The sequence below is a fragment of the Pantherophis guttatus genome, chromosome 3 (assembly GCF_059756535.1).
Source record: "Pantherophis guttatus breed Tessera chromosome 3, ASM5975653v1, whole genome shotgun sequence".
Taxonomy (NCBI): Eukaryota; Metazoa; Chordata; class Lepidosauria; order Squamata; family Colubridae; genus Pantherophis; species Pantherophis guttatus.
This window is the reverse complement of record NC_142065.1, coordinates 4,562,800-4,633,913: the sequence shown is the minus strand read 5'-3', so window position 1 is coordinate 4,633,913 and position 71,114 is coordinate 4,562,800. Positions and strand designations below refer to the sequence as shown.

At 45.8% G+C, this 71,114-nt stretch overlaps 3 protein-coding genes across 3 annotated transcripts in view; 2 read left to right on the top strand and 1 right to left on the bottom strand.

Moving 5' to 3' along the window:
- LOC132709786 (tyrosine-protein phosphatase non-receptor type substrate 1-like) overlaps nt 1–6,649 on the bottom strand; it is a 20,918-nt gene extending 14,269 nt beyond the window's left edge. The window contains exons 1-2 of the mRNA XM_060684557.2: nt 6,471–6,649; nt 3,603–3,956 (exon numbers count right to left, since the gene is read on the bottom strand). Of these exons, the coding sequence (XP_060540540.2) occupies nt 3,603–3,956; nt 6,471–6,543 (427 nt within the window). The 5' untranslated portion in view covers nt 6,544–6,649. The remainder of the gene's footprint in view (nt 1–3,602; nt 3,957–6,470) is intronic.
- A 13,277-nt stretch (nt 6,650–19,926) lies between these two features.
- LOC117658126 (signal-regulatory protein beta-1-like) lies at nt 19,927–48,711 on the top strand. Its single transcript, XM_087888870.1, has 7 exons — nt 19,927–19,999; nt 21,091–21,441; nt 28,985–29,127; nt 36,223–36,442; nt 40,229–40,546; nt 46,895–47,242; nt 48,487–48,711. Exons 1-7 carry the CDS (start codon nt 19,927–19,929, stop codon nt 48,624–48,626), a joined length of 1,593 nt encoding a protein of 530 aa, XP_087744996.1. The 3' UTR covers nt 48,627–48,711.
- A 5,478-nt stretch (nt 48,712–54,189) lies between these two features.
- LOC148114471 (tyrosine-protein phosphatase non-receptor type substrate 1-like) lies at nt 54,190–68,554 on the top strand. Its single transcript, XM_087888869.1, has 3 exons — nt 54,190–54,265; nt 63,551–63,868; nt 68,196–68,554. The coding sequence occupies exons 1-3, from the start codon at nt 54,190–54,192 to the stop codon at nt 68,552–68,554; spliced, it is 753 nt and encodes a 250-aa protein (XP_087744995.1).
- Nucleotides 68,555–71,114: the final 2,560 nt, after the last annotated feature.

Below are 71,114 nucleotides of genomic sequence, written 5' to 3'. Positions count from 1 at the left end.
GGGTTTCCTGCCTAAGCAGGGGTTGGACTAGAAGACCTCCAAGGTCCCTTCCAACTCTGTTATTCTATTCTATTCTATTCTATTCTATTCTGTTCTGTTCTGTTCTGTTCTGTTCTGTTCTGTTCTGTTCTGTTCTATTCTATTCTATTCTATTCTGTTCTATTCTATTCTATTCTATTCTATTTTAATTTTTAATTAGATTTATATGCCGCCCTTCTCCGGAGACTCAGGGCGGCTTACAATGCATTAAGCAATAGCCTTCATCCTTTTGTATATTTATACAAAGTCAGCTTATTGCCCCCACAATCTGGGTCCTCATTTTATCTACCTTTGAAAGGATGGAAGGCTGAGTCAACCTTGAGCCTGGTGCGATTCGAACTTACAGTAATTGCAGACAGCTGGTGTTAATCATAATGCTTAGTCTGCTGAGCCACCAGGCTCTTATTCCATTCCATTCCATTCCATTCCATTCCATTCCATATATTCTATTCTATTCTATTCTATTCTATTCTATTCTATTCTATTCTATTCTATTCCATTCCATTCCATTCCATTCCATTCCATTCCATTCCATTCCATTCCATTCCATTCTATATTTTCTATCCTATCCTATCCTATCCTATCCTATCCTATCCTATCCTATCCTATCCTATCCTATCCTATCCTAAATGGATTGCGGAAACATCAGGAATACCAAAAGTGATCTCTTTGATCAGAGAACAAACAAGAAAAATTTTTGAAAGTCTGGAAGCTTTTTACGGATTTTTTTTTGCTGAAAGAGGAAAAATAAGGAATGGAGGATTTATGGATCTGAAGATTGAGAAAGATGGGGACTAAATGGATGAAATATTTAAAACATTTAAGAGGGACGAAAGACAATAAGAATCTAATTATCTGTTTTTTGTTTTTTTTTAAAAAAAGGGCCATCTGTATGTTTCTTCATTTTGTGGGTTTTGTTTCCTGTTTTGCTTTTGACTTCTTTTTTTCCTCTCTTTTGGTTTGTTATTATGATACAAACATTTTCAATAAACATAATTGAAAGAGAGAGGCAAGCTTAGCCAAAGGAGGAATTTATTCTTTTGGGCAACCACGAAGGTGTGTGTGTAATGGATTTCCAATTCTGGTTACAGAAATAACTCTTTGTTTATAGTTGTACGTGGCGCACAGAACAAAAAACTCACCAGAGTTCAATTTGACTTAGAGTCAGTTTATGTTTCGGTCAAAATACCCCTGGAAAATTCTAAGAGGAGTAAAAATGCCAGGAAAGGATCGATTTATATATTCTTCTGCAAAGTACAAGTAGAATCTCCACTTTACGTCCACCATTGAACCCAAAATTTGGGTCGCTAAGCGAAACATCTGTTAAGAAGAGCCTTGGTGGCGCAGCAGACTAAAGTGCTGTTAAGTAACACCAGCTGCCTGCAATTACTGCAAGTTCGAATCTCACCAGGCTCAAGGTTGACTCAGCCTTCCATCCTTCCGAGGTAGGTAAAATGAGGACCCGGATTGTGGGGGGCAATAAGTTGACTTTGTATAAAAAAGAACACCGCTTAGGGAGGGCCAAAAAAACCCTACTAAGCAGGTATATACAAAAGTATGAAGGCTATTGCTTAACGCATTGTAAGCCGCCCTGAGTCTCCGGAGAAGGGCGGCATATAAATCGAACCAATAAATAAATAAATAAATAAATAAATAAATAAATAAATAAATAAGTGAATTTCGGCCCGTTTTACGACCTTTCTGCAGTTGTTAAGTTAGTAACACAGTAAGTGAATCTGCCTTCCTCATTGGCTTGTCAGAAGGTTGCAAAAAAAGGGGAACACGTGAACTCCCCCCTCCCCGGGACACTACAACCGTCAAAAATATGAGTCGGTGGCCAAGCATTTAAATTTGGATCACATGACCCTGAGGATGCAGCAATGGTCACTTTTTTCAGTGCCGTTGTAACTTTGAACGGTCCTTAAACGGACTGTTGTTAAGTCGAGGACTACCTGCACAGAATAGATCGGTGGGTCAGAAAATCTGTATCAGAAAGAAATCGTTTTACTACCAGTTCTGTGGGCATGGCTTGGTGGGCGTGGCAGGGGAAGGATACTGCAAAATTCCCATTCTCACCCTACTCCAGGGAAAGGGTACTGCAAAATCCCCATTTCCTCCCCACTCCAGGGGAAGGATACTGCAAAATCCCCATTCCCTCCCCACTCCAGGGGAAGGATACTGCAAAATCCCCATTCCCTCCCCACTCCAGGGGAAGGATACTGCAAAATCCCCCTCCCCTCCCCACTCCTGGGGAAAGGATATTGCAAAATCTCCATTTCCACCTCACTCCAGCGGAAGGATACTGCAAAATCCCCATTCCCTCCCCACTCCAGCGGAAGGATACTGTAAAATCCCCCTCCCCTCCCCACTCCAGGGGAAGGATACTGCAAAATCCCCATTCCCACCCCACTCCAGGGGAAGGATACTGCAAAATCTCCATTCCCACCTCACTCCTGGGGGAAGGATATTGCAAAATCCCCATTCTCTCCCCACTCCTGGGGGAAGGATATTGCAAAATCCCCGTTCCCTCCCCACTCTGGGGCCAGCCAGAGGTGCTATTTGCCGGTTCTCCGAACTACTCAAAATTTCCGCTACCGGTTCTCAAGAACCTGTCAGAACCTGCTGGATTTCACCTCGGATCTAATCCCTGCACATTTAATAGTAGGCAGAATCACCCACCCAATGCAGAACCGCATTGCCTTGCCAAGATTTCTCTTTAGAAGTTGTAAGTATACACATAGTCCTTGAAGAGTTCAACCATCCCTTGGAGATACCTGCAGAAGAGTACCAAGATGGCGGGGTCCACACAACAAGAAGCAACGGATGGAACCTAATCAAGAAGAGAAGCAACCTAGAACTAAGGAGAAAGTTCCTGACAGTGAGGACAATTAGTCAGTGGAACAACTTGCCTCCAGAAGTTGTGGATGCTCCATCACTGGAGGCTATTAAGAAGAGACTGGACAGCTATTTCTCTGGGGTCTCCTGCTTGAGGAGGAGATTGGAACTCCAAGGTCCCTCCCAATTCTGTTATTTTGCCTTCTGTAACAAATTGAAAGAGTCCAGAGAAGAGCCACAAAGACGATGAGGGGCCCGGAGGCTAAAACATACGATGATCGCTTGACCTAACGAAGAGAAGGACTAGAGGTGACACGATAGAGAGCTGTCATCCAATATTTGAAGGGCTGCCACAAAGAAGAGGGAGTCTAGCTATTCTCCAAAGCACGTGAAGTAAGGACAAGAAGCAATGGATGAAAGCTTCTAAAGGAGAGAAGCAACTTAGAAGTAAGGAGAAATTTCCTGACAGTCAGAACAATCAATCAGAAGAACTCCTCTAGAAGTTGTGGGTGCTCCATCATTGGAAGGCCTCCTGCTTGGGCAGGGGGTTGGACTAGAAGACCTCCAGGGTCCCTTCCAACTCTGTTATTCTATTCCGGGAGGCCTCAAGGGACTTGGGATGTATCAGGTCCAAATCTGGGACCATGCATGGCTGTAGCACTATCACACAGGTCCCCAGATCCAGAAGGCAAGTAAACAAACTTCACGCACAGCTTATTCACACTCACCTTTTACAACCACCTCAGTCCCATGTCCTTTAAGCCAATCTGTAGTTCCACGCCCCTCTTTCTTCTCCTTTACACAGTAATAAGTCCCCACGTCTTCCAGACTAAAGTTGCGGATGGAGATGGAGAAATCCGTGTCGGAATGTGGAGAATTCCTGGTTATTCTTTCATCTTTTTCATCATCAATCTCGGTATCTGCGTAGATGAGCTTCCGCTGACGTCCTTCTCCCAAGAACCATTTCACACCACCAGGTATGCGGTTGTTACTCACTTCACACTCCAGGTGGAGAACTTCCCCTATTACGACCGAAACAGAGCTCTGGGGTTGCGAGAGCCATGGATCCTGGGCCTTAACACCTGAGAAAGAGGAACCCAGTTAAACCATAGAATCCTAGGGCCGGAAGGGAACTTGGAGGTCTTCTAGTCCAGCCCCCTGCTTAAGCAGGAGACCCTATACCACTTCAGACAAGTGGTTGTCCAGTCTCTTTTTAAAAACCTCCAGTGATGCAGAATGTTTTGAAGAAAAAAATTCAATTCTCTCCACAATTGTTTTTATTGGGTATAGTTAAGGGTTTTACATCGGGTGAAACAAAATTGATATTGTATATGATAACAGCAGCAAGATTGTTGATAGGTAAATACTGGAAGAATGAAGCTTTGCCCACTATCGAGGAATGGACTTTGAAGATGGCCAGTTTTGCAGAGATGGCGAAGATTTCAGCATACTTAAAAGACTGTTCACAAGAGACTTATGAATGGGAATGGAAAAGGTGGATAGAATATGTTCAGAACAAATACCAAACTAAGAAGTATCAAATAGCTTTTATTTGAAAACAATGTATTAGAAATATTTTAATGCAATGAAACTTATAAGGGGGGAGGGAGGGGTTCAAGTTTCTTATCAAGGGGGGTTTCTTTATGTGACATGATTATATTGTGGGGAAGTCTGGGGGGGAGGGGAGGGTTAGGGAGGGTTAGGGAGGTTGGGAAGTCTGGGGGGGGTTGTGGGGGGGGGAAAGGGGTGAAAATGTAACTGTAAAACTTTTGCAATAAAAAAAATAAAATAAATAAAAACCTCCAGTGATGGAGCACCCACAACTTCTGGTGGCAAGCAGTTCCACTGGTTAATTGTCCCCACTATTAGGAAGTGTCTCCTTAATTCCAGGTTAACCAGTTTGCACATCTCTTATTCATTGCTCTCAGCAACGTTTCTCTGTGCTTTACACCCTGCTGGTTGGTAACACAACAACAATATCCTTAACAGGTTAATTGTTCCCACTGTTAGGAAGTGTCTCCTTAATTCCAGGTTGCTCCTCTCCTTGGAACTCAATGAAACCTCAAAGCACTGTTCAGAGCCAGTGAGTGAAACACTGACAGGCACCAAATCAGTGGAGTATTTCAGGGGGCAAATGGCTTTGAAACAAGGCTTTTTTTTGGGGGGGGGGGGATACCAGATGACTGGTTACACTCAGTCCCACATCCTTCTCTCCTCCTTCAAATTACCCCCTAACTGAGGGTTGCTAAGTGCCTACATGGACAAACACAGAAGTTCCTTTCCAAATAAAGGCAACTCCGAAACGGTGGGCTGATGATTCCCGAGTCATCGACAAGAAATGCAGAATAAATGGCTGTGTTTGGATTTAATTTCCTGCCATCTAGTGGCTTAATTTGAGAGGGACAAATTTGATGTGAAGCAGCCTTGCTTCCCGGCACAATCTGGACTCTGAATGGCAGAGCGATCTCCTTCTTAATGGGACCACACCTTGGGAAAAAAAGGTGCTCCATATCTCACCATCGGAGGAGAGATGTTGAGGTGGCCTCCTTCACTTCTCCAACCTCTTGGAGCACCCCTCAAAAGGGACCGTAGGAGACCACAGGGAGGAGATCAGAGATGGGGAGGGCCATAACTTACTTCCCCAGATCACATTTTTCACACTAAGCTAGTACTAGCCAATAGAAAATATCTACCACCCTTTCCGCAGTCCTTCCTCTGCTGTCAAGGCAACTCAACATGGAAAGTGAGATTGTTATTCTGATGAGGATACTGAGGGATTCCAAGGAATTATGAGTGATTTCTATGAATCCCCTCCCCCACCCATCAAAAAAAAAAAAGTAAGAAAGAAAGGAAAAAAGAGAAACAAGAAGAGAAATGAGCATGGAGCATTTTTTGGAGGAGCTCAACTCTTTAATCCCAACCTCTCTCCCATCAAGCTCAGCAGTAGCCGTCCATGCGGTTCTTATTTTTAAATGAATTGGAAACTCAAATGAGTAGCAAATCCAAGGAGCATCCTAGGAGAGGCCGTGACTAATTAGCAGAAACATTGAGTCCAACATCTTACAGTTACTGTTATTGAGGCTGGAAGAAGAGCAGGAAGAAAAAGCAAGAAGGATGATTAAAAGGGGCTGGAGGCTAAAACATACGAAGAACGGTTGCAGGAATTGGCCATGTCTAGTCTAGTGAAAAGAAGGACGAGGGGTGACAAGATAGCAGTGCTCCAATATTTGAGGGGCTCCCACAAAGAAGAGGGGGGCAAATTCAATCTATTTTCCAAAGCACCTGAAGGCAAGACAAGAAACAATGAAAGGAAACTAATCAAGGAGAGAAGCAACCTAGAACTAAGGAGAAATTTCCTGACACTGAGAACAATTAACCAGTGGAACGACTTGCCACCAGAAGTTGTGGGTGCTCCATCATTGGAAGCTTTTAAGAAGAGACTAGACAGCTACTTGTCTCGAATGGTATAGTTCTCCTTTCAAGCAGGGGGTTAGACTAGAAGGCCTCTGGGGTCCCTTTCCACACTGTTATGCTGTTATTCTTTCACTCACTCTCTCAGTTACTTCTGTCTAAAACCTTTCGGCTTGATCACTCACCTCCGTTACTTGCTGAAGACAGACTGGAAAGCACAATGAAAAACAGACCAAAAAGGAAGACACCACAAGCCATTGGAGAAGCCGGTTTCGTTAAAATGACAACAAGTCTCGGGGTCTCCTCGATTGTGGCATAAACCGGTCTGGATTGTCACTCACACAATCAGTTGCTTCTGCGTAGTGTCTGGGTACAGATTTGCCAATTCCTCAAAAGGGAAGTCGCAACAGGAAACTGATTTGACATGAAGTCGGATGCGTTTTGGGTTGTGTTACATTTTGGGTGGCCAAATGAGGAAAGATTCTCCATAAATGGCTGATTAACCCCCAACAGAGTTTTGCAAAGACGAGAGAGAGAGAGAGAGAGAGAGAGAGAGAGAGAGAGAGAGAGAGAGAGAGAGAAATAATTGTGGGAGAAATCTCAGTGTCTTAGTAAACCACCACTGAAGTTATGAGCCAACATATTGCATTGAAGTTAAAATCATTCTGAAAACTTGCTTCCAATCTTCAGGAACCATAACATATCCGTTTTTTATTCCTTCTACCAAGCCCCTAGTAAAATTACCACCGATGCCATACTCTGTAACAGCCTTTTTTAGTTCTCTTAAAATTTGATAAGGTAACCCTTCCCATTCTGCTATCTGCTGTCCTGCCAATTGACCCTGGCTCTGATGATATTGTACAGGACATACAGACAATAATTCAGCAAGTTCTGCCCCAGGCATGGAGGAATCCCGTTTACAGTTTTCCACCATTTTTTTGAAAAGAGGACTGAACAGCAGAGTTAGAAAGTTTAGCAATTTGACCTGTGTCATTAGGAGCCGAAGGAGACAGATAGTTCGGGGAGGAAGGAGGACAGATAACAGCATTAGAGTAACATGGAGGTGGAGAAGATAAAAGAGACAGTTCAGTAGTTCCAAATTTTCCCACTGCATATCTACATAAATGCCATACATGCAAAATCTCTACCTTAGCTCTTGGCTCAGTATGTAAAACTTTCCCAATTTTTTCCCAATCAGATAATCTTAAAGACCCCTTTTCAGGATACCATAAACACTGATTTGCAATCTCCTGGACCAGCGTTGTGATACATCAGTGTGATTTTTCTTAAGTAAATAGCTTAATTCCTCAGCATGCTTTCTTTGTTCCTCAGAACGCGAAGACCCCATCACTTACAGAAACCTTTAAAAGGTTGAAGAAACCACGAGTACTTACAGAAACCTTTAAAAGGTTGAAAATACCACACGGGTTGACGGCGCACCAAATCCTTGCCGGACGAAGTAAGGGTCCCTTTTCAAGCGCCACTTGTAGAGACCACACACACACACAAAGGTTGAGGATGTATGTGGTGATTTTATTGTCTTACATAGTGACATTATATAGTTTTGTTACTTTCAAGTTACAGTGTACTTGGCAGCATCTCATTGGGTACAGAATCTTCCAGGTAACTAGAGTCCTTGGTTAACCATGACTGCTTTGCTTAAGCACTTATAATGTTATCTAGGGTTAACACGCATCCCACTTCCTTTCCTCCTGTTCCTCTTGTTTATAGAGTTAGGGTCTTAATGCCATTTCCTGGCGCCTACATGTGAGTAACCTTTATTATTATTATTATTATTATTATTATTATTATTATTATTATTATTATTATTATTATTTATTGGTTAATCTTTAGTGAGATTCACAGCCTTTGAGGCTGGTTAATAGCTCAGCAGCTCGAGTCCTAACCAAGGACCTAGGAACTGTTAAGGTATCGTCGGAGGATGTCAGCTGTTCCGAGTAAGGTGGTTTTTTGTAGAGTCAAAATGTTCAAGTCCGGCAAATTTAGAATTTCTAAATTTTTATTATTATTATTATTATTATTATTATTATTATTATTATTATTATTCGAATTTCTATACCGCCCTCCTCCTTTCGGACTCAGGGCGGTGAACAGCCAAAATAAAAAACATTTATACATAAGTACGATTAAAAATAGATTTAAAATAATTAAATTTGGCCCATAGTTTAAAATTTATCAATTTAAAATCCATATCAAAATTTAAAACCAACCATAAAATCATAAAATCAAGGGAGACCGGCTAACTGAAAGAGATGAGTTTTTAGGGCCCGACGAAAGGTCCGGAGGTCGGAGATCACTCGTATCTCTGGGGGTAGATTGTTCCAAAGGGTAGGTGCCACCACAGAGAAGGCTCTCCTCCTGGGGGTCGCCAGCCGGCATTGTCTAGCCGACGGCACCCTGAGGAGGCCCTCTCTGTGGGAGCGAACTGGCCAGTGGGAGGCTATTGGTGGCAGAAGGCGGTCCCATAAGTACCCTGGCCCTAAGCCAGGGTACTTATCCGAGGTTTGCCATCCAAGATAAGGAAACAGTCCTACACATAGCATACTACAGGTTCCTACACCAGCCGTGTGCTTCAGCTGCCCAAAAGACCAATGCAGTCCCAGGTTGCATCACCAGAAGGATGACATCAACATCATGTGAAGTGTTACTTAATTTTATACTACACTGGTGAGACCACGCTTGGAAGACTGTGTCAAATTTTGATCACCGCAGCACATAAAAGAAGAAGTTGAGACTCTAGAAGGAGTGCAGAGAAGAGCAACAAAGAGGATGAGGGGATTGGAGGTTAAAACATACGAAGAACAGTTGCAGGAATTGGGTATGTCTAGTTTAACAAAAGGAAGGCTCAGGGGAGACATGATAAAAGTGTCTTAATATTTGAGGAGGGGCTTCTACAAAGAAGGAGTCAAGCACCTGAAGGCAAGACAAAGAAACAATGGAAGGAAACTAACCCAGGAGAGAAGCAACCTAGAACAAAGGAGAAATTTCCTGACAGTTAGAACAATTAACCAGTGGAAAAACTTGCCTTTAGAAGTTATAGGTGCTCCATCACTGGAGCTTTTCCAAAAAGAGACTGGACAACCGTTTGACCCGGATGGTATAAGCTCTCTTGTCTTGAGGAGGGGTTGGACTAGAAGACCTCATAGGTCCCTATCAGCCCTCAGATTCTATGTTTTAATTGTACCCAGAAAAGAGATTGCCACCCAATGTAGCTCACCTCAGAGCAGGGGTGAAATCCAGCAGGTTCTGACAGGTTCTGGAGAACCCGTAGCGGAAATTTTGAGCAGTTAGGAGAACCAGCAAATACCACCTCTGGCTGGCCCCAGAGTGGGGTGGGAATGGAGATTTTGCAGTATCCTTCCCCTAGGAGTGGGGTGGGAATGGAGATTTTGCAGTAACCTTCCCCTGGAGTGGGGTGGGAATGGAGATTTTGCAGTATCCTTCCCCCAGGAGTGGGGTGGGAATGGGGATTTTGCAGTATCCTTCCCCTAGAATGGGATGGGAGTGGAGATTTTGCAGTAACCGTTCCCTGGAGTGGAATGGGAATGGGGATTTTGCAGTAACCTTCCCCTGGAGTGGCGTGGGAATGGAGATTTTACAGTATCCTTCCCCTGGAATGGGGTGGGAATGGAGATTTTACAGTATGCTTCCCCTGAAGTGGGGTGGGAATGGAGATTTTGCAGTATCCTTCCCCTGACATGCCCACCAAGCCACGCCACGCCCACCAAGCCACGCCCACAGAACCGATAGTAAAAAAAAATTGGATTTCACTGCTGCCTCAGAGTGGTATTATATGCGCCACCCTAGGGACCTCCAAAATTATCAGAATTTGTAGGTCATTTAGTCCTGCCCCAGTGCATTCTGGACCAATTGTAGCTTCCTAACCCTCTTCAAGGGTAGCCCCACATAGAACGCATTGCAGTAATCCAAAGGAGAGATAACCAGGGCACGAGTGACCGAGCGCAGGGCCTGGTGATTCAGAAAAGGGCTAGAAAAAAGAAAGACAATGCCTTAGAAATGTAGACATTTCCGGCAAAACCCAAACAGGAATATATTTAGAAGGAGGAAATGGGAGTTCTTCTTTTTTTTCTTCTTCTGTGGAAGGAAACGTTGCAGATGGAGCAAGAGATGAAGTAGCTGCAGGAGAAGAGAAGGCAGAGCTGGGGGTGGGGTTACGTATGTCATCAGCTTAGACTCTGTGGTGACCCCGACTCCCGAGCCTGTCCTAACAAAGGAAGAGGACTCAGAAGGTGATGGGGAGGAACTGACAAGGCCTCCCTCTCCAGGACCCTCCTCTCTGGCAATGCCTCAGGTTCCCTCCGAAGGCCAGGAGGAACAGCCTGGGATGTGCCAGGAGGAAGGCATATCGGAGCACCAATTGATAGGGAGCGAGGATGATGAATCCTGGCTTGATCCCAGGCAGCGTCGGAGGGAGAAGCGTGCGCAGCAACGGAAGAGGCGTGGGAGGGCCAGAGATTGAGCTGAGTCACGGAGCCACACCCCACCAGGAATAAAAGTGGGTGTGATTGCTCTTCAGGCTTTGTGACGGACAAAGTTAAACCCTGAAAGTTACATTGTGATCTCTGAAATTCGGCTTGGATATATTTTGGACTGAACATTGACTAAAGTCTTGTCTTGTGGATAATTTGTTGCTCCTGGAACGGACTGAAGATAAGTCCCTTTCTGCTTTATGGGAGTGAAAACAGTCTTGGCAGGCATTCGGCAGTTTGCTGCCAAAACCTTGGTCTGCCAAGAATTCTAATCTGTTTACCTAATAAAATATTGGCAGGCGTGCTTGGTATTACGTTTGCCTGTGTGAGGAAGGGGGACAGAACAGAGTCATCATGTTGCTGTAAACCGGGAGGTGTCAAACTCAATTTGATTGAGGGCCGCATCAGGGCTATGGTTGACCTTGGGGGGCAGGATGGGCGTGGCCAACTGGGTGGATGTGACCAACCAGGTGGGTGTGGCAAACTGGGTGGGCGTGGCCTGCTTGACACCACTCCCCAAACTGCTGACATGTTTCCTCTTCACATTGGGGAGACTGGGCCGAAGCTACACTGGCCTGATCTTTCCTCTTCACACTGGGTAGACCAGGACGGCCCCCGTGGGTCAGATCCCACCACATTGCGGGCCAGATCCGTCCCGTGGGCCATGAGTTTGACACCCCTGCTGTAAGCGATCCAAGTCCAACCCTTCTTGACTTCCATTGACTCTTCCTATCTGATGCCAGTTTTGCGTTGAACTTTAGTTCTGAAGTTTAGAACTAAAATGGACACCCAACATCAAAAACGTCATCAAAAAAGCACAACAGAGAATGTTCTTCCTGCGTCAACTCAGGAAGCTCAAACAGCCCAAACAGGAGCTGCTGATCCAGTTCTACAGAGGAATTGTTGAGTCTGTCATCTGCACCTCCATAACTGTCTGGTTTGATTCTGCAACCCAACAGGGCAGACCCAGACTTCAGAGGATCATTAGAACTGCAGAAAAAACAATGGCTACCAACCTGCCTTCCATTGAGGACCTGTATACTGCATGAGTCAAAAAGAGGGCTGTGAAAATATCTACAGACCCCTCACATCCTGGACATCAACTGTTTCAACTCCTACCCTCAAAACGACATTATAGAGCACTGCACACCAGAACAACTAGACACAAGGACAGTTTTTTCCCAAATGCCATCACTCTGCTAAACAACTCATTCCCACAACACTGTCAAACTAGTTACTAAGTCTGCACTACTATTAATCTTCTCATCGTTCCTATCACCCATCTCCTCCCACTTAGGACTGTATGACTGTAAGTTTGTTGCTTGGATCCTTACGATTTATATTGATATTGTTTCCTGATTGCTTATTTGCCCCCTATGACTATCATTAAGTGTTGTACCTTATGATTCTTGACGAACGTATCTTCTCTTTTTATGTACACTGAGAGCATATGCACCAAAGACAAATTCCTTGTGTGTCCAATCACACTTGGCCAATAAAGAATTCTATTCTGTTCTGTTCTGTTCTGTTCTGTTCTGCTCTGCTCTACTCTACTCTACTCTACTCTACTCTACTCTACTCTACTCTATTCTATTCTATTCTATTCTATCCTACTCTACTCTACTCTACTCTACTCTACTCTACTCTACTCTACTCTACTCTACTCTAGTTGATTAGATGGTTGGGTATGGGCTTGACCAGGGGTCTCCATACAGGTAGTCCTTGACTTACAACAGTTCATTTAGTGACTGTCCAAAGTTACAACAGCACTGAAAAGAGGGACTTATGACCGTTTTTCACAGTTACAACCTTTGTAGCATCCCCATGATCATGTCATCAAAATTCAGATGCTTGCCTCGTATTTATGACCGTTGCAGTGTCCCAAGGTCATGTGATCTCCTTTTGTGACCATTCTGACGAGCCACGTCAATGGGGAAGCCAGATTCACTTAACAACTGGGTTACTCACTTATCAACGGCAGCGATTCCCTTAACGACGGTGGCAAGAAAGTCGTAACATGGGGCAAAACTCACTTAACAAATGACTCACAGAACAACAGAAATTTTGGGCTCCATTGTGGTCATAATCTCGAGGACTACCTGTACTTGGAAACTGGTGAATTAACTCCCAGAGGCTTTTTTTTCCAGTTCAATCAGTTAGAACTGAAGAAGCTTCTTGGATGAGAAGGGAAATGTTTTCAAAGAAAAAAAAACCCATAGAAAGTCCAGTTGCCTTTTGGAAAAAGCTCCTTGGGGACATCTTGGGAATCCTTGATTTAGAATAACAGAGTTGGAAGAGACTTTGGAGGTTTTTTAGTCCAACCTCCTGCTCCAGTAGGAAACCCTATGCTATCCCAGAAAATGACTGTCCAGTCTAAGGTGGGAGTAAGGTGGAAAGGTAACAAATAAAATAATAAATAAAGTAAAAGCGAGTCCAACTAGATGATCACTGAAGGACCCTCTTTGTTCTTAATATTGTAAGAGAGAAAATTGCTTGCAATTATATCCAGCACATAGGCAGGCACATTCCTTTCTAGTAGGATTCTTACTTCAAGGCCTCTCAGTTGTCACAGATAAGAACAGACTAGGTGATTTACACTTTGAAGGTCAGAGTAACAGAGATGTCCATATTGTTGTTTCAACAAGAGATAATTTGAAAAATATGCTTCAGTAACTTTTTAGAAGAATTATTATAACTGTTTTGCAAACTCAGTAATTAGGAAATGTCAATTAAAAAAGACAAGTGTATAGGACCATATGAATTGCTGACTTCACAGAATCCTTTGTTTGAAACTGTATAAATGTTCTGAGTTGAAAATCATACTTTGGTCAAACCTCTTCTTGATAGCGATATCAAGGTTTGATCCTTTATTGCAATAAATAATTAAACTGATTCTGTCTGCCCTAAATGGGATGTTTCTTTAATTCCCAATTTCCACAACAAGTCTCTTCTTAAAATTCTCCAGTGATGGAGCATTCACAACTTCTGGTGGCAAGCAGTTCCACAGGATAATTGTTCTCATTGTTAGGAACCTTCTCCTTAGTTCTCGGTTGCTTCTCTCCTTGATTAGTTTCCACCCATTGCTTCTTCTCCTGCCTTCAGGTGCTTTGGAGATTAGCTTGATCCCTTCTTCTTCGGGGCAGCCCCTCAAATATTGGAAGACTATCATGTCACCCCTAAATCCTTCTCTTCACTAGACTAGCCAGGTCCAATTCCTGCAACCGTTCTTCGTAGGTTTTAGCCTCCAGTCCCTTAATCCTCTTTGTTGCTCTTCTCTGCACTCTTTCCAGAGTCTCTCTCTTTTTTTAAAAATTTTTTTTAATTACTAACATTACAAACAACATATACAATATTTCACCCTGTGCTATACATAAGAAAGGAAGATTTGGTTCTTCGGATATATCCTCATGATCGCCAAAATCCACGTTCTCGGGGTACAGGTACCGAAGCATCCAATTTTTCCCAGCGCATAGTCCACGAATGGTTTCCAAATTTTCCAGAAAATATCTTCTTTATAGTCACCATTTCTAATTTTAATACCGCATGTCATTTTATCGTTTAAAGCTAATTTCCACATTTCACAATACCATTCTTCTATTCTAAAATTCACATCTAATTTCCAATATCTGGCTATTATAATTCTACCCATTATAATCATAATTCTAATCAATTCTTTCTCATATCTTTCCAGAGTCTCAACATCTTTTTCACATCGTGGCGACCAAAACTGGATGCAGTATTTCCAAGTATGGCCTTACCAAGGAATTATAAAGTGGTATTAACACTACCAAGAGCCTTGGTAGTACAGTGGTCTAAGGCACCCTGTTATTAAGCTGGTTATTAAGACCAGCTGCCTGCAATTACTGCAGGTTCGAATCTCACCAGGCTCAAGGTTGACTCAGCCTTCCATCCTTTCTAAGGTAGGTAAAATGAGGACCCAGTTTGTGGGGGCAATAAGCTGACTTTGTATAAATATATAAAAGTATGAAGGCTATTGCTTAACGCATTGTAAGTCGCCCTGAGTCTCCGGAGAAGGGCGGCATATAAATCAAATTAAAAAAAAGAAAAGAAAAACACTTCATGTGATCTTGTTCCTTTGTTCCTAACCCTTCTCTTCTTTTAAACTAGATATACTCATTTCCCTGCAAACATTCATTGCACGTTTTACCCTCCAGCCTCTCTAATCATCTTCGTTGCTCTTTCTCTGTACGCTTTCCAAGATGTCCAGCATTTTTGCAGTGAAGTCTGGCTGGGAGAACTCTTCCAAAAAGTCCCTCTCTCTTTTTATTTACGGCCTGTCCCCACTGCACACGTCCCTCTGCCCCTCCAGAAATTGGCATGCCTGGGATGTCAGTCTGCTGGGCTTTTCTGCCCCACGCCTCAATTTTATGTCTCTCTCTGACGTTACCCACATCCAACCAATCGGAAGTAGATGCTTCTCCTCTGTAGATCCATGGAAACACTGCCGCGTGGAAGAATCGGAGGCTCCGAGGAAGGATAGAGGAGGAAAAGCTGCAAGTGTCCTGTATTGCAGATTTAAAAAAAAAAAAAAATTAATAGGAAAGGAAAGGAAAGCTTGGGCATCCTGTGCACAGAGAGGGAAGGAGGGAGGGAGGGAGGGGGGCATTGGCAAACTTTCCCAGGTGGCTTCCCACAAGCAAAGTCAACGAGGGAAGCTTAAGGACGGAGGTTTTGTTATCTAACTAGATAGGTAAAAGCATCACTGCCAGGAGGGATTGTGGTTTGCTGTTTATGTACTAGTGGCTTGCCCTCTCACCAACACTGACAGGGCAAGCGATGTGTATATAAACAGAGAGCAAGCCCCACTCTCTTCCAGCACTGATGCTCTTACGTAGTTGGGTAATGAAATGTCTGCCAAAAAAAATGGCCGTTAGAGAGCACCAGGGATCCCACAGCCCTCCTCCTCTTCCTCGTCCCCTTCCTCTCCTCCTCCTCTTCCTCCTCCACTTCATTCGCTTCTTCCTCCCCCTCCCTCTCCTCCTCCTCTTCCTTCTTCTCGGCTTCCTCCTGCTCCTCTTCCCCCTCTTCCCTCCGTCTTCCCCTCCTCTTCCTCCTCTGCTTCTTCCTCCCCCCATCCTCCCCTCCTCTTCCTCCTCCCCTCCCTCTCTTCCTCTTCCTCCACTTCCTCCTCTCCCACCTCTTCTTCCTCCTTCTCTTCTTCCTCCTCTCCTCCTCCTCTTCTGCCTCCTCCCCTCCCTCTCCTCCTCTTCCTCCACTTCCTCCTCTCCCACCTCTTCTTCTTCCTTCTCTTCTTTCTCCTCTTCCTCCTCTCCTCCTCCTCTTCTGCCTCCTCACTTCCCTCTCCTCCTCCTCCTTTTCCCCTCCCTCCTCCTCTTCCTCTTCCTCCTTCTCTTTTCTCCTCTTCGTTCTCCCCTCCCTCTTCTCCTCCTCTTCCTCCTCTGCTTCTTCCTCCCCTCCCTTTCCTCCTTCTCTTCCTTGTCCTCTGCTTCCTCCCCCTCCTCTGCCTCCGCTTCCTCCCCCTCTGTCTTCTCCTCTTCCTCCTCTGCTTCTTTCTCCACTCCCTATCCTCCCCTCCTCTTCCTCCTCCCCTCCCTCTCCTCCTCTTCCTCCACTTCCTCCTCTCCCACCTCTTCTTCTTCCTTCTCTTCTTTCTCCTCTTCCTCCTCTCCTCCTCCTCTTCTGCCTCCTCACCTCCCACTCCTCCTCCTCCTCCTCCTCTTCCCCTCCCTCCTCCTCCTCCTCTTCCTCTTCCTCCTTCTCTTTTCTCCTCTTCGTTCTCCCCTCCCTCTTCTCCTCCTCTTCCTCCTCTGCTTCTTCCTCCCCTCCCTCTCCTCCTCCTCTTCCTCCTCTGCTTCTTCCTCCCCTCCCCTCCCTCTCCTCCTCCTCTTCCTTGTCCTCTGCTTCCTCCCCCTGTCTTCTCCTCTTCCTCCTTTGCTTCTTCCTCCCCACATCCTCCCCTCCCCTTCCTCCTCCCCTCCCTCTCTTCCTCTTCCTCTTCCTCCACTTCCTCCTCTCCCACCTCTTCTTCCTCCTTCTCTTCTTCCTCCTCTCCTCCTCTTCTGCCTCCTCCCCTCCCTCTCCTCCTCCTCCTCTTCCCCTCCCTCTCCTCCTTCTCCTCCTCCTCCTCCTCCCCTCCCCTCCCTCCTCCTCTTCCTCCTTCTCTTTTCTCCTCTTCGTTCTCCCCTCCCTCTTCTTCTCCTCCTCCTCCTCTTCCTTGTTCTCTGCTTCTTCCTCCTCCTCTTCCTCCTTTTCCTCCCCCCTCCGTCTTCTCCTCTTCCTCTCCTCCCCCCTTCCCTCCTCTCCCACCTCCTCTTCTTCCTCCTTCTCTTCTTCCTCCTTCTCTTCTTCCTCCTCTTCCTCCTCTCCTCCTCCCCTCCCTCCTCCTCTTCTGCCTCCTCCCCTCCCTCTCCTCCTCCTCTTCCCCTCCCTCTCCTCCTTCTCCTTCTCCTCCTCCCCTCCCTCCTCCTCCTCTTCCTCCTCCTCCTCTTTCTCCTCTTTGTTCTCCCCTCCCTCTCCTCCCCCTCCCTCTTCCTCCTCCTCCCCTCCCTCTCCTCCTCTCCCTCCTTCCTCCTCTCTGCAGACCACACTCCCTTCTAGCACCTTTGATGTTACTTTACTCGAGTAATGAAATGTCTGTGAGAAAGCTGCCCAGCTCAAAAAACACTCCGGGAGCCCACATAACAGGTTTATTTTCCTGGCTTAGCTCTCAGGAGTTTTCTCCAGCACCACTTCTACAAAGCAGGTCATATCAAGCCGGAATCCGTTGCTCAGTTTCAAGCAGAGACCGTAATTTATGATTTTAGGTAATCCTTTCGGGTTTTAGCAAAGGAACAGAAGGTGGATCGTGCTCAGCTTTTTAGAATATCTGCAGCGAACCTAGAGCAAAGGGAGGGTGAGCTGGCTGTTGGATGGGGGTGCAGACCTGCTATCAGTGGGTACGAGCTTGAGTATAAAATACAGATGGTCCTCGACTTATGACCACAACGGAGCTCAACATTTCCATCCCGCAGTTGTTAAGCGAGTTTTCCCCCATTTTACGACCTTAAGTGAATCACTGCAGTTGTTAAATAAGTGAATCTGGTTTCCCCATCGACTTTTGCTTGTCAAGAAGGTCGCAAAAGCAGATCACGGGACCACACCAACCGTCATAAGTATGAACCAGTTGCTAAGCATCTGAATTTTGATGGCTGCAACGGTCGTAAGTGTGAAAAAACGATCTTTTTTCAGTGACGTTGTAACTTTGAAGGGTCACTAAATGGATATTTGTAAGTCGAGGACCGCCTGTAGAAGCGCCTTTTTTTTTTTTGAATTGCAGGTTTTATTAAAAAGGCATAAGCTTTCAGGAGCCGCAGCTCACTTTATCCAAAGCTCCTTTTATTGAAAGGCTTCTGCCATTTAATGAAACTTATATGTCAGAAAAAGGGCCAGCAAATTTCTTCTAATATTTAGGGAATCAGCGTGGCTAAAGACAGGTGAAAATGCAATAGGTTGTACCCACCCCAGGATTATATGAGGAACCACCAACTAACAGAATAATAGAATCACAGAATAAAAGAGTTGGAAGGGACCTGGAGGTCATCTAGTCCAACCCCCTGCTCACGTAGGAGATCTGTACTAGTGTTGTGGCCCGTCAGCGGCCTGTGCAGCTAGTAGCTGATTCCGACAGCGAGGAGGCTGGTGTGGTGCTGCGCCAGCAGCCTGTGCAGCTGGCACTCGAGTCTGACAGTGAGGAGGCTGGAGAAGATGTGGTGCCAGAGGCGGGGATTCAGCCAGGGCCTCCAGAACCTCCAGAAGCTCCCTTAAGTTAAGAGGAAGAAGAGGAGGAGCCTCTTCTCGATGCACGGGCGCGCAGAGCTGCCAAAAGGCAGGAGTGGCTCCTCAGGAGGAGGTCTCCTCGAGAGTAAGGCTTGGAGCTAATTGGCCACTCCTTTAGCCTATTTAAGGAGGAACGCCGACTGAAGCAATTTGCAGGGAACAACTTCGTTCAAATACCTTCGTGTCTTGTCTTGCTTATCTTATCAGCTTCCTGCAAATTGCTTCTGGGCATTCTGCCAACCACAGTAAGCTTTCAGTTATTATTCTTTGAATTCTTGGTGGCTGTTAATGCAGTTAATTAAAAGCCGTTGTTTTAAAAAACTGGTTTATTTAGCAAACTAAAGTTTGAACAGACTTGGTGTGTGCTGAGTTCTTTGGGGTCCGTAGCTGGGGCAAAACAATACCAGTGATGGCTAACCATTTTGCCATTGCGTGCCAAAACCAGGGGGAGGGGTGGTGTCACACGCGCGCGTGCCCACACCCATAATTCTATGCACCCCGCCCCCTGCACATGCGCGCGTGGGCCCTCCACACTCCTCCTGCTTTTGGCACGTGATGGCACGGTGGGCACTGTACGCCCGTTTTTCACCCTCCCCAGGCTCCAGAGCCTTTCTAGGAGCCTGAGGAGGGCAAAAACAGCCTTCCCCACCCCTGGGAGGCCCTCTGGAGGCCGGAAATGGACTGTTTGCCGATTTCCGGTCCCAGTGGAAGTTGGCAAATGGGCCGTTTCCAGCCTCCGGAGGGCCTCCTGGGGTGGGGTGGGGTAGGCTGTTTTCTCCCTCCCCAAGCTCCTAGAAAGGCTCTGGAGCCTGGGGAGAGCAAAAAAATAGGCCTCCCTTACCCCTCCTTCCCCAGGCCCTCCAGAGGCAGGAAACAGTCCTGGCTCATAACTTCAGAGGTGGTTTACTAAGACACTGAGATTCCTCGCACAATTACTTCTCTCTCTCTCTCTCTCCCTCTCTCTCTCTCTCTCTCTCTCTCTCTCCCTCCCTCCCTCCCTCTCTCTTTCTCTCTGTCTGTCTGTCTGTCTGTCTGTCTGTCTGTCTGTCTTTCTGGAAAGTCTTTGAAAAACTCTGTTGGGGTTTAATCAGCCATTTATGGAGAATCTTTCCTTATTTTGCCACCGTATTCTTCCCCAAAATGTAACACAACCCAAAACGCATCCGATTTCGTGTCAAATCAGTTTCCTGTTCTGAGTTCCCTTTTGAGGAGAATCTGCAGCCAGACACTACGCAGAAGCAACTGATTGTGTGGGTGACAATCCAGTCCGGTTTATGCCACAATTGAGGAGACCCCGAGACTTGTTGTCATTTTAACGAAACCAGCTTCTCCAATGGCTTGTGGTGTCTTCCTTTTTGGTCTGTTTTTCATTGTTCTTTCCAGTCTGTCTTCAACAAGTAACGGAGGTGAGTGATCAAGCCGAAAGGTTTTAGGCAGAAGTAACTGAGAGAGTGAGCGAAAGAATAACAGCATAACAGTGTGGGAAGGGCCCCAGAGGTCTTCTAGTCCAACCCCCTGCTTGAAAGGAGAACTATACCATTCGAGACAAGTATCTGTCTAGTCTCTTCTTAAAAGCCTCCAATGATGGAGCACCCAAAACTTCTGGTGGCAAGTCATTCCACTGGTTAATTGTTCTCAGTGTCAGGAAATTTCTCCTTAGTTCTAGGTTGCTTCTCTCCTTGATTAGTTTCCTTTCATTGTTTCTCGTCTTGCCTTCAGGTGCTTTGGAAAAAATTGAATTTGACCCCCTCTTCTTTGTGGGACCCCCTCAAATATTGGAGCACTGCTATCTTGTCACCCCTCGTCCTTCTTTTCACTAGATTAGACATGCCCAATTCCTGCAACCGTTCTTCGTATGTTTTAGCCTCCAGCCCCTTTTAATCATCCTTCTTGCTTTTTCTTCCTGCTCTTCTTTTTTTTTTTTTTTTTTTAATTTGATTTATATGCCGCCCTTCTCCGAAGACTCAGGGCGGCTTACAATGTGCTCAGCAATAGCCTTCATCCTTTTGTATATTTATACAAAGTCAGCTTATTGCCCCCACAACTGGGTCCTCATTTCACCTACCTTAGAAAGGATGGAAGGCTGAGTCAACCTTGAGCCTTTGGCGAGATTCGAACCCTGCAGAATTGCAGGCAGCTGGTCTTAATCAGCTTAATAACAGGGTGCCTTAAGCCCCTGTACTACCAAGGCTCTTCCAGCCTCAATAACAGTAACTGTAAGATGTTGGACTCAATGTTTCTGCTAATTAGTCACGGCCTCTCCTAGGATGCTCCTTGGATTTGCTACTCATTTGGGTTTCCAATTCATTTAAAAATAAGAACCGCATGGACGGCTACTGCTGAGCTTGACGGGAGAGAGGTTGGGACTAAAGAGCTGAGCTCCTTCAAAAAATGCTCCATGCTCATTTCTCTTCTTGTTTCTCTTTTTCCTTCCTTTCTTACTTTTTTTCTCCCCGGCCCTAGGATTCTATGGTTTAACTGGGTTCCTCTTTCTCAGGTGTTAAAGCCCAGGATCTACGGCTCTCGCAACCCCAGAGGTCTGTTTCGGTCGTAATAGGGGAAGTTCTCCACCTGGAGTGCGAAGTGAGTAACAACCTCATACCTGGTGGTGTGAAATGGTTCTTGGGGGAAGGACGTCAGCGGAAGCTCATCTACACAGATGCCAAGACTGATGAAAAAGATGAAAGAATAACCAGGAATTCTCCAGGTTCCAACACGGATTTCTCCATCTCCATCCGCAACGTTACTCTGGAAGACGCGGGGACTTATTACTGTGTGAAGGAGAAGAAAGGGGCGCACGGAACTACAGATTGGCTTAAAGGACATGGGACTGAGGTGGTTGTAAAAGGTGAGTGTGAATAAGCTGTGTGTGAAGTTTGTTTACTTGCCTTCTGGATCTGGGGACCTGTGTGTTAGTGCCGTGCCTGGTTCCAGATTTGGACCTGATACATCCCAAGTCCCTTGAGGCCTCCAGTAATAGAATAACAGAGTTGGAAGGGACCTTGGAGGTCTTCTAGTCCAACCCCCTGCCCAAGCAGGAGGCCTTCCAATGATGGAGCAACCACAACTTCTAGAGGAGTTCTTCTGATTGATTGCTCTGACTGTCAGGAAATTTCTCCTTACTTCTAAGTTGCTTCTCTCCTTTAGAAGCTTTCATCCATTGCTTCTTGTCCTTACTTCACGTGCTTTGGAGAATAGCTAGACTCCCTCTTCTTTGTGGCAGCCCTTCAAATATTGGATGACAGCTCTCTATCGTGTCACCTCTAGTCCTTCTCTTCGTTAGGTCAAGCGATCATCGTATGTTTTAGCCTCCGGGCCCCTCATCGTCTTTGTGGCTCTTCTCTGGACTCTTTCAATTTGTTACAGAAGGCAAAATAACAGAATTGGGAGGGACCTTGGAGTTCCAACCCCCTGCTCAAGAGTAATTGAGCAGAGTAATAGCTGTCCAGTCTCTTCTTAATAGCCTCCAGTGATGGAGCATCCACAACTTCTGGAGGCAAGTTGTTCCACTGACTAATTGTCCTCACTGTCAGGAACTTTCTCCTTAGTTCTAGGTTGCTTCTCTCCTTGATTAGTTTCCATCCGTTGCTTCTTGTTGTGTGGCCCCCACCATCTTGGTACTCTTCTGCAGGTATCTCCAAGGGATGGTTGAACTCTTCAAGGACCATGTGTATACATGGAAACTTCTAAAGAGAAATCTTGGCAAGGCAATGTGGTTCTGCATTGGGTGGGTGATTCTGCCTACTATTAAATGTGCAGGGATTAGATCCAAGGTGAAATCCAGCAGGTTCTGGCAGGTTCTCAAGAACCGGTAGCGGAAATTTTGAGTAGTTCGGAGAACCGTCAAATAGCACCTCTGGCTGGCCCCAGAGTGGGGAGGGAATGGGGATTTTGCAATATCCTTTCCCCAGGAGTGGGGAGAGAATGGGGATTTTGCAATATCCTTCCCCCAGGAGTGTGGAGAGAATGGGGATTTTGCAATATCCTTCCCCCAGGAGTGAGGTGGGAATGGAGATTTTGCAGTATCCTGCTTCTTGTTGTGTGGCCCTGCCATTTTGGTGCTCTTCTGCAGGTATCTCCAAGGGATGGTTGTAACCAGGGGCAGGTTCCAAATCCCATCACTACCAGTTCGCTCATGGGGGCACATGCGTGTCCAGGCGGGTGGGCGGAGCCTCCCGCCGCTGCTAGCAGTTTGCCCGGTTTGGTGCGAACTGGTAGAAACCCACCACTGATTGTAACCCTTCAAGGACAATATGTAAACATGGAAACTTCTAAAGAGAAGTCTTCTCCACCTGGAGTGTGAAGTGTCTGACAACCTCACAGCTGGTCCCGTGAAATGGTTCTTGGGAGAAGGTTCTCAACAGGAACTCATCTAACAAGCCTTCCAGGCTGATGAAAGAATAACAAGACATTATCCAAATTCCAACACGGATTTCACTATCTCCACCCGTAAAGTTACTCTGGAAGAACCGGGGACTTATTACTGTGTGAAGGAGAAACGTGAGTTCTGGGGAAGTACGGATGGGCTTAAAGGACCAGGGACTCTGGTGGTTTTGGAAGGTCAGTGTGAATAAACGGTGGGAAAAAACGAAAGGAGGGGAACAAAAAAGAGGAAATAAAAATATAGAAGGCGCAGTTAAGAAAAAAAAAAAAACACATTGGAAGAAATCCAAGAAGCGTCATTCCTTTCAGGTCCACATCAGACCAAGCTGGATCTATGGTAGCTTCTGTAGAAGGAAATCTTTGTCGTTCAAGGTTGAACTGTGGAGTCTTCGGTGTTTCATTGACCAACTAGGAAACCTTATCAGTAGGAGTCCTACTGATGATGTTACATAGTTGGGTATTGAAACATCTGAAAACCAATAGCCAAGCTCAGAGACCACCATGTCTTTCTCCTCTTCCTCCTCCCCTTCTCCTCCTCCTTTTCCACCTCTTTTTCCCTACTTCCCTTCCTCCTCTACCTCCCTCTCCCGCTCCTCTTTCTCCTCCCCTTTCACCTCCTTCTTTTCCGCCTCCTCTTCCTCCTCCTCTTCTTCCTCCCTCTCCCTCCCCTCCCCTTCTTCTTCTCCTCCTCTTTTCCCCTCCTCCTTTCTCCTCCTCCTCCTCTTCCTCTTTCTCACCTTCCTTCTCCTCTTCCTCTCTCTCCCTCTCCCCCTCCCCATTCTTCCTCTTCCCCTCCCCTTTTACCTCCTCCTTCTTTCTCCCTTTCTCCTCCTCCTCCTCCTCCTCTTTCTCACCTTCCTCCTCCTCTTCCTCCCTCTCCATCTCCCCTCTCCTCCCCCTTCTTCTTCCCCTCCTCTTTTCCCCTCCTCCTTTCTCCTCCTCCTCCTCTTCCTCTTTCTCACCTTCCTCCTCCTCTTCCTCTCTCTCCGTCTCCCCTCCCCATCCCCTTCTTCTTCTTCCTCTTCCCCTCCCCTTTTATCTCTCCTTTCTCCTCCTCCTCTTCCTCCCTTTCCAACTCCCTCTCCTCCTCTCCCTCCCCTCCCCTTCTTCTTCTCCTCTTTTCCCCTCCTCCTTTCTTCTCCTCCTCCTCTTCCTCTTTCTCACCTTCCTCCTCCTCTTCCTCCCTCTCCATCTCCCCTCTCCTCCCCTTCTTCTTCCCCTCTTCTTTTCCCCTCCTCCTTTCTCCTTCTCCTCCTCTTCCTCTTTCTCACCTTCCTCCTCCTCTTCCTCCCTCTCCATCTCCCCTCCCCTCCCCTTCTTCTTCCCCTCCTCCTTTCTCTTCCTCTTCCTCCTCCTCTTCCTCTTTCTCACCTTCCTCCTCTTCCTCTCTCTCCGTCTCCCCTCCCCTTCCCCTTCTCCTTCTTCCTCTTCCCCTCCCCTTTTATCTCTCCTTTCTCCTCCTCCTCTTCCTCACCTTCCTCCTCCTCTTCCTCCCTTTCCAACTCTCCCTCCTCCTCTCCCTCCTGTCCCCTTCTTCTTCCTCCTCTCCTCTTTCCCCCCTCCTCCTCCTCCTCCTCCTCTTCCTCCTCCTCCACCACCACCACCATTTTGCAAACCCTGCTCCCTTCTATCCCTGATGATGTTACCTAGCTGGGTAATAAAACATCTGCAAGCCAATAGCCCCCAAGGACTCCATAAGATAGCTCCTTCTCATTCTCCTGCTGACCCGTCCTTCCCATGGGGTCCCCTCTTCTCCCCTTCCCTCACTCTCTTCTCTCCCAACTCTTCACTCAGCCACCCCAAGGCTGTAGCTTCTCGTATCAAATGATATCTTCCTTTATTAACAACCTCAAGAGTTTTTCCAGGGTCACAATTTCCCACACGAATAAGGGAACTTGACAAACATTTCGTGTCTCAAAACGGCAGCTGCTGGCTTCTTCTGCCTTTAATAAAAAAATTTTAAAAAATCAGGACTTTTCCAGCAGTAGAGGGCACTCAAAGCCTTCTGTAGAATCCTCTGTGCTTAGCGCTGGAAGCGTTGATAGACATCCCACTCACCCACTTCGCGGTCTGCTATGCCTCTGGGAGGAGGCTTCGGAGTATCTCTAGCAGGACTTCCAGATTCTGCAACAGCTTTGATCCCTAGGCCATCCGCCTGGTAAACTCACCAGATTCGTTTCTCTCGCCATGGACATGCATGCATCCGGACTAGACTGTGGTGTTTCTCCACATCATATAATATATGTGGGTACATGCAAAAAAATTGTATTAATTTCATTTCATTATTTATTTTATTTTATTATCTATTTTGTCATCTTTATGTTGTGCATATTACAGGTGGAGACCCTTTGACAGCTGTTTGCAACAAAATTTCATTTTAATGTATGCCGATTATTGTCTCTACTCTACTCTACTCTACTCTACTCTTCTCTACTCTACTCTACTCTACTCTACTCTACTCTACTCTACTCTACTCTACTCTACTCTACACTCTACTCTACTCTACTCTATTCCCTATTCTACTCTACTCCACTCCACTCCACCCCACCCCACCCCACCCCACCCCACTCCATCTATTCTATTCTATTCTATTCTATTCTATTCTATTCTATTCTATTCTATTCTATTCTATTCTATTCTCTACTTTATTCTCTACTCTACTCTATTCTCTACTCTACTCTACTCTACTCCCTATTCTACTCCACTCCACTCCACTCCACTCCACCTATTCTACTCTACTCTACTCTACTCTACTCTACTCTACTCTACTCTACTCTACTCTACTCTACTCTACTCTATTCCCTATTCTACTCTACTCCACTCCACTCCACCCCACCCCACCCCAACCCAACCCACCCCACTCCATCTATTCTATTCTATTCTATTCTATTCTATTCTATTCTATTCTATTCTATTCTATTCTATTCTATTCTCTACTCTACTCTATTCTCTACTCTACTCTACTCTACTCTACTCTACTCTACTCTACACTCTACTCTACTCTACTCCACTCCACTCCACTCCACTCCACTCCACTCCACTCCACTCCACTCCACTCCACTCCACTCCATCTATTCTATTCTATTCTATTCTATTCTATTCTATTCTATTCTATTCTATTCTATTCTATTCCCTACTTTACTCTACTCTATTCCCTACTCTACTCTATTCTACCCTACTCTCTACTCTACTCTACTCTACTCTACTCTACTCTACTCTTCTCTACTCTACTCTACTCTACTCTACTCTACTCTACTCTACTCTACACTCTACTCTACTCTACTCCACTCCACTCCACTCCACTCCACTCCACTCCACTCCACTCCACTCCACTCCACTCCATCTATTCTATTCTATTCTATTCTATTCTATTCTATTCTATTCATTCTATTCTATTCCCTACTTTACTCTATTCCCTACTCTACTCTATTCTACCCTACTCTCTACTCTACTCTACTCTACTCTACTCTACTCTACTCTACTCTACTCTACTCTATTCCCTATTCTACTCTACTCCACTCCACTCCACCCCACCCCAACCCAACCCAACCCACCCCACTCCATCTATTCTATTCTATTCTATTCTATTCTATTCTATTCTATTCTATTCTATTCTATTCTATTCTATTCTATTCTATTCTATTCTATTCTCTACTTTATTCTCTACTCTACTCTATTCTCTACTCTACTCTACTCTACTCCCTATTCTACTCCACTCCACTCCACTCCACCTATTCTACTCTACTCTACTCTACTCTACTCTACTCTACTCTACTCTACTCTACTCTATTCCCTATTCTACTCTACTCCACTCCACTCCACCCCACCCCAACCCAACCCAACCCACCCCACTCCATCTATTCTATTCTATTCTATTCTATTCTATTCTATTCTATTCTATTCTATTCTATTCTATTCTATTCTATTCTATTCTCTACTTTATTCTCTACTCTACTCTATTCTCTACTCTACTCTACTCTACTCTACACTCTACTCTACTCTACTCCACTCCACTCCACTCCACTCCACTCCACTCCACTCCACTCCACTCCACTCCATCTATTCTATTCTATTCTATTCTATTCTATTCTATTCCCTACTTTACTCTACTCTATTCCCTACTCTACTCTATTCTACCCTACTCTCTACTCTACTCTACTCTACTCTACTCTACTCTACTCTACTCTACTCTACTCTATTCCCTATTCTACTCTACTCCACTCCACTCCACCCCACCCCAACCCAACCCACCCCACTCCATCTATTCTATTCTATTCTATTCTATTCTATTCTATTCTATTCTATTCTATTCTATTCTATTCTATTCTATTCTATTCTATTCTATTCTATTCTATTCTATTCTATTCCCTACTTTACTCTACTCTATTCTCTACTCTACTCTACTCTACTCTACTCTACTCTACTCTATTCCCTATTCTACTCTACTCCACTCCACTCCACCCCACCCCACCCCACCCCACCCCACCCCACTCCATCTATTCTATTCTATTCTATTCTATTCTATTCTATTCTATTCTATTCTATTCTATTCTATTCTATTCTATTCTATTCTATTCTATTCTCTACTTTATTCTCTACTCTACTCTATTCTCTACTCTACTCTACTCTACTCCCTATTCTACTCCACTCCACTCCACTCCACTCCACCTATTCTACTCTACTCTACTCTACTCTACTCTACTCTACTCTACTCTACTCTACTCTATTCCCTATTCTACTCTACTCCACTCCACTCCACCCCACCCCACCCCAACCCAACCCACCCCACTCCATCTATTCTATTCTATTCTATTCTATTCTATTCTATTCTATTCTATTCTATTCTATTCTATTCTATTCTATTCTATTCTATTCTCTACTTTATTCTCTACTCTACTCTATTCTCTACTCTACTCTACTCTACTCCCTATTCTACTCCACTCCACTCCACTCCACCTATTCTACTCTACTCTACTCTACTCTACTCTACTCTACTCTACTCTATTCCCTATTCTACTCTACTCCACTCCACTCCACCCCACCCCACCCCAACCCAACCCACCCCACTCCATCTATTCTATTCTATTCTATTCTATTCTATTCTATTCTATTCTATTCTATTCTATTCTCTACTTTATTCTCTACTCTACTCTATTCTCTACTCTACTCTACTCTACTCTACTCTACTCTACTCTACACTCTACTCTACTCTACTCTACTCCACTCCACTCCACTCCACTCCACTCCACTCCATCTATTCTATTCTATTCTATTCTATTCTATTCTATTCTATTCTATTCTATTCTATTCTATTCTATTCCCTACTTTACTCTACTCTATTCCCTACTCTACTCTATTCTAACCTACTCTCTACTCTACTCTACTCTACTCTACTCTACTCTATTCCCTATTCTACTCTACTCCACTCCACTCCACCCCACCCCAACCCAACCCAACCCACCCCACTCCATCTATTCTATTCTATTCTATTCTATTCTATTCTATTCTATTCTATTCTATTCTATTCTATTCTATTCTATTCTATTCCCTACTTTACTCTACTCTATTCTCTACTCTACTCTACTCTACTCTACTCTATTCCCTATTCTACTCTACTCCACTCCACTCCACCCCACCCCACCCCACCCCACCCCACTCCATCTATTCTATTCTATTCTATTCTATTCTATTCTATTCTATTCTATTCTATTCTATTCTATTCTATTCTATTCTATTCTCTACTTTATTCTCTACTCTACTCTATTCTCTACTCTACTCTACTCTACTCTACTCCCTATTCTACTCCACTCCACTCCACTCCACTCCACCTATTCTACTCTACTCTACTCTACTCTACTCTACTCTACTCTACTCTACTCTACTCTACTCCCTTCCCTTCCCTTCCCTTCCCTTCCCTTCCCTTCCCTTCCATTCCATTCCATTCCCTTCCATTCCATTCTGGCTTATTACAAATAAATCAAAAGCAACCTCCTGTCTTTTCTCCACAGGTTTACGGGGACAATCCATCTATGGTCTCTATTTGGGGCTTTTCCTGAACAAAGTGGCAGCTGCTCTCTTGCTCTTCGGCCTTTTCCAAATAAAGCAACACAGATGCTGCCTTGCAAGATATTTGGCTAAACGTAGCCCCGTTTAAGGCGGGACTAGAACTCACAGGCTCCTGGTTTCTGGCCTGGTGCCTTAACCAGCAAACTGGCTCCCTTTATCGGTAAAGTAAGGGCGAAAAAAAGAAGGAAAAAGAAAAAAGAAAAAAGAAAGAAAGAAAAAAGGAAGGAAGGAAGGAAAAGAAAAAACGTTGAAGAAAAAGGAAAAAGAAAATCAGTTATAACGAAGTGGTTCCTGATATTCTTCTCAGCAGTTATAAGTACAGGTGGTCCTCGACTTGCGACCACAACTGAGCCCCAAATTTATGTCGCTAAGCCAGAAATTCGTTACGTGAGCTTTGCCCCATTTTACGACCTTTCTTGCCACACCGTCGTTAAGTGAATCACTGAAGTTCATAAATTAGCAACACGGTCGTTAAGTGAATCTGGCTGCCCCCATTGACTTTGCTTGTCAGAAGGTCGCAAAAGGGGATCACGTGACACCCCCCCTCCCCCAGGACGCTACAACCGTCATAACTGTGAATCAGTTGCCAAGCGTCTGAATTTTGATCACGTGACCCTGGGGATGCTGCAATGGTCGTAAGTGTGAAAAATGGTCATAAATCAGTGCCATTGTAAGTTGAGAAGGTCACTAAATGAACTGTTGTAAGTTGAGAACTGCCTGTAGAAATATATTTGTACATATACAAAAACAAAAACCCAAAAAATACATACAGAAAAATTTCCTTTTATCTTATTATTTATTTATTTATTTATTTATTTATTTGATTTATATGCCGCCCTTCTCCGGAGACTCAGGGCGGCTTACAATGCATTAAGCAATAGCCTTCATACTTTTGTATATTTATACAAAGTCAGCTTATTGCCCCCACAATTTACCTACCTTAGAAAGGATGGAAGGCTGAGTCAACCTTGAGCCTGGGGAGATTCGAACCTGCAGTAATTGCAGGCAGCTGGTCTTAATAACAGGGTGCTTTAGACCACTGTTCTACCAAGGCTCTTTCATGTATTTATATGCCGCCCTTCTCCAGAAGGACTCAAGGCGGCGAACACAAGTTAAAATACATGTACAACAAAATCCCATTTTAAACCAAATTAACTGATAAATAATAAAACCCAGAATCAGAGTCAGCCTGTTTGCTTGAACAGCCAAGTCTTCAGGTCCCGACGGAAGGAGCGGAGATCAGGAGCCGTCCGGAGCTCAGTAGGCAACTCATTCCAGAGGGTGGGAGCACCCACAGAGAACGCCCTACCCCTGGGCATAGCAAGGCGACATTGGCTCGCCGTAGGAACTCTGAGAAGAGCAGCCCTATGTGAGCGAACAGGACGGTGAGAGGCAGGCAAGAGAAGGTCCTGCAAATATCCCGGACCTAAGCTGGCGGCCCCCAGGGGGAGAGCCTTCTCTGTGGGGGCACCCGCCCTGTGGAATGAGCTACCTCCTGGAATACGACTGATCCCGGACCTCCGCGCTTTCCGAAAGGCCCTGAAGACTTATTTATTCCAACAAGCTGGCCTAGCTTAAAATGGTTTTAATGGGGTTTTTAAATTTTCGATTTTATTGATTCCGGGTTTTAAATTGGGAACTTTTCGATTTTGCAGAGAGCTGGGATTTTAAATTGGAAATGCCGATGATTTAATTCATTTTAGTTTTTTTCTTAACTTTTGTACTATATGTGTTTTAAGTTTGGCTGTCCACCGCCCTGAGTCCCCCTGGGGAGAATTAATTAAGTTGAATAAATAAATAAATAAATAAATAAATAAATAAATAAATAAATAAATGTAGGGCCTTATAGGTGAGAACCAGCACCTTGAAGCGGACCCGGAGAACCACTGGTAACCAGTGCAGCTCACGCAGGAGGGGTGTTATATGGGAGTAACGAGGGGCTCCCGTAACAACTCGTGCGGCTGCATTCTGGATCAGCTGGAGTCTCCGGGTGCATCTCAGGGGCAGGCCCATGTAGAGGGAATTGCCGTAATCCAAGCGGGAAGTAACCAGGGCATGAGTGACAGTGCGAACGTCATCTCGGTCCAGGAAAAGGCGCAACTGGCGCACCAGGCGAACCTGTACGAAGGCCCCCCTGGTCACGGCCGTTAGATGGTCTTCTAGGGATAGCCGAGCATCCAGGAGGACACCCAAGTTGCGAGCCCTATCAACGGGGGCAAGTTTTTCCCCACCCATCAAAAGTGTTGGGGTCTCTGAAACCCGAGATGCCGGAATCCACAGCCACTCAGTCTTGGAGGGGTTGAGTCTGAGTCTGTTTCTACCCATCCAGGCCCGTACCGCCTCCAGACAACGGGACATCATGGAAAGAGTATCTCTGGGGTGGTCTGATTAAAGAGCAGGGGGGAGAGAACCGACCCCTGAGGCACCCCACAATTTAGGGGCCTCGGGGTGGACCTCTACCCCACTTCCCCTCTTATACAAACTGCAAGCGACCTGAGAGGTAGGAGGAGAACCACGGTGGGTACAAGTAGTCCACGACTTACGACCACAATTGAACCCACAATTTCTTGTCGCTCAGGGAAACCGTTAAGTGAATTTTGCCCCATTTTCTGACCTTTCTTGCCACCGTTGTTAAGTGAATCACCGCAGCGATTAAGTTAGCCACACAGTTGTTAAGCGAGTATCTGGCTTCCCCATTGACTTTGCTCGTCAGAAGGCCGCAAAAGAGGATCGCGTGGCCCGGGGACACTGCAACCATCATAAATATGAAGCCGTTGCCAAGCATCTGAATTTTGATCAGATGACGGTGGGGATGTAGTCCAAACTAAATTAAAGCAAAGTCTTCAAAACACCATTCACCATTCCTCAGTTTATCACCGACCTTGGGATAATTAGGCAAGCTGCCAAACGCTTTTCTTGGCAAAAGTTCAGAAGCAGAAAATGCCGACAAGAAATTAATACTGTGAAACAGGAAGCAAATCTCTCAACGTTGTTTTCCGGCAAAGAGGCCAAGAGCCGTTGCTGGTCTTTTAAGTCTTATGGGAGGGGCCAATCATCTCTTGGCCTTACTCCTGAGTCGTCCTCTCTGCTTTATCTGCTCCTGCCTTCTGGCAGCTCTTCTCATATGTGCACTAGGAACAGGCTCCTCCTGTTCCTCTGCCTCTCTGCTGTCAGCCTCTGGAGCAGTGGTGGGTTCCTCCCGGTTCGGTCTGGTTCGGCCAAGCCAGTAGTGGTGACGATATGACGTCACCGAACCGGTTCTCCCCCCCCGCCCTCCCCCCCACCCCCCCCACGTTATTCTTACCTTTGATTTGGTCCCACCCCCAATCTATTGCTGCCTCCTGAGTCCCAGCTGATGACTAGAGGGAAAAAAACTGTTTAAACTCTTGCCGCGGGGCTTCAAAGGGCTGATCAGTGTTAAAAGCAAACAAAGGAGTCGGGTCGTAAGTGCGAGGACTGGTCGTAAGTGCGAAGACCTTCCAGAAATGACTCTGACCAGCTAGCCACGCCCACCTAGTCACATGACCTCCAAGCCACACCCACAAAATAAGCCACGCCCACAGAACCGGTAGTAAAAAAATTTAGAACCCATCCCTGCTCTGGAGGCTCCGAAGTCCGCACATCACTCCCAGATGGCCCTGGCCCCATCTCTGCCTCCGATGCAGAGCCCTCATTGGGGCCTTCCCCAGCCTCTAGGACTGGCTCATGTTCTTCCTCAGCCTCATCGCTGTCCGACTCCGCTGCCAGCTCCGCAGGCTGACTAAATTTTGAAGAATGGAAGCAGGATAAGAGGCCTGGTTTAAGAATTCCCATGAATTTTTAGGATGTGGGTTATTTTGGCATGCCGTCACATTCTGTGGGAGCATATCTGGATCAGTGGTGGTATTCAGCCGGTTCGGGCCGGTTTGGGCAAAACGGTAGTGGCAACCTGACCCGCTCCAGTGCTATTGCCATCCTATTTAGCCAGGTTTTCTAAGCCGCATGCATGCATGCAAACTGCACATGTGAGCAAAGCGCATACGCGGAAGGCGAGAGAGAGAGAGAGAGAGCGAAGCGTGTGTGTGCGTGTGCACGCTCACTTTTTCAGTGCACGGCGAACCAGCGGTAAATGGTCCCAAAATATACTTGAGTCACCAGAATGCCAAAGACAGTGTGACTCAAGACGAGGCTTGCAAAAGGAAGCAGATTTTATTTATGGCCAAAAACAAAATACTGGGTGGGACAATATCCAGAACATACAGATACAATGTATGTGAGGAGATAGCCACATCTTGGGGAAGGTATGGCGTCTTTTTATACCTTCAGAGGCATTATTTTATTTTATTTTATTTTATTTTATTTTATTTTATTTTATTTTATTTTATTTTATTTCCAATTTATATACCGCCCTTCTCCCTGAGGACTCAGGGCGGTGTACAGCCAGAATTAAGAACATGAAATACAAATATTAAAAAACAATTAAAATATATATAAATTTGGCCCAAAAATTAAAAATCACAAACCAATTTAAAACTTTTAAAAATTTCTTTTTAAGCCAGCCCGGCTTGCTGGAAAAAGTGGGTTTTAAGGGCACGGCAGAAGGCACTGAGGTCTCCTTATCTCTGGGGGCAACTGATTCCAGAGGGTGGGAGCCCCCACAGAGAAGGCCCTCCCCCTGGGGGTCACCAGCCTACATTGTTTGGCTGATGGCACCCTGAGGAGGCCCTCTCTGTGGGAGCGCACGGGTTGATGGGAGGTCGTCGGTAGCAGCAGGCGGTCTCGAAGATAGCTAGGCCCTATGCCATGGAGCGCTTTAAAGGTGATGACCAACACCTTGAAGTTTAATACCCAGTTCTGGCCCCCTGGCCCATGCCTTCCCTGTAGCCCTGCATTGGCTGTACAGCAAGGAGCAGGGGCAGGGAGGGCTAAGCGCCTAGCAACAGAGGAGCTGGGTGTGTAGCAATCCCGCTTCTTGAGATATCCACCAGGCACGGAGTGGTACAGAAAAACAGGATAGCAGGATAACACAGGGGTGAGATCACTGGTAGAAGCAAACGGCAGAGGCAATTCTAATTCTTAGCAAAGCAATTCTTACAGAAGCAAAACAGCAAGTCCAACCAATTCTACTGACTCTACTATTATGTCCCACTAATTCTACCTGTTCTATTATTATTATTATTATTAGGTCCCTTCAAAAGCAACCTCTGATCTGGAAGGCCAGGACAGGTTAAAACAAACAAACAAACCAATATTCTCATGTACGGGCCTGAAAGTATGCGCTAATTTATTTATTTATTTATTTATTATTGAGATTTATATGCCGCCTTTCTCCCTGGGGACTCAAGGCGGCTTAGGAAATGACAAATTCCAATACAAATCACAATGAAATAAAATTAAAATCAGCAACCCTATTAAAACAGTTTAAAATTATGACAGTGTACCCCCAAACAGATCAGTTATGTTGACGGAAGATTAATTAAGGACAAGAATACAGCTAGTCCTCAACTTACGACCACAATTGAGCCCAAAATTTCTGTTGCGGAGTGAAACATTCGTTAAGTGAATTTTGTCCTATTTTACGACCTTTCTTGCCACAGTTGTTAAGTGAATCACTGCAGTTCTTAAATGAGTCAAATTGTTGTTAAGTGAATCTGGCTTCCCCATTGGCTGTGCTTGTCAGAGGGTCACAAAAGGTGATCATGTGACATCACCACCCCCTTCCCGGGACACTACAATGGTCATAACTATGAACCAGTTGCCAAGCATCTGAATTTTGATGACGTGGTCATGGAGATACTGCAAAGGGTGAAAACCGGTCACAGATCACTTTTTTCCAGTGCCGTTGTAACTTTAAACAGTCACTAAACGAACTGTTGTAAGTCGAGGACTACCTGTATCAGAAGACGTTTTGGGGTTACTTGGAAACCGCTTCTGGGCTTTCTGCCTGAAAGAGGGGGAAAAAAATGAAATTTTGATTTGGGCCTTTGCCAATTCAGTGGATTCCTGCTATAGAAATAGCTAGTAGTTACGTTGAGACTATAATTTTATTACGTATCTTACTGCACCGGAAAAAAAAGTCAGAGGGTACTGCTTTTTGTTTCTTTTTTAATTTTTCCTTCTTTCCATCACTTTATCTCCTCTATTATCCTTCTCCTTTCTTCTATTGTCTTGAATATTGCCAATTTAGAGATTATTTTCTTTTGTTCATTCCTCAGTAAACTAGTGATGGGATTCAGCCGGTTCGGGCCAGTTCGGGCGAACCGGTACTTAAATTGCTGGCTGGCCCCGCCCCTCCTCTTCCCGCCCCGCCCCTTCCAGGAGTCCCCACGCACACCATTTTGGCTCCCAGGTAAGTGCAGTTGTGGCCCGCCAGTGGCGAGCAGAGCTGGCAGCAGATTCGGACAGTGATGAGGCTGGGGAGGAACATGGGCCAGTCCTGGAGTCTGGGGAAGGCTTAGACGAGGGCTCTGCATCGGAGGCAGAGAGGGGACCAAGGCCATCTGGGAGTTCTTTGCTGCCTCCGGATCCTCTAGAGTCTGACATCGGCGAGGCAGAAGAACAGCGGGAGCCTGTTCCCAGTGCGCACGTGCACAGAACTGCCAAAAGACAACAACAATTAAGAAAACAGGGTCGACTTGGGAGTAAGGCTTGGAGATGATTGGCCCCTCCCATAAGCCATAAAAGAGGAGCGAACCGGACGTGAGCTTTTGCAGGAAGCAATTAATTCATCTGGTCAGTTAAAGCTTTGGAAAGTTCTGTTTGACTCTGTGCTAAGTTTGGCCTTGTCTTGCGTTTGGCAATTAATTTTCTGGCAGCATTCCAAGGGAGATAAGGTGGGTGTTTATAAACATTCCCCTGAAAGACAGTTTGAGAAGCCTTTCGGGCAGGGAATGACAATAATTCACAGCCGTATGAATAAAAGAGGTTTGCCAGGACTAGGATTATGCTGTATACTTTCTAAGGAAGCCTAGGTCAGAACAAGTGCAGGGCGGCCTCTTAGGACCAAAATGGGGGCTGTTTTTGCTCCCAGGGGGGTGCAGGAGGCCTAGTGCTGCCTGTCACACCCCCGTGGCCATGCCCACCATGGCCACGCCTGCCCAGCTGGTCATTAGGGCAGAGAACCGGTTGTTAAATTATTTGAATCCCACCACTGAGCAGAATTTCTCTGACCTCATGAACGGGGTGCTGTCACTTTACGCAGATTTTCAAACTTGAGAAAATTGCTTTACAACTTTCCAAGGAGGAAGCAACATTTCCTCTTTTGCTTCATCGGTGGAAGGACAGATCTGGCGAGACCAGACGCGAAGTCGCCCCAGGTGTCTCTCCTGCTGCTATTGGCATGGCTGCCTTGAGGTCCTTCCAGAGAATCCCTGGTCTTTTCCAGCTGCTGCTGCTACTGCGACTTCTTCCACGGGAACTGGGTGAGTGTTGGCATTTGAGATCAATAGACAATAGAATAACAGAGTTGGGACCTTGGAGGTCTTCTAGTCCAACCCCCAGCTCAATCCCTTCAGACAAATGGTTATCCAACATCTTTCCTACAATACTATAAATAAAGAGGGCCCCTCAGTGATCATTTAGCTGAACCCACTTACCTACATTAGAAGGGCCACCGGGAACCAGTGCAGCTTGCGCAGGAAAGGTTTTACACGGGAGTATGAGATGCACCTAAATTTTCACCCCCTTTTAGGGGGGGGAAAAGGTGCGTCGTCTACTCCGAAAAATATGGTAAATCATTCTATTCCCCATTATCCTATCACAACTGAAGAAGCTTCTTGGATGAGAAGCTAAATATCTTCAACGAAAAGAAGAAGAAGAAGGGAGAAAAAAAAACCACACCAGAAAGTCCAGTTGCCTCCTGAAAAAGTACCTTTGGGACAACCATGACTTGGATGACGGAAAATCTCTACAGATTCCTGGAGCCAAGCTGCTCTATTGATTAATTCTTCTCATTAGGGAATTGCTCCAAGGGGGAGATTGTTCCCAAGGAGATTGCTGGACACTTTCTAAAGATGTTGCACTGTTTAGAGTGAGGTTCTCTCCAGCTGTCACCGACATGGGGTGTGGAAATGGTGTTCATTTTTCACATTCTGTTCTCCAACCACGGAAACAAAAAGATTTTTAAATAGATTGTTTCTGTTCCTGGAGAACAGAAAGTGAATTTAACGCAAGTTCTACAAGCCGTGTCTGTGGTAGAATAGAATAGTGTAGTGTAGTGTAGTGTAGTGTACTGTAGTGGAATGGAATGGAATGGAATAGAATAGAACAGAGGGAATGGAATGGAATGGAATAGAATAGAATAGAATAGAATAGAATAGAATAGAATAGAATAGAATAGAATAGAATAGAATAGAATAGAATAGAATAGAATAGAATATATGGAATGGAATGGAATGGAATGGAATGGAATGGAATAGAATAGAATAGAATAGAATAGAATAGAATAGAATAGAATAGAATAGAATAGAATAGAATAGAATAGAATAGAATAGAATAGAACAGAGGGAATGGAATGGAATAGAATGGAATAGAATAGAATAGAATAGAATAGAATAGAATAGAATAGAATAGAATAGAATAGAATAGAAAATATGGAATGGAATGGAATGGAATGGAATGGAATGGAATGGAATGGAATGGAATAGAATAATAGAATAGAATAGAATAGAATAGAATAGAATAGAATAGAATAGAATAGAATAGAATAGAAAGAGATTGGAATGGAATGGAATGGAATGGAAGGGAAGGGAAGGGAAGGGAAGGGAAGGGAAGGGAAGGGAAGGGAACGGAACGGAACGGAACAGAATAGAATAGAATAGGAGAAGAAAGAGATTGGAATAGAATGGAATGGAATGGAATGGAATGGAATGGAATGGAATGGAATGGAATGGACTGGGCTAGACTAGACTAGACTAGACTAGACTAGACTGGACTGGACTGGACTGGACTGGACTGGACTGGGATGGACTGGACTGGACTGGACTGGACTGGACTGGACTGGACGACTAGAATAGAATAGAATGGAATGGAAGGGAAGGGAAGGGAAGGGAAGGGAAGGGAAGGGAAGGGAAGGGAAGGGAAGGGAACGGAACGGAACAGAACAGAACAGAACAGAACAGAATAGAATAGAATAGAATAGAGAAGAAAGAGATTGGAATATAATAGAATAGAATGGACTGGACTGGACTGGACTGGACTGGACTGGACTGGACTGGACCGGACCGGAATGGAATGGAATGGAATGGACTGGATGACTAGAATAGAATAGAATAGAATAGAATAGAATAGAATAGAATAGAATAGAATAGAATAGAATAACAGATCTTCAAGTCCCGTGATGGCGAACCTATGGCATAGGTGCCACAGGTGGCATGTGGAGCCATCTCTGCGGGCATGCGAGATGTTTCCCTAGGTCAGCTCCACCACACATGCGTGCATGCCTCCTGCCGTCCAGCTGACTGGTCTGCGGAGATGCCCGTGCATGTGTGTGGGGAACTGGGTGGGGGGCAAGGGGGTTCGTGCGCACATGCACAGGGGGCCGGGGGATGTTGCGCACCCCCCCATGCCCCATTTTGGGCCTAGCAGCCTTCCCTGAAGCCTTCTGGGACTAAAAACGGGCCGGGGGGCATGCACATGTGTGGCAGGGGCGGGGGAGCGTGGGGGTGGGGGAGTCAGGCATGCATGCGCAGGGGGGAGGGGAAACACAAGGGGGTGCACATGCATGTGCAGGGGGGCAGGGCACTCAGGAGGCATTGCATTATGGGTGTGGGCACCCGAGGAAAAAAAGTTTAGCCATCACTGTTCTAGTCAGGAAATTTCTCCTTAGTTCTAAGTTGCTTCTCTCCTTGATTAGTTTCCACTCATTGCTTCTTGTCCTGCCCTCAGGTGCTTTGGAGAATAGGTGGACGCCCTCTTCTTTGTGGGAGCCCCTGAGACCCCTGTGGAGTCTCTAACAATGCTTCAAACTCTAAGCACATAGCGCTTATAAGCAGTATCCTGAATGACAGGAAGCGAGCTTCCTGTAATCTTCTCCACTGTCCTCACCCCTCTCTGTATGGACTTTCTATCTGAGGCATTACTGAGTAACTATCGTATCAGCAATTTCTGGTTAAGGCCAGTTTTTAGCGTATTAGGGGCCCCTGATCCTAGCTCCTACATACAGTTCCCACACTTCAGCCTAGCTCAGGAGATTAGAAATATATTCAGTGTATTTTCTTCACAGACTAGCATGTCTTCTGCAGTTGCTATAAAAACAATAGTTTCTGTTTCCCACAAGGACAGAAGTCGCTATATCTGGGATCCAAAAAACGACTCAGAAAGCTGGGCAGGCTTCAGGAACCTCTTTTCATCCTGCAGAGTTGGTGGGGAGGGGCTTCTTTTTTTTTACATCGTGGCGACCAAAGCTGGATGCAAATATTTCAAGTGTGGCCTTACCAAGGCATTATAAAGTGGTATTAACACTTTACATGATCTAGATTCTATCCCTCTGTTTATGCAATCCACCCTGCTTACATGCCTTCACCATTTTTAGGTATGAAGACTTTGTCCTAATCTCACATTGGCCCCTTACATTTGATGGATGGAGGGAGGAAGGGAGGGAGAGAGGGAGATATTCCCAGCCAACCAAGAGACATGTGGGAACCAATCCCATGTTCTGAAGCTGAGTCTCTCTGACCAAAGACAGTCTGTATTTTCTCTGAGGAACATCAATGAATGTGTTAAGGAATTCGCAGAGTAACCCTTGAGTAGCAAGGGTGTGCACATGAAAGTGATCGAGAGTAGTTACAAATAAACACAGTCACCACACGGATACACTGAATTGTGTTTACTTTCAGGAAGTAGTAAGGCACAGTCCAATAAGCAGTCCAGGTCATACACATATAAAGCAGGAGATAGTCAAAATGACAGTCCAGGGATAATCCAATAACGAAGTCTTCTTACCAGTCGTCGTAGTCATTCACAATAAACAGTTCTTCTGGATTTGCAAACAGTAGCATACAGAGATATCAGAGAGCAAGAACAGCAAAGAGAAACAAACCATGTTTCTAGCTCCCTCTTAAGGACATTGGCTACAGAGCTAACCAATCAGGACACAGTATGATGCAATAAAGCAGTCTTAAAGCTACACTGATGGTTTATATATTGCCAACCCAACAAGTTAGGTAATAATCATTCCCTAACAGGATGCCTCTCAATTTCTCCCTCAGCCGAGCCAATCCAGCTTGTGGTTCATGGCCCCCCAGGCAGAATCACAGCAGGAAGTTGGGTCTCCTTCAATTGCTCTGCAGAGGGATTACACACCCATCCAGAAGTATTCATGTGGCTAAAAGATGGGGAAGCTTTCTGGTTTAGCCCCATTGCCATTAAGGCGTCTACACAACCGCCTATCACGTACCGAGTGGAGTCCATGATGGAAATCAAGCTTGAACAAGGAGATGTGAAATCACAGTTGACCTGCCACATCCAAGAAACTCTCAGGACGGCTCCTCTACAGCAGTCCTTCTCACTTGGCGATGTCCTAAGAGGTAGGTGAGCTCTGGGTTGTAGAGAACAACGAAGTCATGGAGTCTGGGGGTGGCAGAGGGTCCCCCCACGGCAGAGGGAATGGCACCAGACAAACCCAGGTTCTTGTCCCATAGAAGTGAACTGCGACCAATCATTCTCAACCCAAGCTACCTCACAGGACTATGGCTGTGGGCAGCCGAACTTTAGAAAGACCTTCCATCTCTGGCTCCTTCCTGAGGGACCAAGGTCAAGTTCAGTAGAGTCCCAGATGGTGAAATATATATATATATATATATATATATATATATATATATATATATTACTACCGGTTCTGTGGACGTGGCTTGGTGGGCATGGTGTGGCTTGATGGGCATGGCAGGGGAAGGATACTGTAAAATCTCCATTCCCACCCCACTCCAGAGGAAGGATATTGTAAAATCTCCATTCCCACCCCACTCCAGAGGAAGGATATTGTAAAATCTCCATTCCCATCCCACTCCAGGGGAAGGATACTGTAAAATCTCCATTCCCTCCCCACTCCAGGGGAAGGATACTGCAAAATCCCCATTTCCTCCCGATCAGCTGGGACTTGGGAGGCAGAGAATAGATGGGGGCGGGGCCAGTCAGAATTTTTACTACCTGTTCTCCGAACTACTCAAAATTTTCGCTACCGGTTCTCCAGAACCGGTCAGAACCTGCTGGATTTCACCCCTGTGTAAAACTCAGAATTAAAGTTTCATTCTTTTCCACATCAAGCACGAAGTTCAGAAGCGGTTTCCATGTGGAAACAAAAGTACTTATGTTCTTTTTCTTTAATCAAAGTGGTCAATTTTGCCATTTCAGCCAACTCCATCAGCTTCTGCAACCATTCTTCTGTGGTAGGAATCGAAGTGTCCTTCCATTTTTGCGCATACAATAGTCTTACTGCTGTCAACATATATAATTAGATTTAGATTTAGATTTTATTTGATTTGTATACCGCCCTACTCCCGAAGGACTCAGGGCGGTGAACAGCCAAGCAATAAAATACATAAATACAAAAATATTAAAAACCAGTTAAAATCAAATTAAATTATTTTGGCCCAGACAAATTAAAACACCCCAATAATTTAAAAACAGATTAAAATTTACATATTAAAAGAGGGAGGAGATTAGGCCAAGCCTGCTTGATGAAATAAAAGAGTCTTCACAGCGCGGCGGAAGGTGCGCAGATCCGGGATCCTCCGTATCTCTGGAGGGAGCTCATTCCAGACGGTAGGTGCCCCCACAGAGAAGGCTCTCCCCCTAGGGGTCGTCAGCCGACATTGTTTGGCTGACGGCACCCGGAGGAGTCCCTCTCTATGAGAGCGTACTGGCCGGTGGGAGGCTATTGGTGGTAGTAGGCGGTCCCGTAGATAACCAGGTCCTAAGCCATGGAGCGCTTTAAAGGTGGTAACCAAAACCTTGAAGCGCACCCAGAAGACCACCGGGAGCCAGTGCAGCTCGCGCAGGAGAGGTGTCACATTGGAGCGCCATGACGCTCCCATTACCACCCGCGCGGCCGCACTCTGCGCCAGTTGGAGCCTCCGGGTGCTCCTCAAGGGGAGCACCATGTAGAGAGCATTACAATAGTCCAGGCGGGAGGTGACGAGGGCATGAGTGACTGTGTGTAACGAGTCCCGATCCAGAAAGGGACGCAACTGGCGAATCAGGCGAACCTGATAAAAAATCCTCCCGGTCACGGCCGTCAAGTGCTCTTCTAAAGACAGCCGTGAATCCAGGAGGACGCCCAAGTTGCGAGCCCTCTCCGTGGGGGCCAGTGATTCGCCCCCAATAGTCAGAGATGGCGTCAACTGACTATATCGGGACGACGGAAACCACAGCCACTCGGTCTTGGATGGGTTGAGTCTGAGCCTGTTCCTCCCCATCCAGATCCGTACGGCCTCCAGGCACCGGGACATCACTTCAAGGGCATCGTTGGGGTGATCCGGGGTGGAGATGTACAGCTGGGTGTCGTCAGCGTACTGATGGTACTCCACCCCGAAACCACGGATGATCTCACCCAGCGGCTTCACATAAATGTTGAACAGGAGAGGCGAGAGGACCGACCCTTGCGGCACCCCACATATGAGGGGCCTCGGGGTCGACCTCTGTCCCCCTGTCAACACAGACTGCGACCGGTCAGAGAGAAAGGAGGAGAACCACCGCAACACAGTGCCTCCCACCCCTAACTCTTCCAACCGGTGCAGCACGATACCATGGTCGATGGTATCAAAAGCCGCTGAGAGATCTAACAGGACCAGGACAGAGGAGCACCCCCTGTCCCGAGCCCTCCAGAGATCATCAACCAACGCGACCAATGCCGTTTCCGTGCTGTACCCGGGCCTGAAGCCCGACTGGAACGGATCCAGATACGTCGTTTCATCCAGGTGCTGGGGGAGCTGTTTCGCGACCACACTCTCAACAACCTTCGCCACAAAACGAAGGTTGGAGACCGGACGATAATTTACCAACATTGCCGGGTCCAGGGAAGGCTTCTTGAGGAGAGGCCTCACCACCGCCTCTTTCAAGGCGGCAGGCAAGACACCCTCACCCAACGAAGCATTTATAATCCCCTGGAACCAGCCTCGTGTCACCTCCCGAGAAGCCAGCACTAACCAGGAGGGACACGGGTCCAATAAACAAGTGGTCGCGTTCAGTCTACCCAGAATCCTGTCCACGTCCTCAGGGGTCACAGGATCAAACTCATCCCAGATAACATTCTCAAGACCTGCTCCAGTCTCTCCCCCTGAGACTACCCAGTCGGAGTCCAGATCTTCCCGAATCTGAGTGATTTTGTCATACAGATATTGAACAAAATCCTCGGCTCTACCCTCCAAGGGGTCCTCCCGCGCTTCCTGGTGGAGCAGGGAGCGGGTCACCCTAAACAGGGCGGCCGGGCGATTATCTGATGACGCAATAAGAGCAGCAAAATAGCTACATTTCGCTGCTTTTATCGCCACTAGGTAATTCCTAATATGAGATCTTACCAGTGTCCGGTCAGATTCAGAACGACTGGCCCTCCAACTACTCTCTAGGCGTCTTTTCCAGCGCTTCAACTCCCTCAGCTCCTCGGTAAACCAAGGAGCTAAATGAGATCGGCGCCGGGTCAGAGGCCGCAAAGGCACGACCCGGTCCAGAGCTCCAGCGGCCGCCCTATCCCAGGCGGCCACTAGGTCTCCAGTCGAGGCGTGTGCCAGAGCCTCAGGGAATGGCCCAAGCTCCATCTGGAACCTATCAGGTTCCATCAGGCGCCTGGGGCGGAACCATCTTACCGGCTCCGCCTCCCTGCGGCGGGGTGTAGCGGTTCGAAGGTCAAGACGAAGGAGAGAGTGATCAGACCATGACAAGGGCTCGGTGACTATATCCCCTATCTCAAGATCACTCAACCACTGTCCAGAGACAAAAACCAAATCCAGCGTGTTTCCCCCCGTGTGAGTAGGGCCATATATAATAACAAAGTTCCAAACTTTTTCTCCAATTCTTTTTTCCATTAGACCCAAGAGGAAAAGATGTGGTTTCACATTTATCTCCATTTTCAGGATTTTCTGTCTTAAGATATGAATCATAGTCCCTTTTTTTTTTCTTTATCACATATCTTTAGACATCTTAGATAACTTCTCTGGTGTTAAATACCAACGATACATCATCTTGTAAAAATTCTCTTTTAGATTATAATTCAATGTGCATTTTTAAACCCCTCATCCCAGGGGTGAAATGCTCCCGGTTTGGACCGAATCGCCCGATCCGGTAGCGATGGCGGTGGGTGGTTCGGAGAACCGGTAGCAAAAATCCCTGCCCCCCCCTCCATGCCCAGCTGAGCCGCACGATCATCAGAGGCTTTTTTAAAAAAACTTTTAAAAGCATTTTTTCTACAACCTCTTCCGACGAAAAAATGCTTTTAAAAGTAAAAAAAAAAAGCCTCTGATGATCGCACGGCTCAGCTGGGATTGTCAGAGGCTTTTCAAAGCATTTTTTTCTGCAACCTCTTCGCCGAAGAGGTGGTAAAAAAATGCTTTGAAAAGTCTCTGACGATCCCAGCTGCCTGATCGGCAGAGGATTTTCAAAGCATTTTTAAAAAAGCCTCTCTCTGACGATCCCAGCTGAGTTGCCTGATCGGCAGAGGCTTTTCAAAGCATTAGAAAAAATGCTTTGAAAATTTAAAAAAAAAAAGCCTCTGATGATCGCGCGGCTCAGCTGGGCTCCTCAGAGGCTTTTCAAAGCATTTTTTTCTGCAACCTCTTGGCCGAAGAGGTGGTAAAAAAATGCTTTGAAAAGTCTCTGACGATCCCAGCTGAGTTGCCTGATCGGCAGAGGCTTTTCAAAGCATTAGAAAAAATGCTTTGAAAATTTTAAAAAAAAAGCCTCTGATGATCGCGCGGCTCAGCTGGGATCGTCAGAGGCTTTTCAAAGCATTTTTTTTCTGCAACCTCTTCGCCGAAGAGGTGGTAAAAAAAATGCTTTGAAAAGTCTCTGACGATCCCAGCTGAGTTGCCTGATCGGCAGAGGCTTTTCAAAGCATTAGAAAAAATGCTTTGAAAAGTTAAAAAAAAAAGCCTCTGATGATCACGCGGCTCAGCTGGGATCGTCAGAGGCTTTTCAAAGCATTTTTTTCTGCAACCTCTTGGCCGAAGAGGTGGTAAAAAAAAATGCTTTGAAAAGTCTCTGACGATCCCAGCTGAGTTGCCTGAGGGGCAGAGGCTTTTCAAAGCATTAGAAAAAATGCTTTGAAAAGTTTAAAAAAAAAAAAAGTTGGCCACGCCCACCCCAGTCACATTACCCCACAACCACCAAGCCACACCCACAGAACCGGTAGTAACAAATTTTACATTTCACCCCTGTCTCATCCACATGTTTTCCCATCGTTCAAGCATCACATTATATTCAGAGGTGGGCTGCTGGGGGTTCGCAGGGGTTCGGGAGAACCTCTAGCTAAGATTCTGTGCAGTTCGGAGAACCCCCAAATCCCACTCTTGGCTGGCCCCTTCCACCCCACCGCTCCCAGGAGTCCCCACGCGATCCATTTTGGATGCAGATAAGTGCAGGGTGTGCGCGGAGGCTCAGGGAGAACGAAAAACGAGCCTACCGGAGGGCCTCCAGATCCTGGGGAGGCCATTTTCGCCCTCCCAGAGGCTCGAGAAAAGCCTCCGGAGCCCGGGGAGGGCAAAAATGTCCCTCCCATGGTGCAGGAGGCCGACTAGGCCTCGTCCACCATGGACACGCCCACCCAGCAAGTGGGCAGAGAACCCCTTGCTAAAATTTTTAAAGCCCACCCCGATTATCCGCATTTTCCGTAAGGCCCTGAAGATGTTTTTATTTCAGCAAGCCAGCCTGGCCTGAATAGGTTTTATGGGTTAGTTTTTTAATTGTATAGTTTGGGGTTTTAAATTGGGAGGCCGATTAATTTAATTTATTTTTAGTTATCTTAACTTTTATATTGTATGTTATTTTAATTTTCGGCTGTTCACCGCCCTGAGTCCCTTCGGGGAGAAGGGCGGGATATAAATTCAATAAATAATAATAATAATAATAATAATAATAATAATAATAATAATAATAATAATAAAAAAGAAAAGAAAAAAGTATGGTTCATTGACATTGCAATACCTGGTGATGCACGAATTGAAGATAAGCAGCAAGAAAAAAATCACAAAGTACCGGGACTTACAAATTGAAGTTGAGCGACTGTGGAAAAAGAAATCGTGTGTTGTCCCGATTGTAATTGGAGCCCTCGGAGCAATACCCAAAGGGCTACCCCGCTATTTAGAAATTCTAAATTTGCCGGACTTGAACATTTTGAGTCTACAAAAAACCACCTTACTCGGAACAGCTTACATCCTCCGACGATACCTTAACAGTTCCTAGGTCCTTGGTTAGGACTCGAGCTGCTGAACTATTAACCAGCCTCAAAGGCTGTGAATCTCACTAAAGATTAACTAATAAATAATAATAATAATAATAATAATAATAATAATAATAATAATAATAATAATAATAATATCCAAAATTCCTTGCCCACTGAATCATACCATTTGGAAATTTGAATTTGGAAAATGGGCATTAAAAGGGTTTTTAATGGGATTTTTAAATTTTATAGACTTGGGGTTTTAAAATGGGAGGCCGATTGATTTAATCTTTTTAATTATCTTAACTTTTGTATTGTATGTATTTTAATTTTGGCTGTTCACCGCCCTGAGTCCCCTTGGGAGAAGGGCGGTATACAAAATAAAATAAATAAATAAATAAATAAATAAATAAATAAATAAATAAATAAATGTGAAATTTTGTATGATTCAGGGGGGCTGAAGCTCTTCTGACTTCTGACCTCTTTGGCTCTCTTCTTTGTTCAGTTCCTCCCAAAGTACATCTGGAGATCAACCCACCTTCTCCTGTCCATCCGAATGCCTCAGTGACAGTCATTTGCAACGTAGACAGTTTTTACCCAGATGATGCAAAAGTGGAGTTGTTTTCCATGGATGCTCCGAACAGGAAAGGAACGGTTGCCCCGAGGACCTTAAATACCGACGGGACCTTTTCCCTGAAGACCTCCTTGGAGGTGATGGCCACTGAAGACGGGAATTCCTCCATGTACCTTTGCCAGGTTCAGCATAATTCCCAGCCTCTGGTCAATGAAACAATGACACTCTTCATTATGAGGCAATTTAAAGACGACAGAAGTCGGGGTGGTGATCCAGAATGTAAGTATGGACCATCAGAACTTTGTTTCTGAGGATTTATTAACATACAACTGGCAGAGTTTCCCCCCCCCCCCCCATATTTGTTTTATACTATATATAATATAGTATAAAACCTCGGCCGAAGAGGTTGTTAAAAAAAATGCTTTTAAAAGCCTCTGACGGTCAGGCAACTCAGCTGGGATCGTCAGAGACTTTTAAAAGCATTTTTTTTCTGCAACCTCTTTGAGGTTGTAGAAAAAATTGCTTTTAAAAGCCTCTGACGATCCCAGCTGAGTTGCCTGACCGTCAGAGGCTTTTAAAAGCATTTTTTTTCTGCAACCTCTTTGAGGTTGTAGAAAAAAATGCTTTTAAAAGCCTCTGACGATCCCAGCTAAGCCGTGCAATCATCAGAGGCTTTTCTTTTTACTTTTCAAAGCATTTTTTCGGCTGAAGAGGTTGTAGAAAAAATGCTTTTAAAAATAATTTTTAAAAAAAGCCTCTGATGATTGCGCGGCTCAGTTGGGCATGGGGGGGCAGGGATTTTTGCTACCGGTTTTCCGAACCACCCGCCGCCATCACTACCGGATCGGGCGATCCGGTCCGAACCGGGAGCATTTCACCCCTGCAGTGGGGACCCTTTAATAGTCGTAAGGCTGCTACTATTGAAGAATGGACATTAAAAGTAGCTAATTTGGCGGAGATGGCTAAAATTTCTGCATATTTGAAGGACCGTTCGAATGAAAGATATGTACTGGAATGGAGAAGATGGATTGAATATGTACAAAACAAATACGGGACTAAAAAGTCGCAAATAGCTTATGAATGAAATATTTCGATGATTTTTCTTTTTATTTCGATATTTTAGTATCTATGGCGGTGTTAAAGAGTAAGGGGAATTTAAGAGTTTATAGTTAGTTTGCTTATGTTAGATTATGTTTGTTAAATGCAATACCCTGCATTTTGCTCTGGGAAGTCGGGGGGGGGGGAGGGAGAGGGGAAGGGGTGGGGGAAGGGGAGGGAATTTGTTTGTAAAACATTTTAAAACTTTTCAATAAAAAAAAAATAGTCGTAAGCTCAAGAACTGGTGATAAGTCACTTTTTTCACCGTTGTAACTTCGAACAGACGTCATACGAATAGTCGTAAGGATTGCCTGTAGCTTGAATGAAGATAGCTGATCTCATGCAGGCGAGATCATTTGATTTCAATCGTGAATGGCTATGATGGTTATGATAAATCAAAATAATCCACGGTCTTTTCTCCACAGGCTCACAGCAACAGTCCCTCCTTGTTCTCTGCATTGCACTTTTCCTGAGCAAAGCAGCCATCCTTCTTTTCGTGTCTTGCCTCTTCCTAGTAAAAGTGTGTGGATGCAAGAGGACAAAACTTCCTTCTGGAACATTCTAGGAAGTGACACAGTCTGGAACTTCAGCTTAGGGACTCCTGCTCCCGACAGATTTTTCAGGATGAGAATGGATCCCTTTAGGAAATCAATAATAATAACGTTATTAAAATGCTTGTATCATGAGAGGTTCACTCTCCCAAATGTATAAAGTTCTAAGCAGTGGTAAAATGTAAAATTTGTTACTACCGGTTCCGTGGGTGTGGCTTGGTGGGTGGGGTAATGTGACTGGGTGGGCGTGGCCAACTTTTTTTTAAAAAAAAAACTTTTAAAAATATTTTTTCTTCAGCTGAAGAGGTTGTAGAAAAAATGATTTTAAAAGCCTCTGACGATCCCAGCTGAGCAGTGCGATCATCAGAGGCTTTTTTTTTTCTTTTAAAAGCATTTTTTTCGGCCGAAGAGGTTGTAGAAAAAATGCTTTTAAAAATTAAAAAAAAAGCCTCTGATGATGCCGACTGGTGGCCCCCACGGGGAGAGCCTTCTCTGTGGGGGCACCTACCCTCTGGAATGAGCTGCCCCCGGAGATACGGCGGATCCCGGATCTTCGCACCTTTCGTCGTTCCCTAAAAACGTTTTTATTCCAGCAAGCCGGGCTGGCCTAACTCTTTTAATTTGTTTTAATTCTTAAATTGTTAATTATCGGTTTTAATATAGGGGTGTTTTAATTGTGGGCCAAATTAATTTAATTGGATTTTAATACTGTTTTAAATTTTGTATTTCTTGTGTTTTATCTGCTGGCTGTTCACCGCCCCGAGTCCTTTGGGAGAAGGGCGGTATATAAATATAAATAAATAAATAAATAAATAAATAAATAAATAAATAAATAAATAAATAAATACATACATACATACATACATACATACATACATACATACATAAACCTCCATCATCTAATATGACGACAGCTTATTATTATATATATAGTAACCAGTAAAATTTGTTGTGACTTTAACTTCCCTTAGTCTGGTGTCTTCCAGGAATCTGTTGTGTTCGGCTGATAGTTATTTGAGTGTGGCAATTTTCCGGTGCTATGAATGTGTGAGTGAGTAATCATAAAGTAAATTAGCAAGCACTTGCTAACCTCTTTGTCTTTTGACTAGAGATAGAGAACGTGTGTGTGTGTATGTTTTTCAACAACTAAAAGGAGAACCAACGAAGAAAAGAAACAACAAGCTCTCTTTTAACCAGTGTTTTGTGTGTGTGTGTGTGTGTGTGTGTGTGTGTGTGTGTGTGTGTGTGTGTGAGAGAGAGAGAGAGAGAGAGAGAGAGAGAGAGAGAGAGAGAGAGAGAGAGAGAGAGTCAGAGAGGAGGGAGGGAGACATACAGAGAGAGAGAGAGAGAGATAGAAAGACAGAGAGACAGAGGAGGGAGGGAAAGAGAGAGAGAGGAGGGAGAGAGACAGACACACACAGAGAGACAGAGACAGAGAGACAGAGCGGAGGGAGGGAGAGAGACAGAGATGAGGGAGAGAGAAAGACACAGAGACAGACAGACAGAGAGAAAGAGGAGGGAGGGAGGGAGAGAGTGACAGAGAGAGACAGAGACAGAGACCGAGAGACTGACAGAGACAGACAGACAGACAGAAAGAGAGAGAGACAGACAGAGATGAGAGAGAGAGAGACAGAGATGAGAGAGAGACAGACAGAGAGACACACAGAAAGAGACAGACAGAGAGACGAGAGAGATAGAGATAGAGAGACAAAGAAAGAGGGAGAGGAGGAAGGTAGGGGGGGGGAGAGAGAGAGATCGTGTTAGCAAACGGAAGAGCTATGATTAAATTTATTTATTTTTGCTACTCATGTTTGATGATTGGGCTGCTTAATTAAAGTACCAAACCCATCTGCCAGTGTTCACACGGATGATGATGCATATAAGTATTGAAAGATTTTTTTTTAAAAAAAAAATATATTTTCTTTTTTTAAACGATTCTATTTTCCTCTTGAGAAATTGTCTCCTCCGATAAAGAGGAAAGTCTCCTCCGATAAAGAGGAAAGAGAGGATAGCCCTAACCACAAATTTAGTAACATTTCACCGCAGAATTTAGTTCCGTTCTGATTGAAGATTTACTTCTAGGAAAGAGGCACAGGGTGTGGTGGACCTGTTTTCTTGACACACCCGAATAATTGAGGGGTGGCGGGATCCCTCTGAAAGGCTGGAGTTAAGGATGAAAATGACGAAGGAGGAGGAAGAAACAGGAAGATGATCTAAGGGGATTCTGGGAGAGGAGAATTGAGACCTCCAACAGGCTCCTTGGGCTCAGCCCTGACACTATAACAGAACAACAGAGTCAGAAGGGACCCTGGAGGTCTTCTAGTCTAACCCCCTGCTCAGGCAGGAGACCCTACACCATTTCAGACAAATGGTTGATACTAACATGATTAGTATCCAATCTCGAACTAAGGAGAAATTTCCTGATGGCTAGAACAATTAACCAGTGGAAGAGAAGTTGCCTTCAGAAGTTGTGAGTGCTCCATCACTGGAGGTTTTCAAGAAGAGACTGGACAACCATTGAGCAGAGGGTTGGACTAGAAGATCTCCAATGCCCCTTTCCAACTCTCTCATTCTCTTATTCTGAATGGCTTGCCTCCAGAAGTCGTGGGTGCTCCATCACTGGAGGCTTTTAAGAAGAGATTGGACTGTCACTGCGTTTTTGTATTTACCAGATGAGCTCATATTTCTGGACTGTCAGACTTTCCGTAGCTTGCCAAAATTTCTTATCAGTAACTGACACTACGCATGTCCGCATTCCTTTCTTTCTACTTCACTTTTCTTTGTTCTCTTGCCAAAGAAGTCCGGCTGCTGAGAGGTAGCCGGCAGGAACGTTGCCAAAATGTAATTATTTTAGATAGTCAAATGTTTTATTTTCTTTATAACAAATAAAGAGTTTTTCCTTAGAAAAAATATCTTCAGGTTTTATTTTCTTAAAGTATGCACAAGGAAAATGCCATGATCCATGTCTCTAAATCAAGGTGCGATTACCCAAAAGCAGAATGGGATTAATCAGCGCCCTGACATGGACAACCATTTGTCTGGAATTGGCTTCCTGTTTGAGCAAGGGGTTGGACTAGAAGATCTCAAAGGTCCCTTCCAACTCTGATGTTCTGTTATCTCCAGAAATGACAAGAATCTAACTGGCAGGAGGTTGCACTGACAGCTTTAAGGACCCTTCCCACTTCATCAGATCCAACAGGATAAAACCGTTCCCAGATAACCATGTAAGGCTGTTCCCCAGGCATTTCTAAAGAACCTTCTCCATGCTCAGATTCCAATGGGAAATGGATCTGAGCAACTTTGTCAGGTGTTCCACAGATCACAAATGAGCCAGCCGTGGGCAGCAGCTGCCAAAAAAGCCAACACAGTTCTAGGCTGCCGAAACAGAGGGATAGAATTGTAGAGTGACCGCACACACACAAAGGTTGAGGATGTATGTGGTAAATGATCTATCCCCATCCACACACACACACAAACACAGCCAGCCGAGGGTTAAGAAAGTACTTGGCACGCACACAGGTCGTTATCTCAAACTTGGCAGCAATATAATCACCGTCTGCCAAGAGCTTTTACTGCAACAGATAACATAAAATTACATACGCATTGCAAATAGTCCAGCAAAAACAATATCCCTTTCAGCAGCTTCAGACGTTGTTCAAGTGACTAGTCAAAGTTCGTTTTTGTTCGTCACGGAGTTTTACCAGCCACCACCCTCTCTTATATAGTCTCTGGGGTGTGGTCCAGTGACTCAGTTCTAATCCCTAGCACGCTTCCTTAACTGCTGCAACTGTTTATCACGCCTTCGTTGGCGTGCATCCAGGAATGACGGCTCTCATCCGAGACACCTGGCTCCTGGCTAATCTCCTCTCCCTCGGCCAGCACCTGAGACAGTGCCAGAGGGGAGGGGCCTGGAGAGGGAGGCCTGGCTGACTCCTCTCCCTCATGTTCGGAGCCTTCTTCCTCCGATGAGATAGGCTCAGCGGGCGGGGCCACAACAGTAACTTTATTGTCTTACACAATAAAGACAATCTTTATTGTCTTATATAGTTTGTTACTTTCAAGTTACAGCATACTTGGCAGAATATCATTGGCTCACAGAATCCTCCAGGTAACTTAAATCATAGGTTAATCATTACTGCTGGCTTAAGCACTTCTAATATTTGGCTATAATTAAAATCTAACACACATCCCACTTCCTCTCCTCCTGTTCCTCTTGTTTACAGAATTAGGGTCTTATCTTATAATGTAATTTCCTGGTGCTTACGTGCAAGTAACCTTCCTTATCTGAGGTTTGCCATCCAAGATAGGAAAATCCCTGCACATGTGCAGATTGCAGATTCCTACATAGAATCAAGATCACGTGAAGTTTATAAGGCCTTGGTAAGGCCACACTTGGAATCCTGCATCCAGTTTTGGTCGCCACGATGTAAAAAAGATGTGGAGACTCTAGAAAGACTGCAGAGAAGAGCAAGGAAGAGGATTAGGGGGCTGGAGGCTAAAACATATGAAGAACGGTTGCTGGAATTGGATATGTCTAGTTTAATGAAAAGGAGGACTAGGGGAGACATGATAGCAGTGTTTCAATATCTCAGGGGCTGCCACAAAGAGGGAGTCAAGCGATTCTCCAAAGCACCTGAAAGCAGGACAAGAAGCAATGGGTGGAAACTAATCAAGGAGAGAAGCAACTTAGAACTAAAGAGAAATTTCCTGACAGTTAGAACAATTAATCAGTGGAACAACTTTCCTCCAGAAGTTGTAAATGCTCCAACAGTGGAAGTTCTTAAGAAGATGTTGGATAACCATTTGTCTGAAGTGGTGTAGGGTTTCCTGCCTAAGCAGGGGGTTGGACTAGAAGACCTCCAAGGTCCGTTCCAACTCTGTTATTCTATTCTATTCTATTCTATTCTATTCTATTCTATTCTATTCTATTCTATTCTATTCTATTCTATTCTATTCTATTCTACACAGCATGGAATATGATCCCCTGAAGCCTTCTGTCCCAGGAGAGACCAGGTGATCCTGCACAGAGCTGCCAGAGGACACTCTGTGGATCCAATAAGGGCAGAAGTACAACAGGATTTACCACTCTTACTGACGCAAGATACACCTTGATAGCAGCTCTAACTCATCTGTAGGATGGATCCCTCCCTTTTCTCCATTGGTGCTCTAGGCATCTCTTGCCCCTTTGCCGGATCGACAATGGATCCATCAAGAGAGGCAGCACAGGAGTGATCATACCATCCAAAGCCTCGGTGATCCATTGGTTCCAGGACGTAACCAAAGCTTCAACAGGACCTTGCAGTAAAGTCTAACTTTCTAACTTTTGGGATGACAGGAAGGCTAGTCGTTGAATATTGCTGATTTAGAGGTGGATTTTTATTGCTCCTGAGTAAACCAGCAGAACTTCTCTGACTTCATTGACTCGATGCCGTCACTTACCCAGAAATTCAAACTTGAGACATTGGTCCAACTTTACAAAAAGGAAATGGGAGTTCCTCTTTTGCTCCTCGCTCTGGAGGAAAGATCTGTTGGGCAAGACACAAAGTCATTCCAGATGACTCTTCTGCTGCTATCGGCATGGCTGCTTTGAGGTCCTTCAAGAGAATCTGTGGTGCACTTCAGCTGCTGCTGCTCCTCCTTCTGCAAGATCTGGGTGAGTGTTGGCAATTGAGATCAGACAGATTCCATCCTCAGATTTGCTACTGGAATAAAATCCAGTGCAAGGTGAATATTAAGGTTGCTTCAAACCTTAATATTGGGCTTCTCTGAATGTTGAGATGAGGAGATTCCACAGCAAAGGCCAGTGCTAGATGTTAGATCTGGGGAGGAGAATGTTTCTTCCATTGCTTCCCACCCCCAAGTGGCTACATGAATAAGTGAGGAAGATCATCAGAGCTCTGACGTTCTGGAGATCAACTTGGGGCCACCTGATTTGATCTGGTCATAGAATAGAATAGAATAGAATAGAATAGAATAGAATAGAATAGAATAGAATGGAATGGAATGGAATGGAATGGAGTGGAGTGGAGTGGAGTGGAGTGGAGTGGAGTGGAGTGGAGTGGAGTGGAGTGGAGTGGAGGGTAGGGTAGGGTAGGGTAGGGTAGAATAGAATAGAATAGAATAGAATAGAATAGAATAGAATAGAATAGAATAGAATAGAATAGAATAGAATAGAATAGAATAGAATAGAATTTTTTATTGGCCAAGTGTGATTGGACACACAAGGAATTTGTCTTCGGTGCATAAGCTCTCATTGTATATAAAAGCTATAAGTGATCAGTCATGATCATAGTCATGGTAAAAATACATTCATCATAAATCATAAGATACTTAGATACACTTAGATACACTTAGTAATAGTCATAGGATACTAAATAAGCAATCAACATAAATCGTACTAGGAAACTAACTAAAACAATATAAATGGTAAAGATACAAGCAGCAAAGTTACAGTCCTAAGTAGAAAAGGAGATAGGTAATAGGAAGAATGAGAATAATAATAATAATAATACAGCTTTACTAAATAGTTTGACAGTGTTGTGGGAATTAGTGGTTTAGCAGAGGGATGGCATGGGGGGAAAACTGTCCTTGGGTCATCAGAGAGTGTATCACTGAGGGTGCCATTGACGGCGCCATCTTGGAAAGAAGTGTGAACTTCAGGATAGTTGGACCACAGCATCAACTCCTGATAGATTCCAACATCTGGAAGGGAAGGGACCTTGGAGGTCTTCTAATCCAACCCCCTGCCAAAGGCAGGAATCCTCATAGCATCTCAAAAAATGACTGTCCAATATTTTCTTAGAAACTTACTGTCAACTTGCAAAGCTGCCATGAGCAGGAGGGAAGGAGAACTGAAGTGCATTCCATACATTCTTTCTGACCGCAATCAGAAGGAGGGTGTTAGGTTTCACAGCCAGCCAAAGTGGTTAATTGGAGAATGTGATTTATGACATGGCCAGAGAGGAGGGGAGAGACAGGGTCAGAGGGGAATGTAAATGTCGAGTCCTACCGGAGCTCGCCATCGATGGGGGGTGTGGGAGACGGAGGAGCGGAGATAAGCAGCTGCAGAGAACACACAAACAGTTCCTGGATATCAGCATTTCTGCATAGCAGGGCGATGAGTGATGACGTTGCTGGGCCTCTCTGATTCTGCTGTCCTGCTCTGGCTGCAGCTGTTACTGTTAAGGGAGTGGAGGGTGCTTGATTGCTAATCACCGGATGTATGTTTAAGGGGTTGAGTTTTTGTTAAATAGCGCTGTGGTGTGGTTACACCCAGCGCTGACTTTGAACCAAAACACCGACTTGTACTTTACTTTTGACTGCAAGCTTATCATTGCCAAAGTAAACCCTGATTCTCTGTGCGTTACTGGTGATTATTTCCTATCGCAGTTCTGAACGAACGACAAGCCGAGAGAAAGTCAGCGCTTGGTTCTTTTTTTTTTGCAAGAGGTGAGGAGTCCCTGTGGCTTTGCAGTAAAGGGGGATATGGCAGAAGGGACGGCCTTGGGAGAGCAGGAGTGCGGTGGAGATGTGGAGGGGGAGGAACCACTGATAGAGGAGGTGAAGGAGAGTGTGGAACAGTTGGCAGTGAAACCAAAAGTCAAGCAACCCAAGAGCGCCCCGCCCGAACCGGAGGAGGAGAGTTTTCCAGGACAACGGGCTCGGACGGGGGATTGGTGGCACAGCTCTGTTCTCCTCGGGCCGCGGATGCCAACGCCCCCTCGCTTGGGAGCGTCTTTCCAGGGCTGGAGGGAAAGACGATGGACTGAGGAGGATGAAGGGGAGTGGGGGTATCCTGCATCATCCGGTCCCAGCACCATGGATATGCTACGTGAGCGTTTTGGGGAATCTGGATTTCGTGACGCACCATCCTGGCAGCCCTGGGTTGCAGGGCTGGAGCCTCCGGGTTCTTCTTGGCAGGAGACAGGGGTGACCGCTTCGGAGACCCAATTCCGGCTCACAAGTCCTAAATTGAGAAAGGAGCGGACCTCTAGACGATCCATGGACCAACCCCCTCCAGAACAAGACCAAGGTGCCTCGTCGGGAGACCTTGGAGCCGGTCCTGAGCCCCAACCAACACAATTGGCAGGGGGCTTACCTGTTGGGGGTCGCGGGGCGACGAGGGACCGACCTAGGCAGGACAGGAGAGCGACTGGAGCAGCGAGGACCCCAGGCCCCATGCCTTGGCCTCCGGGGCCCCCGCCAGGGCTGTGGGTCCCGCAGGCCGTTTGGGGACCGCCTGCCCTGCAGACTTCCTTTGACGGAAGCCCTGAACGAGTAGCTCTTTTCTTAAGCCAGGTGATAAGCCATATGGACCAATATGGACAGTGGTATCCCTCCCAGTGGGCTATGGTGGTTGCTGTTACGGGGGTCCTAACGGGAGAAGCGGCGGAGTGGGTGGCAGGCCTCCATGCGAAACATGCAAGGGAACTCGTGGACATGGGACGATTTCTGGAGGCTCTTCGTGCCAGATTTGAAGACGAAACAAGCGCCCAGGTTGCAGAGGGGGATTTGTTTGCGCTTAAGCAACGGGGCGTACCAGCAAAGGAATATGTACAGGAGTTCCGAAAGATTGCGGCTCGGTTGGTGGGATGGCCAGAACGTCTTCTGGTGCACCAATTCCATAAAGGACTAGACCGTGATTTACGGCAAGCCTGCGTGTACCGGGGCTTGCCCCCCAAGTTGAGTGTGTGGTACAAAGCAGCCATCGAATTGGACGTCGGTCTCCGGGAATTCCGTATACGGGGTGAAGGGGTTGCAAGTCAAGGAAAACGACCAGCAGAACGCACACAAACACCCAAGGAGACTAAACCGAATGCTGGCTCCGGCTTGGGGGAAAGGATCCAGCGGCCTGCGTTTCGTTGCTTCAGATGTAATCGCCTTGGTCATCGAGCAGCCGACTGTCCTCATCCCATGCCCCGCAACTCGGACCAAAAACCCCCTCCTAGAGCTGTGTTAAGAGGCAGAGGCCGACCAACAGCCGAACGGTCCCAAATGACTCGAACATCCTGTCCGGAGAGGGATCCCCTGGCTACAGATACTAAGAAAGTGGTGGCGGAAAAATTCCCGATTGTGGCTGGGGATAGTGATGACGACGATGAGGACCCACATGACCCGATGGTGAGCGACCCCATCCGACCTTTTGTGGTACCAGTCGTACTCCGAAACCCACGGGCAACCACTGGACGCCGATATGAGGCATTGATTGATTCAGGGTGTACTCGTTGTTTAATTCGTAGGGCAATAGTTGACGAACTTGGGCTGCGGGTTGTGCAGTTGAGAACCCCTATTACCTTTGAACAAATGGATGGTTCATTGCTGGGAGGGGCACCAGTGACTCATATAACAGAAAAGGTGCACCTCGATATTGGGGAGCACACCGAAACTATTCGGTTTATTATAGTGGAGAAAATGTTAGAACCAGTGATCTTAGGATTAGCATGGTTGGACAAGTGGGCTCCTACGATATGGTGGGAAGGGGGTTTTCGCAAACTTCGATTACCGTTGGGACCTCCCCCTACCAAGGAGGAAAAAGAGCCAGCAGGGGGAATAGAAGCAGAGAGCCCACGAGCAGAGACGCCATATCCTAATGTGTATAGGGATCTCTCCAGAGTCTTTAGTGAGGAGGAATGTGAGACCCTGCCCCCTCACCGGCCTACGGATTGCAGTATTGAATTAATACCCGGGGCGAAGCTACCCAAGCCCCGGATGTATTCAATGACACAACCCGAACTAAAAGAATTACGAAAATATATAGACAAGAACTTAGCCCGGGGTTTTATCACACCTAGTCGATCAAAGATGGCTGCTCCTGTCCTGTTTCGTGGGAAGAAAGATGGGGGTTTACGCTTATGCGTTGACTTCAGAGGTCTCAATGCAGTGTGTGTGGAGCCCCTCTATCCACTTCCCTTAATGAAGGACCTGTTAGCTGCCCTAGCCACCGGTCGTATCTTTACGAAACTCGACCTACGCGAAGCGTATTATAGGATACGAATCAAACCAGGGGATGAGTGGAAAACAACATTCAATTGTCCCTTGGGAAGCTATCAGTTCCAGGTCATGCCGTTCGGACTACAGGGTGCCCCTGCGGTGTTCATGCAGTTCATCAATGAGGTGCTGCATGAACATCTGTACAGGGGTGTCCTTGTATATTTGGATGACATCTTAATTTACACGCAAACTGAAGAGGAACATATATCTCTGGTCCGACAGGTCTTAGACAAATTATTAGCTGCTAGGCTGTACGTGAAACTATCCAAATGTGAGTTTCACAAAAAGAGGATAGATTATCTAGGCTATAGAATATCAGAGAGCGGGGTAGAGATGGATCCCAGAAAAGTCCAGGCAGTGCTTGAATGGCAGGCCCCTAGAACCAGAAAGCAATTACAGAGCTTTCTAGGCTTTGCAAACTTCTATCGGCAGTTCATTCCCAGATTTGCTGAAATAGCCCTACCACTAACGGATCTGTTACGGACCAAACCGGCCACGGCTAAACCAAAGCCGGGACAAGCGTTGACGTGGTCGTCAGCGTGTCAAATGGCTTTCGAGCAGTTAAAAACGCTCTTTGCTCAAGAACCAGTACTCAAGCATCCAGACCCAACACAGGCATTTGTAGTCCAGGCAGATGCTAGCGACGTGGCTGTAGGAGCAGTACTCCTACAAAGAACACAGCAGGGAGGGTTACAACCTTGTGCCTATACGTCTAAAAAATTAACCACGACAGAGCGGGCATGGGCGATCTGGGAAAAAGAGGCATTTGCGGTCCGTTGGGCATTGATGACATGGCGACATCTCTTGGAGGGGGCGTCTCATCCTTTTGAGGTATGGACGGACCATAAAAACTTAGAAGCCTTACAAACGCCCAGGCGACTATCTCCCAAACAGATAAGGTGGGCACAATATTTCCAGCGTTTCTCTTTCCGGCTGCGGTATGTTCCTGCTGGGAAAAACTTCCTGGCTGATGCGCTGTCCCGGATGCCACAGTATAATAGCAAGCGAGAGGAAGTGATAGAACCTCTAATTGCACCTTCCCAAACCCTGTTAAGACTTACGGAAGTAGATGGTCACTTACGTACCGAGTTTAAAACAGCTTTACAACAGGATCAGTGGGTAATCCAAAACCCCTCTATGGTTAGCTATAATGATGGAATAGCGTGGAGGGAAAATAGAATATATGTTCCAGAATGTTTACGGAACGTAGTATTATGCAGGTGCCATGATGCCAAATCAGCAGGCCATTTTGGGTACTTAAAAACTTTACACCTTGTGAGGAGGCAATTCTGGTGGCCACGAATGCGTAAGGACATAGAAACATACGTAAAAGGTTGCACAACCTGTGCAACCGCCAAACCCTGGTCTGGACGACCGTTAGGACTATTACAGACAGTCGCGAATCCTAGCAGGCCTTGGGAGGAGATCGCTATGGATTTCATAGTCGATCTCCCCCCTAGCCATGGCCACACTGTAATTTGGACGGTGGTAGATCTGTTTTCAAAACAGGCCCACTTTGTGCCGTGTAAAAGCATACCATCCGCGCGACAATTAACCGAACTCTTTTTGCAACATATCTATCGTCTCCATGGAGCACCTAAGAGGATTATATCCGACCGCGGTGTTCAATTCACCTCTAAGTTTTGGAGACGATTTGTCCGTTTAATTGGGTCCTCTCAAGGGTTAAGTTCAGCATTCCACCCGAGCACTAACGGGGCGGTTGAACGGGCCAATGCCATGGTCGAAAGATATATCAGATGCTACGTTTCTTACCAGCAGACGAATTGGTCAGGACTCCTGCCTTTCGCCGAAGTGGCATATAACAACATACCCCACCGTAGTACTGGGTTCTCCCCTTTCCAGGTAATATATGGCCGAGAGTTTTCAGCCATTCCAGAGTTAGATCCCCCTATGACAGACGGTGACACGCCACGTGGTTGGGCCGATAAAATTAGCCATGTATGGCCAAGTGTAAAAACAGCATTACAAAAGGCAGCAGACGAATACAAAAAATATGCAGACAGGAAAAGAGCTGATCCAAAACCATTCCGGATAGGAGACAAAGTATACTTATCTACGAAATACCTTAAACTCCGACTGCCCAGTAAAAAATTAGGACCTAAATATATAGGACCATTTCCCATAACACAAGTCATCAATCCCGTAACCGTAGCTCTTAAACTTCCCCCTCTGTTCAGTAGGATACATCCCGTATTCCATAGCAGTTTGCTGAAACCGGTGACGATAGAAAGGCCAGGTACCTCGACTACTCCACCGGGTCCCGTGCATACCAACCAATATGAGATAGACCGAATATTGGACTCCAGGGTTCGTAGGGGGATGTTACAATATCTTGTGCGGTGGAAAGGATACCCGGTAACACAGGCCTCGTGGGTGGCAGCACCCGATGTTCACGCTGCCCGGTTGATACAACGGTTCCATCGGAAATACCCAGACAAACCTAATGCAGGATCGTAAGTGACTAACATTTGTATGCTTTCTATTTATAGGTGAGCTCCTGGTAGGGGGGCCGCCTGTCGAGTCCTACCGGAGCTCGCCATCGATGGGGGGTGTGGGAGACGGAGGAGCGGAGATAAGCAGCTGCAGAGAACACACAAACAGTTCCTGGATATCAGCATTTCTGCATAGCAGGGCGATGAGTGATGACGTTGCTGGGCCTCTCTGATTCTGCTGTCCTGCTCTGGCTGCAGCTGTTACTGTTAAGGGAGTGGAGGGTGCTTGATTGCTAATCACCGGATGTATGTTTAAGGGGTTGAGTTTTTGTTAAATAGCGCTGTGGTGTGGTTACACCCAGCGCTGACTTTGAACCAAAACACCGACTTGTACTTTACTTTTGACTGCAAGCTTATCATTGCCAAAGTAAACCCTGATTCTCTGTGCGTTACTGGTGATTATTTCCTATCGCAGTTCTGAACGAACGACAAGCCGAGAGTAAATCTACGTAGGGTCAGTCCTAACTGCATCCCAGTATTGCCGGAATGTTGCTCCTAATAAATGACTATATTTCCTTTGAAGTTTGGATCATGGCTCATGAATTAATTAGGGCATCTTTCGAAAACTTGACACTTACAATGATGGAGCCCCCACAAGTCCTGGAGACAATCTGTTCCACCGGTTAATCCTTCTCACAGTAAGGAATTATCCAAAGAAGCATAACCAATAGTCCTCAAGAAAAGTGGTAAACTTTCTAGAGCTGGTGTATAGACATTAAGCACAGAGGGAGGTTCTTTCTGGCTACCTCTAACATGGAATATGGAAATTGTGTTATCTTCAAATTCTGTTCTCCAACAACCGAAACAAAAAGAGAGACTTTATACAATAAATGTGAAGGGAACACAACTTCTGGAAACATCATACCAATGATGATAGCCAGAAGGAACCTAACTCTAAAGTTTACAATGTCTGGGACAAATCTGCTGGGGGGGGGGGGGGCATGTGATGGTTCCAAGACCAGGAGAGAAGCCACACACACCCCATTTACCTTGAAGGGACCTTGGAAGCCTTCTAGTCCATCAGGAGGTCCCATACCATTTCAGATAAGTCTAGTCTAGTTTCTTCTTAAAAACCTCCAGTGATGGAGAGCCCACGATTTCTGGAGGCAAGTTGTTCCACTGGTTAATTGTCCTCACTCTTAGGAAGTTTCTCCTTAATTCCAGGTTGCTTCTCTCCTTGATTAATTTCCATCCATTGTTTCTTGTCCTGCCTTCAGGTGCTTTGGAGAATAGCTTCACATTCTATTCTTTGGGGCAACCCCTCAAATATTGGAATGCGTGTCACTCCTAATTCTGTCAGACTTCGATGCTACCTCAAAATAAATGAATTTCCAAACTGCCAATCTTTAAGGAAATCTTTTCTTTAATTGAGCACAGCCACCGGATCATGACTCGATGCGGACAAGACTGACCTTTTGCCCCCCAATCCCTCCCTTTCCGATCCCCAATTCTCTGCTTCTCATTGACTATCTTCCAAGTCATTCTCCAGACTTCTTGTCACGTCATTTCCCAGGAATGTCTCCCCCCTCCTCATTTCCACGACAACCTGACTTCAAAGGGATTTATCAGGCAAAAGTCCAGAAATTATCTCTCTCCTCTCTATGCCAGCGCATAGAGAGGAGAGAGACTAGCCAAACCCAAATCCTGCAGCCATTCTTCAACAGGCCTTTGATCATCTTTGATCATCTTAGTCGCTCTTCTCTGAACTTTTTCCAAAGTCTCAACATCTTTTTTTGTAGTATGGTGACCAAGATTGGTTGCAATATTCCAGGTGTGATCTTACTAGGGTTTTATAAAGCGTGAAGTATTACTACCGCTTTACAAAACCCTAGTAAGATCACACCTGGAATACGGCAACCGATTTTCGTCACCATACTACAAAAAGGATGTTGAGACTTTGGAAAAAGTTCAGAGAAGAGAGTCTAAGATGATTAACCAGGGGTGTGCGCATGAGGGCTATCCCAGGATCCAACTCAAACTTCACCATCAATATCTAACCATCTGTCCTGAAGATGCCTACTGTTGGGTGAAGTTCAGGATAAGGGTCCCAGAAAGACAACAGGCTCTGGGGGAAAACATTGTAGTCTCCATGATTGGTAGGTAGCCCTCCCTCCTTCATTTGATGGGATGGAGTGAGAGTCCCTTGGGAGTTGGGCGGCATAGAAATGCGATAAATTAAATTAAATTAAATTAAATTAAATTAAATTAAATTAAATTAAATTAAATTAAATTAATTAAATTAATTAAATAAATTAAATTAAATTAAATTAAATTAAATTAAATTAAATTAAATTAAATGTTCCCAGTCAATGGAGAGACACATGGGAGTAAATCCCATGTTTGGAAGCTGTGTCTCTGTGACCAAAAAGACCCTTGGAGACTCCTGTGTTGTTTCTGAGGAACGTCAATCGATGTCTCTCTACTTTCTCCCTCAGTCGAACCATCCCAGATTCAGATTCGTGGCCCCCAAGGCAGAATCACGGCAGGATCTTGGGCCTCTTTTCAATGCTTTGCATATAACTTCCCTTCCAAAGACATCAAAGTTGTTTGGATGAAGGATGGGGAAAGGATACAGACTAACCAGACCAAAATATCGTCTACTGAAGTAAAGGGGGGAAGGACGTACCATGTGAAAAGCAGTGTGGAAATCCTGCTTGGGCAAGGAGATGTGAAGTCACAGCTGAGCTGCCAGATCCAACACAGCTCAGCTAAGAAGTCTCAGGAGAACTTCCCACTTGGTAATGTCCTAAGAGGTAGGTGAACCTCAGGGTACAGAGAGGGAGGAGGTTATGGAGTCCGCACCTGGTAGAGGGGCCTCCATGTAGGGGTGAAATGCTACTGGTTCGCTCTGATTCAGGAGAACCTATGGTTTAAAAAAGCTGCCTGTTCCTCTGAACCGGTATTTCCGACAATCAGCTGTGCCGCGCAGTTTAGCTTTGCTAGAAAGCAGGAAATCCTGCTTTCTAGCGAAGCTAAATCACGTGGCACAGCTGATCCTCCCCCTCGTTGACTGTTCTACTTACCTTGCCAAGCCTCCTTTTGGTGCGTACTGTGCATGTGTGTGCGCTCCGGTTCGGGAGAACCTGTAGTTTAAAAAAGCTGCTGGTTCCTCTGAACCAGTATTTCCAACGATCAGCTGTGCTGCGCGGTTTAGCTTTGCTAGAAAGCAGGAAATCCTGCTTTCTAGCAAAGCTAAATCACGTGGCACAGCTGATCCTCCCCCTCGTTGACTGTTCTACTTACCTTGCCAAGCCTCCTTTTGGTGCGTACTGTGCATGCGTGTGTGTAGCGCACACTTGGCACACAACGCAGATGCGTGACCAGTGAATCGGTAGCAAACCGGTTCAGATTTCACAACTGCCTCCACGGCAGAGGGAATGACGCCAAGAAGAGCTAGACACTCATCCCATGGAAGTGAACCGAGACCAGCCACATTTTCTCAGCCCGTGCTTCCTCAGAGGGCTGTGTTTGTGGGGAGCAAATCTTTAGAAAGATCTATCTCTGATTCCTTTCCCAAGAAAGTGTGGGAGATATACCGGTATATTTAATCCTGATTGTCTTGGAATTGTTTCACGTTGCTTTAGTGGTGTGCTCAGTGGTGGGTTTCAAATTTTTTTACTACCGGTTCTGTGGGTGTGGCTTGGTGGGCATGGCAGGGGAAGGATACTGTAAAATCTCCCTTCCCACCCCACTCCAGGGGAAAGTTACTGCAAAATCCCCATTTCCTCCTGATCAGCTGGGACTCGGGAGGCAGAGAATAGATGGGGGCGGGGCCAGTCAGAATTTTTACTACCGGTTTTCCGAACTACTCAAAATTTCCACTACCGGTCCTCCAGAACTGGTCAGAACCTGCTGAAACCCACCTCTGGGTATGCTCTGTTTTTTTTCCTTTGTATTTTTTTGCGCAGTGATTTTTTGCACGCTGCCCAGAGTCACATGATTTGAGTTGGGTGGCCAAATATATGCCATCGAAAGAAGGTGGGTGAGAAGCTGACATCCAAAGCAGTGGCAGGATAGAAACCTAACAAGCCCACTTGACAAAATCAAATGAGGACAGAAATTTGCTGAAAATTTCTGGGTTCCTTATTCCTTTCCTTTTTAACAGAGTTCAGTAATAGTAGTGGTGGGATTCAAATAATTTAACAACCGGTTCTCTGCCCTAACGACTGGCTGGGTAGGCATGTGTTCTGTCCCCGTCCCACACTCACACCCCCACAGACGGCCCGGAGTTAATAAGCCACACGACAAAGTCTTTGAAGATAAAGCTGGCAGCAACCCAGTGGCTAGCTGCCAATTCAGACTTTACTCACACAAAACAAAGATTAGACTGCAAGCATTCCGATAAAGCAGGCAAAGTTTCAGCAATACAAGGATTAGTCCAAACGCAGTCCGACAAGGCAGGCAGAAGTCCAGTAATGCAGAGATCATGGATTATTTCTAGTTTTTGCCCATCACAAACTGAACCGGCCACCACACTCACATTTATACCCTGTGGGGTATGGTCCAGTGACTCAGCTAATCTCTGGCACGCCTTCCCCTCTGCTGCGCACGCTTCTCCCTGCGCCGCTGTCGAGGATCCAGCCAGCACTTATCTCCTTCGTTGCTGTCCACCTGTGGTTGTGGGGACGTGCTTGGCTCTGGGCCTGTCTCTTGGCCTTCGGTGTCCTCCGGAGGCATTGCCAGAGAGGAGGGTCCTGGAGAGGGAGGCCTTGCCAACTCCTCTCCCTCACTCTCAGAGTCTGCATCTGTTGATAGCCCAGGCTCAGGCAACGGAGCCACAACAGCATGTTTGGGTGGGCATGTGACTGGGTGTGCATAGCCAACTCAACATCACTCACCACGCCTGACCTCGCCTCCCAGCCACTTACCTCAAAGGCCTCAACAAAATACAATTTCCCTCTCTATTTATTTACTACTACCAGGGGTGAGTTGCTGGGGGTTCACAGGGGTTCGGGAGAACCTCTAGCTAAGATTCTGTGCAGTTCGGAGAACCCCCAAATCCCACTCCTGGCTGGTCCCTCCCCGCTTCTCCCACGTGGCCCATTTTGGATGCAGGCAAGTGCAGGGCACATGCGGAAGCTTGGGAAGGGTGAAAAACAGGCCTATCAGAAATTCGGGAAGGCCAGAAATGGGGCCGTTTCCAGCCTCCATAAGGCCTCCGGAGCCTGGGGAGGCTGTTTTTGCCTCCCGGAGGCTCCAGGAAAGCTTCCAGAGCCCGGGGAGGGCAAAAACGCCCCCCGCCATGGTGCAGGAGGCTCACTAGGCCACGCCCACCATGGCCACACCCACCCAGCAACCGGGCAGAGAACCCCTTGCTAAAATTTTTGAAGCCCACCCTTGACTACTACTGAACATTGCTTAACAACAGTGGCAAGGAAAATCACAAAACGGAGCAAAACTCTTAAATGTTGCTTAGCAATGGAAATTTTAACTCACAAAAAGTCGAGGACTACCCCTAATGAGAAGGTAGAGTAAGAGACTTGAAAGATTTTGGGCTCAGGTGGTGGTGTCGCTGAAGCGGATCTGCTTCTCTCCTTGGTTGGTGAGGCAGCCACGCTCGGGCGAGGGCTGCAAGAGGGAGGTGGGGAATCTGAACGAGGGCGGCGCTCCAGGCGAGAAGGCCCTTCGGTCGCTTCTCACACGAGGAGACGGGATGCTATAGCACCTCTGTGGCCTCATGCGGTGCTACCCAGCTGTCTCAGGAGCAAGGGGGAACAAAGAGGCCAGACAGCAGGCCAAAGCATCGCTTACTTTGCTCTCCCATGTTCGCTCATGCAAGTTTCACTGCCTTTTCTCTTCCCACGCGGCCCTCCCGATTTTTTGAGATTGCGGCTCCATAAATGGCTGCGAAAGGAAGAGAGTTCAGGTGTGCTGCCTGGATCCCCTCATCCCAGAAGTACCAACATCGCACTCTCCCCTCTCTCCTAGCGGCTGCCCACTTCTCCTTCTCCCTCCCCACTGCCGGGCGATCCCATGTGAAGAAGTGGGTGGCTGCTAGCAGAGAGGAGAGAGGGCGAGGTTTTGTTGTGGGCCGTCAGCAGCCTGTGCTGATTGTAGCTGATTCTGACAGTGAGGAGGCTGGAGAAGATGTGGTGCCAGAGGCAGGGATTCAGCCAGGGCCTTCAGAACCTCCAGAAGCCCCTTTAAATGAAGAGGACGAAGAGGAGGAGCCTCTTTTCGATCCACGGGCGCACAGAGCTGCCAAAAGGCAGGAGTGGCTCCTCAGGAGGAGGTCTCCTCGAGAGTAAGGCTTGGGGCTAATTGGCCACTCCCTTAGCCTATTTAAGGAGGAACACCGACTGAAGCAAGTTGTAGGGAACAACTTTAGTCCACTCTACTTCGCGTCTGGATTCTCTGCAAATTGCTTCTGGGCTTTCTGCCAACCTTCGTAAGATTGTGATTACTTTATCTTTGGTTTCTTGTAGGCTGTTCAGAAAGTTTATTAACAGCCTTTGTTTTGAAAAAGACTGAGCTATTTTAGTAAATTAAGTTTTGTACAAACTTTGTGCGTGCTGTGTTCTTTGGGATCGGTAGCTGGGGCAGAACAGGTTTGGGCTTCTGGGACGAGGGGAGCCAGGAAGCATCTGGGTCCCACTCACCCAGCCTCTCATCCTGTCACAGATGTGTGTACTGCTGTTCCAGAGGGCGGGGGGGGGGGTCACCTGAGAAGCCAGGCATTCCCACAACCTGACCGGGCGGGGGGCCAGTTAGAGAAGCACTGAGATGCCAAAATGGCACAAGAGAGGCGGGGGAGGCGAGGAGTGCCTGGGAGGGGAGGAGCGAGCCGCGAGGAGGGCCTGGGCATGGTGATTCAGCCGGTTCGTCAAATTACACACAAAGCTATCGACCGATTCAGTTGAACCAGTGAGAACCGGCTGAATCCCACCACTGGTTCGGTTCTGATCTTGGGTTTCCTGCCACCAATCTATGGATTTTACACACCAGGGTTGTGTTCATAGAACCTACTGGTTTCCTCAACGCCACAATCGGAGGGCGGAATCAGTTGGCCTTCTACCCCATTCTGCAGGAACCGTGTGTCCAAAGCTCTTCTGACTCTTCTCTTTGGCTTTCTTTGCTCAGTTCCTCCCAAAATGCGTCTAGAGACCATTCCACCTTCCCCCATCCAGCTGAACTCCAGAGTGATGGTCACTTGCCACGCAGAAAGTTTTTATCCAAGTGATGCAACAATGGAGTTGTTGGCCAAGGATGCCCCAAGCGGAATTGGAACGGTTGCCCCGAGAATTTCAAATCTCGATGGGACCTTTTCCTTCAGGAGCTACCTGGAGGTGTTGGCCACCGAAGACAAGAACTCCTCCATGTTCCTTTGCCGGGTCCAGCAGGATTCCCAGCCTCTGGTCAACGAAACCACCCTTCTCTTCATTACGAAGCCACTTAAAATATCAGAAAGTAAGTGTGGACTTTCTAAACTTTCCTTCTGAGGTTTTATGCAGGGTTGGGTTTTTTTCCCCCCAGATTTGTTTGACACTATATGAAATTAGGCATCAGTGTAGGTCGTCCTCGACTTACGACCACTACTGAGGAGTAGTGTCAGGAGTTCACAAAAGGAGATCACGTGACCCCGGGGGGGAGGGCACTTTAACCATCATAAATACGAGTCAGTGGTCAAGCATCTGAATTTTCATCGCGTGAGCGTGGGGATACTGCGACGGTTGTGTGAATGGTCCCTAAACAAACTGTTGTAAGTTGAGAACTACCTCTACTTCCTGCTTCTGTGTAGTTCCCATTTTCTTTGTGACCCTTCCCACACTAAAAGCTGAGCTGATTTCCAGGGAGTTTTTCCTCTTGTAAACATATAAACATAGGAAGAACAATTGCAGGAATTGGGTAAGTCGAGTGAATAGAAGGACCAGGGGGGACAGGATAGCAGTCTTCCAGTATTTAAGGGGCTGCCACAAAGAAGAGGAACTCAAGGCATTTTCCAAAGCACCTGAAGGCAGGACAAGAAGCAACGGATGGAAACTAAACAAGGAGAGAAGCAACCTGGAATTAAGGAGAAACTTCCTAATAGTGTGTTCTGTCCCAGCTACGGACCCCAAAGAACGCAGCACATACAAAGTCCGTACAAACCTTAATTTACTAATTAAAAACTACTAATGAGCTTTCTTAGTAGTTGTTCGAACACAAGTACAATAAATCAGTCTTTTCTGAACAAGGGACATTAATTTAACTTCATTAACAGCCGACAAGAATTCAAAGAATAATAACTCAGTTCCGAGGCACAGTATTTCAGATAACCGTAATCCTACTGTGGTTGGCAGAATGCCCAGAAGCAATTTGCAGGAAAACTGATGAGAGAGAAACAAGCCAAATCAAAACGCGAAGGAATATGAATATGAAGTTGTTCCCTGCAAATTGCTTCAGTCGGCGTTCCTCCTTAAATAGGCTAGGGGAGTGGCCAATTAGCCTCAAGCCTTAGTCTCGAGGAGACCTCCTCCTGAGGAGCCACTTCTGCCTTTTCGCAGCTCTGCGCACTCGTGCATCGAGAAGAGGCTCCTCCTCTTCTTCCTCTTCACTTATGGGAGCTTCTGGAGGTTCTGAAGGCCCTGGCTGAATCCTCGCCTCTGGCACCACATCTTCTCCAGCCTCCTCACTGTCCGACTCAAGTGCCAGCTGCACAGGTTGCTGGTGCAGCACCACACCAGCCTCCTCGCTGTCGGAATTAGCTACTAGCTTCACAGGCCGCTGACGGGCCACAACACAGTGAGGACAATTAACCAGTGGAACAGCTTGCCACCAGCAATTGTGGGTGCTTCATCACAGGAGGTTTTTAGACTAGACTAAACTAGATGAGATGAGACGAGACGAGACGAGATGAGACGAGACTAGAATAGACATTGGAATGAAGAATAGAATAGAATAGAATAGAAATAGAAATAGGAATAGGAATAGGAATAGGAATAGGAATAGGAATAGAATAGAATAGAATAGAATAGAATAGAATAGAATAGAATAGAATAGAATAGAATAGAATAGAATAGAATAGAATAGAATAGAATAGAATAGAATAGAATATTGGCCAAGTGTGATTGGACACACAAGGAATTTGTCTTTTAAGGAGAGACTGGACAGTCATTTGTCTGGAATAGTATAGGTTGTCCCGCTTGAGCAGGGGGCTGGACTAGAAGACCTCCAAGGACCCTTCCAACTCTGTTATTCTGTTTTGTTAATCCACTGTCTTTTCTCCACAGGCTCACAGCAACAATTCCTCCTTGTTCTCTGCATCGCACTTTTCCTGAGCAAAGCAGCCATCCTTCTTTTCGTGTCTTGCTTCTTCCTAGTAAAAGTGTGTGGATGCAAGAGGACAAAACCTCATTCTGGAACATTCCAGGTAGTGAAATAGTCTGGAACTTCAAGTTAAGGACTCCTGTTCCTGATAGATTTTCACAATGAGAAAGGATCCAATTAGGGAATCAATAATAACGTTAATAAAATGCCTGTATAATGAGCATTTCACTCTCCCAAATGTATAAAGTTCTAAGCCTATAAAATCAAAACAGAGATATTTTTTTTTTAAAAAAAATTGTTTTGCCATGTTTTTTTTTTTGAAAAATATTTTTTTTATTTTTTTCCAACATAAACCTAAAATATATCTTTCAAGAGCGAAGTTTCGATCCAGTCATAGATAGGTACAATCGCTTAAATTTTAAAAAGCTCCATTCACAATTTCCCATTACATCTTTTAAAACAAAAAAATCAGAACATAATTTTTTTTAACATAAATTCTAATATCTTAATCAGAACCATTCTATTATTTCACCACCAATTTAATTTCCAAAAAAAAAAAGCTTAATTCATTTTTATATCCATTGATAAATCCAATTATATCTGGTTCTTTCCCAAGCTCCCTTCATTACACCTTTTAGCATCAATATCAAAACATAAAGTTTAAAAAATATTCTAATTTCTTAATCTGATTATTTACCTTACAATTTTATCACCACACATCCTAGTTTCAAGTTGACTACAGCTCTATTTTTT

What these genes read in the sequence shown, in the direction of transcription:
- LOC117658126 (XM_087888870.1), top strand. Translation starts at nt 19,927, where the DNA reads ATGGCTTGTGGTGTCTTCCTTTTTGGTCTGTTTTTCATTGTTCTTTCC. An exon ending in ACTTGGCGATGTCCTAAGAG is followed by an intron (nt 40,547 to 46,894) that starts GTAGGTGAGCTC and finishes TTCTTTGTTCAG; the next exon opens with TTCCTCCCAAAGTACATCTG. An exon ending in TCGGGGTGGTGATCCAGAAT is followed by an intron (nt 47,243 to 48,486) that starts GTAAGTATGGAC and finishes TTTTCTCCACAG; the next exon opens with GCTCACAGCAACAGTCCCTC.
- LOC148114471 (XM_087888869.1), top strand. Translation starts at nt 54,190, where the DNA reads ATGGCTGCTTTGAGGTCCTTCAAGAGAATCTGTGGTGCACTTCAGCTG. An exon ending in CCTCCTTCTGCAAGATCTGG is followed by an intron (nt 54,266 to 63,550) that starts GTGAGTGTTGGC and finishes TTTCTCCCTCAG; the next exon opens with TCGAACCATCCCAGATTCAG. An exon ending in ACTTGGTAATGTCCTAAGAG is followed by an intron (nt 63,869 to 68,195) that starts GTAGGTGAACCT and finishes TTCTTTGCTCAG; the next exon opens with TTCCTCCCAAAATGCGTCTA.